We start from the raw sequence: 71,923 nt of genomic DNA on the forward strand, positions 1-71,923 counted from the left end.
CCGCTGATAAGGGCCGCACTCGGGCGATCGCGGCGAAGATAAGGGCCGCACTCGGGGGCTGAAGGGAGACGGCGTCGGGGGACGGGTGAAGACCGCCAAGCGCGGGAAAACCGCCATTTTGTGGGCGGAGGACGACGGCAAGAGCGGGAAGCCGCCATCTTGGATAGCAGTAAAAAAAAAAAAAATCTGAGAAATTGCAAATCTGATAAAGTACTACAATGCCTAAACACGGGAATATTAGCAACTTTGATAGTGACATCGAAGATTGGGCCATATATGTTGAACGAGTTAAAAATTATTGTAAGGCCAATAAAATTCATGAGGCTGATAAAGCACTAACATTATTAAATTTAATGGCTGCGAAGACATACGGGCAATTGAAACACCTGTTATCACCAGATGAACCGGCGGATAAGACGTTCGATGAGATTGTTACTGTCCTGAAAGATCATCTAAACCCCACGCCGCTGATGCTAGCGGAACAATTTAAATTTTACAACAGAAGGCAGCTACAGCATGAAAGCAATGCTGAATATTTGCTGGAATTGCATAAATTAGCGAAATATTGTCAGTTTGGAACGGGACTGACAGATGCACTACGAGACAAATTTGTGTGTGGTTTATTTAAACAAGATACACAAAAGTGACTGCTCGAGGAGAATGAGCTGACGCTTGAGAAGGCGGTCACTATGGCAGCAGCACACAAAGCCGCAGCGAGAGGCACGGCAGTAATGCAGCTACGGTCACCGGAGCTCAGTGCACACAAATTGGGTGTGAGTTCTGGCAAATGTTATCGTTGTGGAAAGACAACGCATGATCAGAACCAGTGTTGGTTTAAAAACCAAGAATGTAGAACTTGTGGTAGGCTTGGACATATAGCTAGAGTATGCAGGTCAGCGAAGAAGACCAGCAACAAGAAGTCACCGCAAGGGAAATACGCAAAGGTACACAAGGTGGCCGAACAGGAGTCCGATTCAGATGCAAGCAGTATTGAACTGGCTAGCTTAAGGGTACTCAACGTTGGTAAGGGTGCAGACCTCCAGACAATTTGGGTTACTCTTCAGATAGAAGGAGTCCAAGTAAAAATGGAATTGGACACTGGATCGGCATTGTCGGTCATGAATAAGAAAGATTACAGAAGGTTATTCCAACATATTCCCCTACAGGATACGGAGATTATATTGACAACCTACACGGGGCAGAGAGTGTACCCCATCGGGACAATAAAGGTTGCAGTGGCCAACAAGGGCGAAGGAAGTCAAATAATGGACTTATATGTGCTACCGGAGGGAGGTCCACCACTACTAGGCCGGGAGTGGTTTAGAAACATAAATATGGACTGGCATTCGCTAAAAGCCATAAAGAGTGAGAACTCGGTGCAGATAATCAGCCCAGACTCTAGAACTGATGATGGTAAGACCAACCCATGTGCAAAAGACAACGTTTCAGCAAAGAATTCCACTGAGCAACAACAACATAGTTTAACAGAGAATTCTGAGTCTGTCAAGTCTACTGATATGCACATTTTTGAGGGACACTGGGCTCGAACTCAACTCCATTTCAAACTACAACAGCAATTAGAACAAATGATTCGCCGTTTTGAGCAAGAGATGAATGAAATAAAAAAGTTCTTTGTTACAGAGTGGGAGAATCTGGAAAGTCAACAGAAGCAACTGATGGAGAAAATGGAGCAGGAGCACACCAACCATCTGCGCGAGGAGGCCGAACGAATCAAAGCTGATTCAGGTTCTGAAGGTGCGTGCCATAATCTGGTGTCAGAAGAGTTAACGGTCAGCCAACTCCTTCATATGCTGAGGGACAAGACTCTGAAATGGGAAAAACTTGAACACGAGCTGCGATCTTCAAAGGAAAAGGGTTCGGAGCTCTCAAAAGTCATTGAGATGGCTGATGTGACGACACAGACTGAAACGACTGCAACAGAGCAGCCATTGGATGCCAAAAGTACGCTGACTCACGTCAATGTAGAACAACAGACCGCTGAAACAGATGCTCCGGTAGAGGGATTGCATAGTCCGATCAATCAATCTCCAAAGGAAGTTGAAGTATTAAAATCACAAATGAGGTCAATAGTAAACGACTTGCTGAAAGCCCAGAAAAAGCTGGATGCAGAGGTACACATGAAGAAGTCTCTTCAGGAAAGATGTCTGGATTTGGAACAAGAGCTGGCTAACGTCCAGCTGGGTATGGAGGAAATAGACGACCCTCTCGCTGACCTGTCGGACGACTCCGAATATTACTATGTCCTGTCCTGCCCAACTTGTAACTTCGACTCCCACCATACAGAAATCATGGAGGAGCACCGAAAGTCTACGGAACATCGGGAGAAGGTGGCTCTACTACGAAAAAAGGAGGAAGAGAAGGAGGAACTGCGCATGCAGCTGGCAGCTGTGGCAGCTGACAATGGAGCCCAGAGAGTCTCCAAGAAGCAGAAAAGGAAAAGTAAAAACAGAAGATGACCCATCTGAACCATTATCACCTCTACCAGATCACACACGTGGTCATTCCGAACGGAGCCAAATCAGTTCTGAAGTTCAAGCTGTTAAATCCATGAAAGGACTATTGAATGAGTAACGTGAACCGACTACACCACAGAGATTGAATCTGTGAACTGTTTTCCGCAGAGACTGAATCTGTGATATGTTACGTTAAACATGAAGTTATATATGTATATATGTTATGATGTTATGTTAAATGGGGGGGTGACTATAAAGCTAAGAAGGGAGGAGTGTTGTGTATGTAACCTGTTCCACCTTAAGAGAGCTTAAGCCTGTTCCACCTTAAGAGATGTACTACTTTCTCAGGCTGCTGTAGACGTAATACCGGGGGTGAACACACCGGTATATAAGCACTGTGCAGTAATCTTGTATTCAGTATAGTCCCTACCTCCAACCAGTAAAGACCTGTTTTATTGTTACTGATTAAGTCTGAGTATTAATTACTTGAACAACTCACAGATTTAACACCCACCAGTACTGTAGATGCCTCACCATGTCGCCTCTCTGTTCTACCCCGAAACAGCGAACATGCAGCTGCGTCTGGTGAACGGCACCAACCCGTGCGCCGGCCGGGTGGAGATCTCCTTCGGGGACAGCTGGGGCACTGTCTGCGACGACCAGTGGGGGCTGCCGGATGCCAAGGTCATTTGCGGCGCCTTGGGCTGCGGGAGCGCCCTCTCCGCACCGACGCACGCCAACTTCGGGAGGGGCACGGGCCCCATCTGGCTGGACGACGTGGCCTGCCGCGGCGATGAGGCGCTGCTGTGGCACTGCTCGTCCCGGTTCTGGGGCCAGCACAACTGCCACCACGGCGAGGACGCCAGCGTCATCTGTTCCGGTAAGGGGTACGCAATTCCCAAATGTTGCCTTCATAATGGACAGTTTTGCCACATAGGGCCTCAGCTACAGAGCGACCTGGGCATTCACAGACACACATCTCTAAAGGGGGAGGTGAAACAAATTGATGAGGCTGTTAGAAGGTTGCAGGATGTCTGGTTTGATAAATTCAGACCGAGACCACAAGGGGGCAGCAAACTGATGCTCAAATTTGCTGCATCACATTCTGGAGATTGACCAGAATGCTACCAGGGATGAGGGACTTCAGTGATGTGGAGAGACTGGAGAAGCTGGGATTGTTCTCCTTAGAGCAGAGAAGGTTAAGGGGAGATTGACCAGAATGGGACCAGGGATGAGGGACTTCAGTGTTGTGGAGAGACTGGAGAAGCTGGGGTTGTTCTCCTTAGAGCAGCGATGGTTAAGGGGGAGATTGACCAGAATGGTCCCATGGATGAGGGACTTCAGTGATGTGGAGAGATTGGAGAAGCTGGGATTGTTCTCCTTAGAGCAGAGAAGGTTAAGGGGAGATTGACCAGAATGGTACCAGGGATGAGGGACTTCAGTGCTGTGGAGAGTGTGGAGTTGCTGGGATTGTTCTTCTTAGATCAGAGAAGGTTAAGCGGGAGATTGACCAGAATGGGACCAGGGATGAGGGACTTCAGTGATGTGGAGAGACTGGAGAAGCTGGGGTTGTTCTCCTTAGAGCAGAGATGGTTAAGGGGGAGATTGACCAGAATGGTACCACGGATGAGGGACTTCAGTGATGTGGAGAGATTGGAGAAGCTGGGATTGTTCTCCTTAGAGCAGAGAAGGTTAAGGGGAGATTGACCAGAATGGTACCAGGGATGAGGGACTTCAGTGCTTTGGAGAGAGTGGAGTTGCTGGGATTGTTATCCTTAGATCAGAGAAGGTTAAGGGGAGATTGACCAGAATGGGACCAGGGATGAGGGACTTCAGTGATGTGGAGAGACTGGAGAAGCTGTGGTTTTTCTCCTTAGAGCAGAGAGGGTTAAGGGGAGATTGACCAGAATGTTACCAGGGATGAGAGACTTCAGTGATGTGGAGAGACTGGAGAAGCTGGCGTTCTTCTCCTTCGAGCAGAGAAGGTTAAGGGGAGATTGACCAAAATGGGACCCGGGATGAGGGACTTCAGTGATGTGGAGAGACTGGAGAAGCTGGAATTGTTCTCCTTGTAGCAGAGAAGGTTAAGGGGGAGATTGACCAGAATGGTACCAGGGATGCGGGACTTCAGAGATGTGGAGAGACTGGAGAAGCTGGGATTGTTCTCCTTAGAGCAGAGAAGGTTAAGGGGAGATTGACCAGAATGGTACCAAGGAGGAGGGACTTCTGTTCTGTGTAGAGACTGGAGAAGCTGGGGTTGTTCTCCTTAGAGCAGAGAAGTTTAAGGGGGAGATTGACCGGAATGGTTTCAGGAATGAGGGACTTCAGAGATGTGGAGAGACTGGAGAAGCTGGGATTGTTCTCCTTAGAGCAGAGAAGGTTAAGGGGAGATTGACCAGAATAGTACCAGGGATGAGGGACTTCAGTGATGTGGAGAGACTGGGGAAGCTGGGATTCTTCTCCTTGGAGCAGAGAGTGTTAAGATGAGATTGACCAGAAGGGTACCAGGGATGAGGGACTTCAGTGATGTGGAGAGACTGGAGAAGCTGTGGTTGGTCTCCTTAGATCAGAGAACGTTAAGGGGAGATTGACCAGAATGTGACCAGGGATGAGGGACTTCAGTGATGTGGAGAGACTGGAGAAGCTGGGATTGTTCTCCTTAGAGCAGAGAAGGTTAAGGGGGAGCTTGACCAGAATGGTACCAGGGATGAGGGACAACAGAGATGTGGAGAGACTGGAGAAGCTGGGATTGTTCTCCTTAGAGCAGAGAAGGTTAAGGGGAGATTGACCAGAATGGTACCAAGGAGGAGGGACTTCAGTTCTGTGTAGAGACTGGAGAAGCTGGGGTTGTTCTCCTTAGAGCAGAGAAGGTTAAGGGGGAGATTGACCAGAATGGTATCAGGAATGAGGGACTTCAGAGATGTGGAGAGACTGGAGAAGCTGAGTTTGTTCTCCTTAGAGCAGAGAAAGTTAAGGGGAGATTGACCAGAATGGTACCAGGGATGAGGGACTTCAGAGATGTGGAGAGACTGGAGAAGCTGGGATTGTTCTCCTTAGAGCAGAGAAAGTTAAGGGGAGATTGACCAGAATGGTACCAGGGATGAGGGACTTCAGAGATGTGGAGAGACTGGAGAAGCTGGGGTTTTTCTCCTTGGAGCAGAGACGGTTAAGCGGAGATTGACCGGAATGGGACCAGGGATGAGGGACTTCAGTGATGTGGAGAGACTGGGGAAGCTGGGATTGTTCTCCTTGGAGCAGAGAGTGTTAAGGTGAGATTGACCAGAAGGGTACCAGGGATGAGGGACTTCAGTGATGTGGAGCGACTGGAGAAGCTGGGATTGGTCTCCTTAGAGCAGAGAAGGTTAAGGTGAGATTGACCAGAAGGGTACCATGGATGAGGGACTTCAGTGATGTGGAGCGACTGGAGAAGCTGGGATTGGTCTCCTTGGAGCAGAGAAAGTTAAAGGAGATTTTATAGAGGTGTTCAAAATTATAAAGGATAGAATAAATAAGGAGAAAGTGTTTCCAGGGGCAGTTTGGTTACTAACTAGAGGGCATGGAACCAGAGAGGATAGACTAAGAAAGACTTGCATTTATATAGCGCCTTTCATGTCCACAAGATGTCCCAAAGCTCTTTACAGCCAATGATGTACTTTTTGAAGTGTAGTCACTGTTGTAATGTTGGAAAGACGGCAGCCAATTTGCGCACAGCAGGCTCCCAGTAAGAGCAATGTGATAATGACCAGATCATCTGTTTTTTAGTTATGTTGATAGAGGGATAAACACTGGGAGAACTCCCCCCCCCCCGCTGTTCTTTGAAGTACTGCCGCGGGATCTTTTACATCCACCCAAGAGAGCAGACGGGATCTCGGCTTAAAGTCTTACCAGAAAGACGTCACCTCCAACAGTGTGGCGCTCCCTCAGTGCTGCACTGGGAGTTTCAGCCAAGATTTTTGTGCCCTGGAGTGGAACTTGAACCCACAACCATTCTGACTCAGAGATGAGCGTGCTACTACATGTTGGCCTTTGTAGCGAGAGGGTTCGAGTACAGGAACAAGGATGTCTTGCTGCAGTTGTACAGGGCCTTGGTGAGACCACACCTTGAGTATTGTGTACAGTTTTGGTCGCCTTATCTGAGGAAGGATGTTCTTGCCATGGAGGGAGTGCAGCGAAGATTCACCAGACTGATACCTGGGATGGCGGGAATGACGTATAAGGAGAGATTGGGTCGATTGGGCTTATACTGTAGGGGGGCATCTTTTACCTGGTTTACGGTAATTTACCTTCCTTTACCTGGTTTACGGTAATTTACCTGGTCAAGCAGCTTTTTTTCCCACTGCACTGTGACCAATATCAAACAGCAGTTTCGAATCCCCAAACCCACCCTTCCAGTTCTGACTGGAGGAACTTATAATTAATGATATATTAAAACGGACAAAATGGTCTGGATGTGAGAAAATCGAACTTTATTAACTAAATAAACTACACCACACGATCAAAGCAATAAAGAAACTACACCACACGATCAATGTAAAATTGCTTAACAGGGGAAGGCAGACGGCAAAAATGAGGGATAAATGGCTACAATGTAAGTCTTACAATCTTAGCAATTTCCCTTAAATTACCACCCCTCTAACTCCTTACTAAATTGCCTTGATGAGGAGTCAGAAACCTGCTCACCTGTGGTCCAAAGAGAGAGAAGAGCTCACCTGCAGTCCAAGGAAATAAGAGAGAGAGCTTCTGAGAAGCTATCTTTATATCCTGTGAGCTCCCGCTGTTTTGGCACTGAAAGGGTCTGTGTGCAAATTCGCGCCGAAAAGTTCGAATACACAAGAGAAAGGCCATGATTGGCTGATTCAAACGGACTGTTTCCCAGTGGCCAAACTGCTCCCATTGTCTGGAATGGGTTTCGAATAAAGCTTGGAGTGGTTTGAATGTGTCTACATTCTGGGGCCGAAATGTTCCCTCCCAAATCCAAGTTCATCTGGGCTAAAACAAAAGGATCCAACTGCCCTATTGTCTGGGTGATTCAAACCCATTAAGTTTAAACTGTTCCCTTCCTCAGTTTGAGCTGAGCCTTCGAACCATCTTCATTCACCCTGATGGGTTTTGAATGGGGTTGGATTACTATGTAAACAGAAACCCCTTTGTCCTGCGGTCACTGAAACTGCAGTTTCAAGTGGTTTAATCTCTAATGTCAACATCCTGCAGCAGTTTCTGTAAACAAACATTGCCTCTGTCGGGAAGGGAAACTCCCTTTTTTTTGATTGACAGAATCTGACTGCCACTGCTTGATCCTCCCAGTTTTCACAGACCAACACGAGTTGTTTTCCAAGCCCCTTTGTCCTTGGCCATACTTTTCTGATGGTCATTTTTGTCCCTTTGCAATTTACACAGTTCAAAACTCAAGAGTACATTTTTAAAAATAAAATGTGCTGTCTTAAAGTGTGCAAATTTTTCCACGAAGTTCCTCGATTCTGGTGTTGTCCACGTGCTGCCCAACTCAACGCAGCCCCCCTGCGATTCTGGGTATGTTTAAAACATTGTCCAACCCAGAGGCAATTTCCACGATGTAGATTAATATCTCCAGTATCTTCGGGGCTGAGAGATTTTGCGAACCCCTACAATACTCGCTGGAGTTTAGAAGAATGAGAGGGGATCTCATTGAAACTTATAACATTCTAACAGGACTAGACAGACTAGATGCAGGAAGGATGTTCCCCATGGTGGGGGAGTCCAGAACCAGGGGTCACAGTCTAAGGATAAGGGGTAACATAGAAACATAGAAGATAGGAGCAGGAGTAGGCCATTCGGCCCCTCGAGCCTGCTCCGCCATTCAATGTGTTCATGGCTGATCATCCAAATTCAGTACCCTGTCCCTGCTTTCTCCCCATACCCTTTGATCCCTTTAGCCTTAAGAAATATATCCAACTCCTTCTTGAATATATTTAATGAATTGGCCTCTACTGCCTTCTGTGGTAGAGAATTCCACAGGTTCACCACTCTCTGGGTGAAGAAATTCCTCCTCATCTCTGTCCTAAATGGCTTACCACTTATCCTTCGACTGTGACCCCTGGTTCTGGACTCCCCGACCATTGGGAACATCCTTCCTGCATTTAGGACAGAGATGAGGAGGAATTTCTTCACCCAGAGAGTGGTGAACCTGTGGAATTCTCTACCACAGAAGGCAGTGGAGGCCAATTCATTAAATATATTCAAGAAGGAGTTAGATATATTTCTTAAGGTGAAAGGGATCAAGGGATATGGGGAGAAAGCAGGGACAGGGTACTGAGTTTGGATGATCAGCCATGATCTCATTGAATGGCGGAGCAGGCTTGAGGGGCCGAATGGCCTACTCCTGTTACTATCTTCTATGATTCTGTGTTTCTATGAATCGCGGAGCAGGCTCGAGGGGCTGAATGGCCTACTCCTGCCCCTATCTTCTATGTTTCTGTTACATGAGCCACTGGCTGACACACAAAAAGAAGAACTAAGGGTCCTTTTTGCAACCAGGACGTCCTAAAGCACTCCAGTTAGTTTTGAAGTGTAGTCACTGTTGCAAAGTAAGAAACGCAACAACCAGTTTCCTGAGTACACTGATGGTTGAGGCTTACAGCATTGGCCAGGCCACTGGTGATAACTCCCTCGCTCTTCTTTGAGTGGTGCCATGGAATTGTTTGACGACCGTATTAGAGGGGCTCGGTTCAGCATCTCACCCGAAAAATGCCCCCTTCCCTCAGTACTGTACCGAGGCGCTAGCCTAGATGGTGCGTTGAAGTCACTGAGGTGGGACTTGAACCTGGAATAGTCGGGCGCAGAGGCGAGAATGCTATCCCTGCGCCTAGCTTGATACCTCAGCGTATAGTCATAGAGTTATACCGCACAGAAAGAGGCCCTTCGGTCCATCGTGTCCGCACCGGCCATCAAGCCCTGTCTATTCTAATCCCATTTTCCAGCACTTGGTCCCTAGAAACATAGAAACATAGAAGATAGGAGCAGGAGCCGGCCATTCGGCCCCTCGAGCCTGCTCCGCCATTCAATGCGATCATGGCTGATCATCCAAATTCAGTACCCTGTCCCTGCTTTCTCCCCATACCCCTTGATCCCTTTAGCCTTAAGAAATATATTCAACTCCTTCTTGAATATATTTAATTTATTTGCCTCTAGTGCCTTCTGTGGTAGAGAATTCCACAGGTTCGCCACTGTCTGGGTGAAGAAATTCCTCCTCCTTTCTGTCCTAAATGGCCTACCCCTTATCCTTAGACTGTGACCCCTGGTTCTGGACTCCCCGACCATCGGGAACATCCTTCCTGCATCAAGTCTGTCCAGTCCTGTCAGAATTTTATAAGTTTCAATGAGATCCCCTCTCATTCTTCTAAACTCCAGTGAGTACAAGGCCAATCATCCCAATCTCTCCTCATACGTCATTCCTGCCATCCCAGGTATCAGCCTGGTGAATCTTCGCTGAACTCCTTCCATGGCAAGGACATCCTTCCTCAGATAAGGCGACCAAAACTGCACACAATACTCAAGATGTGGTCTCACCAAGGCCCTGTACAACTGCAGCAAGACATCCTTGTTCCTGTACTCAAACCCTCTCGCTGCGAAGGCCAACATACCATTTGCCTTCTTAACCGCCTGCTGCAGCTGCATGCTTACCTTCAGCGACTGGTGCACAAGGACACCCAGGTCTCGTTGCACTTCCCCTTCTCCCAATCTATTGCCATTCAGATAATAATCTGCCTTCCTGTTTTTGCCACCAAAGTGGATAACCTCACATTTATCCACGTTATATTGCATCTGCCATGCTTTTGCCCAATCACGCAACCTGTCCAAATCGTACTGGAGTTTCTCGGCATCCTCCCCACAGCACACACGCCCACCCAGCTTTGTGTCATCTGAAAACTTGGAAATATTACATCTAGCCCGTAGCCTTGTATGGTATGGCGTTTCAAGTGCTCATATAAATGCTTCTTGAATCACAGAATCACAGAAACCTCACAGTGCAGATAGAGGCCAATTCGGCCCATCGAGCCTGCACCGACACATATCCCACATGGAATGTTGTAAGGGTTCCTGCCTCTACCACCCTTTTAGGCAGTGAGTTCCACATTCCAACCACCCTCTGGGTGAAAAAGTTTTTCCTCAAATCCCCTCTATACCTCCTGCCCCTTACCTTGAAACTATGCCCCCTGGTTATTTGTAATGATCAGTAACATATCATTCTAGAATGGTACACTAGGTGGAGCTGTATGTATATAAGAGTGGGGCTACCCATGATGCACTAGGCTACCCACAAGGCAGTAGTCAAGATGGATGACTGCACACTAGTCCACATGGCTGAATAAAGTGACTAGCTCAAGCTAGCTGTTCATAATGAAAACGTTTATTTATTTATGAACATAATAACAGTTATTGACCCCTCTACTAAGGGGAAAAGTTCCTTTCTATCTACGCTATCTATGCCCCTCATAATTTTGTACACCTCCATCAGGTCTCCCCATCAGCCTTCGCTGCTCCAAGGAAAACAACCCCAGCCTGTCCAGTCTCTCTTCATAGCTGAAGCGCTCCAGCCCAGGTAACATCCTGGTGAATCTCCTCTGCACCCTCTCGCTCCATCATAACCTCCCCACTCTTATAGACTATGCCTCGGCTAATGAAGGCAGGCGTCCCATATGCCTTTTTAACCACCTTATCTACCAGTCCTGCTGCCTTCAGGGATCCGAGTATTGAGTAGTACTGAGCGATGGAGAGGGGAAGTGGAGTAAGGATAATCTTGGTTTTTTTCCTGTAATTTATTCTTTCGATAATGTTTTTTTCTCTCAGGGATCAAACCAACAATACTCTTGGATCCAAATTACAGTGTATTTGTGAAAGGGGAATCTGTCAATGTTAACTGTACCATCGGAGACCGGAATTCAAGCAGTGGGATTGACTTTTACAAGAATGAAACTTATCTCACCCATCGAGACCTTCAGCAAGGAGTTACTTCTGCCGTCTTTCAAATGGCCAATTTGACTGCAAAGGACGCCGGGACTTACAGCTGCCAGTTCAGACACCAGGTTTCTGGGAGATATGTAAATTCTTCCCTCAGTTCCCCGGTGTACATCGGTGTAACAGGTGAGCAGTCCATTTATTTTCAAGCTGAACAAAGCACCAATTGCATAGGTGCCAATATGAAATAGTCCAGGAGGAAAAACGGGACGAAAGAAAGAATTATGGCAAGAAAGACTGAAAGAAAGGCAGAAAGAATGAAAGGAATATAGGAACTTAGGAACAGGAGGAGGCCCATTCAGCCCCCTCGAGTCTGTTACACAGGAACAGGAGGAGGCCCATTCAGCCCCCTCGAGCCTGTTACACAGGAACAGGAGGAGGCCCATTCAGCCCCCTCGAGTCTGTTACACAGGAACAGGAGGAGGCCCATTCAGTCCCCTCGAGCCTGTTACACAGGAACAGGAGGAGGCCCATTCAGCCCCCTCGAGCCTGTTACACAGGAACAGGAGGAGGCCCATTCAGCCCCTCGAGACTGTTACACAGGAACAGGAGGAGGCCCATTCAGCCCCACGAGCATGTTACCCAGGAACAGGAGGAGGCCCATTCAGCCCCTCGAGACTGTTACACAGGAACAGGAGGAGGCCCATTCAGCCCCTCGAGCCTGTTACACAGGAACAGGAGGAGGCCCATTCAGCCTCGCGAGCCTGTTACACAGGAACAGGAGGAGGCCCATTCAGCCCCCTCGAGCCTGTTACACAGGAACAGGAGGAGGCCCATTCAGCCCCTCGAGACTGTTACACAGGAACAGGAGGAGGCCCATTCAGCCCCACGAGCATGTTACCCAGGAACAGGAGGAGGCCCATTCAGCCCCTCGAGACTGTTACACAGGAACAAGAGGAAGCCCGTTCAACCCCCTCGAGCCTGTTACACAGGAACAGGAGGAGGCCCATTCAGCCCCCTCGAGCCTGTTACACAGGAACAGGAGGAGGCCCATTCAGCCCCTCGAGCCTGTTACACAGGAACAGGAGGAGGCCCATGCAGCCCCCTCGAGCCTGTTACACAGGAACAGGAGGAGGCCCATTCAGCCCCCTCGAGCCTGTTACACAGGAACAGGAGGAGGCCCATTCAGCCCCTCGAGCCTGTTACACAGGAACAAGAGGAAGCCCGTTCAACCCCCTCGAGCCTGTTACACAGGAACAGGAGGAGGCCCATTCAGCCCCCTCGAGCCTGTTACACAGGAACAGGAGGAGGCCCATTCAGCCCCTCGAGCCTGTTACACAGGAACAGGAGGAGGCCCATTCAGCCCCTCGAGCCCGTTACACAGGAACAGGAGGAGGCCCATTCAGCTCCTCGAGCCTGTTACACAGGAACAGGAGGAGGCCCATTCAGCCCCTCGAGCCTGTTACACAGGAACAGGAGGAGGCCCATTCAGCCCCCTCGAGTCTGTTACACAGGAACAGGAGGAGGCCCATTCAGTCCCCTCGAGCCTGTTACACAGGAACAGCAGGAGGCCCATTCAGCCCCTCGAGCCTGTTACACAGGAACAGGAGGAGGCCCATTCAGCCCCCTCGAGCCTGTTACACAGGAACAGGAGGAGGCCCATTCAGCCCTTGAGTCTGTTCCGCCATTCAATGAGATCATGGCTGATCTGCGACCTAACTCCAGCTACCCGCCTTTGACCCATATCCCTTAATACCTTTGGTTGATAGAAATCTACCAACCTCAGATTTAAAATTAACAATTGATCTAGCGTCGATTGCCGTTTGCGGAGGAGAGTTCCAAACTTCTACCACCCTTTGTGTGTAGAAGTGTTTCCTAATTTCACTCCTGAAAGGTCTGGCTCTAATTTTTAGACTATGCCCCCTCGTCCTAGAATCCCCAACCAGCGGAAATAGTTTCTCTCTCTCTCTACCCTATCAGTTCCCCCTTAATATCTTGAAAACTTCGATCAGCTCACCCCTTAACCTTCTAAATTCCAGGGAATACGACCCTAGTTCGTGTAATCTCTCCTCATAACTTAACACTTGAAATCCGTGTATCATTCTGGTAAACCTACGATGCACTCTCTCCAAGGCCAATAGATCCTTCCTAAGGTGTGGTGCTCAGAACTGTGCATAGTGCGCCAAGTGTGGTCTAACCAAGGTATATGGAGACCAGAACTGTGCACAGTGCTCCAAGTGTGGTCTAACCAAGGTATATGGAGACCAGAACTGTGCACAGTGCTCCAAGTGTGGTCTAACCAGGGTATATGGAGACCAGGACTGTGCACAGTGCTCCAAGTGTGGTCTAACCAGGGTATATGGAGACCAGAACTGTGCACAGTGCTCCAGGTGTGGTCTAACCAAGGTATATGGAGACCAGAACTGTGCACAGTGCTCCAGGTGTGGTCTAACCAAGGTATATGGAGACCAAAACTGTGCACAGTGCTCCACGTGTGGTCTAACCAAGGCATATGGAGACCAGAACTGTGCACAGTGCTCCAGGTGTGGTCTAACCAAGGTATATGGAGACCAGGACTGTGCACAGTGCTCCAAGTGTGGTCTAACCAAGCTTTATTGAGACCAGAACTGTGCACAGTGCTCCAAGTGTGGTCTAACCAAGGTATATGGAGACCAGGACTGTGCACAGTGCTCCAAGTGTGGTCTAACCAATGTTTATGGAGACCAGAACTGTGCACAGTGCTCCAAGTGTGGTCTAACCAAGGTATATGGAGACCAGAACTGTGCACAGTGCTCCAGGTGTGGTCTAACCAATGTATATGGAGACCAGGACTGTGCACAGTGCTCCAAGTGTGGTCTAACCAAGGTATATGGAGACCAGGACTGTGCACAGTGCTCCAGGTGTGGTCTAACCAAGGTATATGGAGACCAGGACTGTGCACAGTGCTCCAGGTGTGGTCTAACCAAGGTATATGGAGACAAAGACTGTGCACAGTGCTCCAAGTGTGGTCTAACCAAGGTATATGGAGACCAGGACTGTCCACAGTGCTCCAGGTGTGGTCTAACCAAGGTATATGGAGACCAGGACTGTGCACAGTGCTATAGGTGTGGTCTAACTAAGGTATATGGAGACAAAGACTGTGCACAGTGCTCCAAGTGTGGTCTAACCAAGGTATATGGAGACCAGAACTGTGCACAGTGCTCCAAGTGTGGTCTAACCAAGGTATATGGAGACCAGGACTGTGCACAGTGCTCCAGGTGTGGTCTAACCAATGTTTATGGAGACCAGGACTGTTCACAGTGCTCCAGGTGTGGTCTAACCAAGGTATATGGAGACCAGGACTGTGCACAGTGCTCCCGGTGTGGTCTATCCAAGGTATATGGTGACCAGGACTGTGCACAGTGCTCCAAGTGTGGTCTAACCAAGGTATATGGAGACCAGAACTGTGTACAGTGCTCCAAGTGTGGTCTGACCAAGGTATATGGAGACCAGAACTGTGCACAGTGCCCCATGTGTGGCCTAACCAGGGTTTTGTAAAGCTCTAGCAAAACATCTACCCCTTTGTACTTTAGCCCTCTAGATATAAAAGCCAGCATCCCATTTTTGATTATTTTCTGTACCTGTTCATGACATGTACATAAGAACATAAGAAATAGGAGCAGGAGTAGGCCATTCGGCTGCTCGAGCCTGCTCCGCCATTCAATGAGATCATGGCTGATCTTCTACCTCATCGCCACTTTCCTGCACTATCCCCATATCCCTTGATTCCCTTTGTGTGTAGAAGTGTTTCCTAATTTCACTCCTGAAAGGTCTAGCTTTTAAACTATGCCCCCTAGTCCTAGAATCCCCAACCAGCGGAAATAGTTTCTCTCTCTCCCAACGGAAAAAATTAATGAAAGAAAGAAATAAATAACTGCCATTTATATAATGCATCGCTCACATCCCCAGGACGTCCCAACTCATTGTCCCAGCCCATTATGTAACTTTTAAATTCAGCCACTTTTGCAACTTTTGGTCGCTCATCTGCGCACAGCAAGACCCCACGAAGGATAACGGGCCAGATATTCGGGTCCCCGCGGGTGAGTACGCGCGGGTTACTCACGCATAGGGCCCAACGACAGTGCCAGTTTCGTGCACGCACTACGCAGGCGCGGGAAACCGGAACTTCCGTTCCCTTAAAGGAAGGGGTTCACAGGTCGAACGCATGCGCCGGAGAGGCAGCACGTACGCCTGGAACTTCCGTTTTTTTGCAGCTTTCTCTGGGAGGGTAAGTCTCCAGGAGCTACGCTTATAACAAGCAGTCGCAAGGCCTGCTTTTAACAAGGTAAGTGGTGAATTAAGTAAAACTAAAACATTTTTTCCACAGGTTTATTATTTTTAAATACATTAAAGAAAGGTAAGTTTATTTTTAGCCCCCTTAAAAACTGTATTTAACTTTTTCAAAAATTTAAATTATTGTTTAAAATAGTTATTTTATGTAATTTATAGTTATTTTTAAAATGTGTTTTTTAAAAATTTATTTGAAGATTTAGTGATGTTTTGGGGTTTATAGTATTTAGAGGTTTGACAGCTCTTCCTGTCAAACTTATGAATGAAGCATTCCCTGCTACCATTGGCTCTCCATGGCCCACGTGATCCCAGGGGACGCTTCGAACTAACTGCGCCCCTGGGATACGCAAGCACTGCGCGCCGGCAGTTGGAGGAGGCCCAGGATCAGAATCCCACGCGGGCCCCACAGCTCAATGGCCGGCGCGCTAGGTAAGTGCAGGTCGGGGGCTTGCACCCACGGGAAGCCCCCGACCCGAATTTCTGGCCCAACGTGATAAGCGAACCCGATCATCTGCTTCGCGGGTGTTGGCTAAAGGATGAATGTTGGTCACAGGGCCAGCGGGGTAAATCCCCTGCATTTCTTCCAATGGTGCCATGGAATTTTTTGACGAGCATATTGGAGGGCCTCGGTTAGGCATCTCACCCGAAAGGCGGACCTCCCTCAGGGCTGCACCGAGGTGCCAGCCTAGATGGTGCGTTGAAGTCACTGAGGGGAGACCTGAACCTAGAATAGACAGACGCAGGGGTAAGAATGCTATCCCTGAGACAAGGTTTACACCTCAGTGTATAGTCATAGGACAGGATTTTCATTGGGCCGTGGAGGCGGGATTGGAGGCATGCGGGGGGGTTAAAATCCCGAAATCGGGGGGCACGAACCCAACCCGCCTCCATGCCAGTTTCAAAGGAGGCGGGTACCCGACCCGCGCTGGGACCCGCCTCCCCGAGGCGGGGAGGGGATTAGTGCCAATTAACTGCCTGTTAACAGGTAGTTAACAGGCAGTTTTTAGCCTAATCCCTAATTTTATTGGTGAAGTGTGGGATTCCCGATGGCTCCAAACCACGCCAAGTTAGTGAAGCGGGCCGTCGGGGTGAAGGGCTTGGAGGGTTCGAGATGTCTGGTGTTCAGGTGAGCGATGGGTGCATGAGTGCAGAGGTAAGTGTGTTTGGTCTGTGTAAAGTGTTTAAAGAAGTTTTACTTACCTTTACTTACGTTTACAGCCTTCCTTCCTTCAGGTCTCGGGAGTCCCTCATCTCACCGGCACAGAAAGCAGAATGGCTGCGAGCTGTCAAAATCTGCAGCATTCAGCTTTCTGTTTTGGAGAGATCTCTGAATCATCCTGAGAGGAAGGAATTAATTTAGAATACAGATTGTCAATGTTTGACAGCTCCAAACAGCTGTGAAACACTGATATTTCATCTGTCAAAAGCTCTTGACAGATGAAATATCAATCTGTGTTGTCACCTGTTGCCGGGTGGCCCTTAATTACATAGAAACATAGAAGATAGGAGTAGGAGTAGGCCATTCGAGCCTGCTCCGCCATTCAACGAGATCATGGCTGATCATCCAAACCCTAGCACCCGGTCCCTATACCGACAGCCATCCCACCCAAGCCCTATCCCCGTAACCCCGTAACCCCACGTATTTAATCCCCCTAACACTAAGGGCCAATTTTTATCATGGCCAATCAACCTAACCCGCACATCTTTGGACTGTGGGAGGAAACCGGAGCACCCGGAGGAAACCCACACAAACACGGGGAGAATGTGCAAACTCCACACAGACAGTCACCCGAGGCCGGATTTGAACCCGGGTCCCTGGCGCTGTGAGGCAACAGTGCTAACCATTATGCCACCGTGCTGCCCTTAATTGGCCTGCTGAACCCGCTGGGCGGGCTCAACGAGGTCAATCAAGGGAAAATCGCGTGGGTTGGCCACAACTCGATGGAGGCGGGACTACAACCGCGAAAACATAGAAACATAGAAGATAGAAGCAGGAGTAGGCCATTCGGCCCCTCGAGCCTGCTCTGCCATTCAATGAGATCATGGCTGATCATCCAAATTCAGTACCCGGTCCCTGTTTTCTCCCCATACCCCTTGATCCCTTTAGCCTTAAGAAATATATCTAACTCCTTCTTGAATATATTTAATGACTTGGACTCTACTGCCTTCTGTGGTAGAGAATTCCACAGGTTCACCACTCTCTGGGTGAAGAAATTCCTCCGCATTTCTGTCCTAATTGGCCTACCCCTTATCCTTAGACTGTGACCCCTGGTTCTGGACTCCCCGACCATCGGGAACATCCCTCCAGCATCTAGCCTGTCCAGTCCTGTCAGAATTTTATAAGTTTCAATGAGATCCCCTCTCATTCTTCTAAACTCAAGCGAGTACCAGCCCAATCAACCCAATCCCTCCTCATACATCATTCCTGCCATCCCAGGTATCAGCCTGGTAAATCTTCGCTGAACTCCTTCCATGGCAAGAACATCCTTCCTCAGATAAGGCGACCAAAACTGCACACAATACTCAAGATGTGGTCTCACCAAGGCCCTGTATAACTGCAGCAAGACATCCTTGTTCCTGTACTCAAACCCTCTCGCTATGAAGGCCAACATGCCATTTGCCTTCTTAACCGCCTGCTGCACCTGCATGCTTACCTTCAGCGACTGGTGTACAAGGACACCCAGGTCTCGTTGCACTTCCCCTTCTCCCAATCTATTGCCATTCAGATAATAATCTGCCTTCCTGTTTTTGCCACCAAAAGTGGATAACCTCGCATTTATCCACGTTATATTGCATCTGCCCAATCACCCAACCTGTCCAAATCATACTGGAGTTTCTCAGCATCCTCCTCACAGCACACACGCCCACCTGGCTTTGTGTCGTCTGCAAATTTGGAGATATTACATCTAGTTCCCTTGTCTAGATCATCTAGAAAAGTTGTAGTCCCGTCTCCTACCCGCCTCCTCAATGAAAATCCAGCCCATAGAGTCATAGAGTTATACAGCACAGAAAGAGGCCCTTCGGCCCATCGTGTCCACGCCGGCCATCAAGCCCTGTCGATTCTAGTACCATTTTCCAGCACTTGGTCCGTAGCCTTGTATGCTATGGCATTTCAAGTGCTCATCTAAATGCTTCTTGAATGTTGTGAGAGTTCCTGCCTCTACCACCCTTTCAGGCAGTGAGTTCCAGATTCCAGCTACCCTCTGGGTGAAAAAGTTTGTCCTCAAATCCCCTCTAAACCTCCTGCCCCTCACCTTGAAACTATGCCCCCTGGTTATTGACCCCTCTACTAAGGGGAAAAGTTCCTTTCTATCTACCCTATCTATGCCCCTCATAATTTTGTACACCTCAATCAGGTTCCCCCCTCAGCCTTCTCTGCTTGAAGGAAAACAACCCCAGCCTGTCCAGTCTCTCTTCATAGCTGAAGCGCTCCAGCCCAGGTAACATCCTGGTGAATCTCCTCTGCACCCTCTCCAATGCAATCACATCCTTCCTGTAGTGTGGCGACCAGAACTGCACACAGTATTCCAGCTGTGGCCTAACTAGCGTTTTGTACAGCTCCATCATAACCTCCCTGCTCTTATATTCTATGCCTCGGCTAATGAAGGCAAGTATCTCATATGCCTTCTCAACCTCCTTATCTACCTGTCCTGCTGCCTTCAGGGATCTGAGTATTGAGTAGTGCTGAGCTAAGGAGAGGGGAAGTGAATTTTTTCACGTTCTTCTAAGCTGTGTTTCACGATTGTGGAGGTTATTTGAGCTACTGAATGGGCCCGTTGGCTGTGCATTCTTCTTTCAAACACTCCTTGCGAAGTGTGGGTCTGGCGAATGGTGTTCGCAATCTTAGTGTCATATTTGACCCTGAAATGAGCTTCCGACCACATATCCGCAGCATAACAAAGACCGCCTATTTCCACCTCCATAACCTCGTCCGTCTCCGCCCCGCCTCAGCTCATCCGCTACTGAAACCCTCTTCGGTGCTTTTCTTACCGCGAGACTTGACTATTCCAACGCACTCCTGGCTGGCCTCCCACATTCCACCCAACGTAAACTTGAGGACATCCAAAACTCGGCTGCCCATGTCCTAACTCGCACTGAGTCCCGGTCACACATCACCCCCTGTGCTCGCTGACCTACACTGGCTCCCTGGTCCGGCAACACCTCGATTTAAAAATTCTCATCCTCCTGTTCAAATCCCTCCATGGCCCCTCGCCCCCTCCCTATCTCTGTAACCTCCTCCAGCCACTACAATTCTCATCCTCCTGTTCAAATCCCTCCATGGCCCCTCGCCCCCTCCCTATCTCTGTAACCTCCTCCAGCCCTACAATTCTCATCCTCCTGTTCAAATCCCTCCATGGCCCCTCGCCCCCTCCCTATCTCTGTAACCTCCTCCAGCCCTACAATTCTCATCCTCCTGTTCAAATCCCTCCATGGCCCCTCGCCCCCTCCCTATCTCTATAACCTCCTCCAGCCCCTACAATTCTCATCCTCCTGTTCAAATCCCTCCATGGCCCTCGCCCCCTCCCTATCTCTGTGACCTCCTCCAGCCCTACAATTCTCATTCTCCTGTTCAAATCCCTCCATGGCCCTCGCCCCCTCCCTATCTCTGTAACCTCCTCCAGCCCTACAATTCTCATCCTCCTGTTCAAATCCCTCCACGGCCCCTCGCCCCCTCCCTATCTCTGTAACCTCCTCCAGCCCTACAATTCTCATCCTCTTGTTCAAATCCCTCCACGGCCCCTCGCCCTCTCCCTATCTCTGTAACATCCTCCAGCCCCTACAATTCTCATCCTCCTGTTCAAATCCCCCCATGGCCCTCGCCCCCTCCCTATCTCTGTAACCTCCTCCAACCCCTACAATTCTCATCCTTCTGTTCAAATCCCTCCATGGCCCCTCGCCCCCTCCCTATCTCTGTAACCTCCTCCAGCCCTACAATTCTCATCCTCCTGTTCAAATCCCTCCATGGTCCCTCGCACCCTCCCTATCTCTGTAACCTCCTCCAGCCCTACAATTCTCATCCTCTTGTTCAAATCCCTCCACGGCCCCTCGCCCTCTCCCTATCTCTGTAACCTCCTCCAGCCCTACAATTCTCATCCTCCTGTTCAAATCCCTCCATGGTCCCTCGCCCCCTCCCTATCTCTGTAGCCTCCTCCAGCCCCTACAATTCTCATCCTCCTGTTCAAATCCCTCCATGGTCCCTCGCCCCCTCCCTATCTCTGTAGCCTCCTCCAGCCCCTACAATTCTCATCCTCCTGTTCAAATCCCTCCATGGTCCCTCGCCCCCTCCCTATCTCTGTAACCTCCTCCAGCCCCTACAATTCTCATCATCCTGTTTAAATCCCTCCATGGTCCCTCGCCCCCCTCCCTATCTCTGTAACCTCCTCCAGCCCTACAATTCTCATCCTCCTGTTCAAATCTCTCCATGGCCCTCACCCCCTCCCTATCTCTGTAACCTCCTCCAGCCCCTACAATTCTCATCCTCCTGTTCAAATCCATCCACGGCCCCTCGCCCCCTCCTTATCCCTGTAACCTCCTCCAGCCCTACAATTCTCATCCTCCTGTTCAAATCCCTCCATGGCCCCTCGCCCCCTCCCTATCCCTGTAACCTCCTCCAGCCCTACAATTCTCATTCTCCTGTTCAAATCCCTCCATGGCCCTCGCCCCCTCCCTATCTCTGTAACCTCCTCCAGACCTACAATTCTCATCCTCTTGTTCAAATCCCTCCACGGCCCCTCGCCCTCTCCCTATCTCTGTAACCTCCTCCAGGCCCTACAATTCTCATCCTCCTGTTCAAATCCCTCCATGGCCCTCGCCCCCTCCCTATCTCTGCAATCTCCTCCAGCCCTACAATTCTCATCCTCCTGTTCAAATCCCTCCATGGCCCCTCGTCCCCTCCCTATCTGTGTAACCTCCTCCAGCCCTACAATTCTCATCCTCCTGTTCAAATCCCTCCATGGCCCTCGCCCCCTCCCTATCTCTGTAACCTCCTGCAGCCCCTACAATTCTCATCCTCCTGTTCAAATCCCTCCATGGCCCCTCGCCCCCTCCCTATCCATGTAACCTCCTCCAGCCCTACAATTCTCATCCTCCTGTTCAAATCCCTCCATGGCCCTCGCCCCCTCCATATCTCTGTAACCTCCTCCAGCCCTACAATTCTCATCCTCCTGTTCAAATCCCTCCACGGCCCCTCGCCCCCATCCTATCTCTGTAACCTCCTCCAGCCCCTACAATTCTCATCCTCCTGTTCAAATCCCTACACGGTCCCTCGCCTCCTCCCTATCTCTGTAACCTCCTCCAGCCCTACAATTCTCATCCTCCTGTTCAAATCCCTCCATGGCCCCTCGCCCCCGCCCTATTTCTGTAACCTCCTCCAGCCCCTACAATTCTCATCCTCCTGTTCAAATCCCTCCATGGCCCTCGCCCCCTCCCTATCTCTGTAACCTCCTGCAGCCCCTACAATTCTCATCCTCCTGTTCAAATCCCTCCACGGCCCCTCGCCCCCTCCCTATCCCTGTAACCTCCTCCAGCCCTACAATTCTCATTCTCCTGTTCAAATCTCTCCATGGCCCTCGCCCCCTCCCTATCTCTGTAACCTCCTCCAGCCCCTACAATTCTCATCCTCCTGTTCAAATCCCTCCATGGTCCCTCGCCCCCTCCCTATCTCTGTAACCTCCTCCAGCCCCTACAATTCTCATCCTCCTGTTCAAATCCCTCCATGGCCCTCGCCCCCTCCCTATCTCTGTAACGTCCTCCAACCCCTACAATTCTCATCCTTCTGTTCAAATCCCTGCATGGCCCCTCGCCCCCTCCCTATCTCTGTAACCTCCTCCAGCCCTACAATTCTCATCCTCCTGTTCAAACCCTTCCATGGCCCCTCGCCCCCTCCCTATCTCTGTAACCTCCTCCAGCCCCTACAATTCTCATCCTCCTGTTCAAATCCCTCCATGGTCCCTCGCCCCCTCCCTATCTCTGTAGCCTCCTCCAGCCCCTACAATTCTCATCCTCCTGTTCAAATCCCTCCATGGTCCCTCGCCCCCTCCCTATCTCTGTAACCTCCTCCAGCCCCTACAATTCTCATCCTCCTGTTTAAATCCCTCCATGGTCCCTCGCCCCCCTCCCTATCTCTGTAACCTCCTCCAGCCCTACAATTCTCATCCTCCTGTTCAACTCTCTCCATGGCCCTCACCCCCTCCCTATCTCTGTAACCTCCTCCAGCCCCTACAATTCTCATCCTCCTGTTCAAATCCATCCACGGCCCCTCGCCCCCTCCCTATCCCTGTAACCTCCTCCAGCCCTACAATTCTCATCCTCCTGTTCAAATCCCTCCACGGCCCCTCGCCCCCTCCCTATCCCTGTAACCTCCTCCAGCCCTACAATTCTCATTCTCCTGTTCAAATCCCTCCATGGCCCTCGCCCCCTCCCTATCTCTGTAACCTCCTCCAGCCCTACGATTCTCATCCTCTTGTTCAAATCCCTCCACGGCCCCTCGCCCCCTCCCTATCTCTGTAGCCTCCTCCAGCCCCTACAATTCTCATCCTCCTGTTCAAATCCCTCCATGGTCCCTCGCCCCCTCCCTATCTCTGTAACCTCCTCCAGCCCCTACAATTCTCATCCTCCTGTTTAAATCCCTCCATGGTCCCTCGCCCCCCTCCCTATCTCTGTAACCTCCTCCAGCCCTACAATTCTCATCCTCCTGTTCAACTCTCTCCATGGCCCTCACCCCCTCCCTATCTCTGTAACCTCCTCCAGCCCCTACAATTCTCATCCTCCTGTTCAAATCCATCCACGGCCCCTCGCCCCCTCCCTATCCCTGTAACCTCCTCCAGCCCTACAATTCTCATCCTCCTGTTCAAATCCCTCCACGGCCCCTGGCCCCCTCCCTATCCCTGTAACCTCCTCCAGCCCTACAATTCTCGTTCTCCTGTTCAAATCCCTCCATGGCCCTCGCCCCCTCCCTATCTCTGTAACCTCCTCCAGCCCTACAATTCTCATCCTCTTGTTCAAATCCCTCCACGGCCCCTCGCCCTCTCCCTATCTCTGTAACCTCCTCCAGGCCCTACAATTCTCATCCTCCTGTTCAAATCCCTCCATGGCCCTCGCCCCCTCCCTATCTCTGCAATCTCCTCCAGCCCTACAATTCTCATCCTCCTGTTCAAATCCCTCCACGGCCCCTCGCCCCCATCCTATCTCTGTAACCTCCTCCAGCCCCTACAATTCTCATCCTCCTGTTCAAATCCCTACACGGTCCCTCGCCTCCTCCCTATCTCTGTAACCTCCTCCAGCCCTACAATTCTCATCCTCCTGTTCAAATCCCTCCATGGCCCCTCGCCCCCGCCCTAGCTCTGTAACCTCCTCCAGCCCCTACAATTCTCATCCTCCTGTTCAAATCCCTCCATGGCCCTCGCCCCCTCCCTATCTCTGTAACCTCCTGCAGCCCCTACAGTTCTCATCCTCCTGTTCAAATCCCTCCACGGCCCCTCGCCCCCTCCCTATCCCTGTAACCTCCTCCAGCCCTACAATTCTCATTCTCCTGTTCAAATCTCTCCATGGCCCTCGCCCCCTCCCTATCTCTGTAACCTCCTCCAGCCCCTACAATTCTCATCCTCCTGTTCAAATCCCTCCATGGTCCCTCGCCCCCTCCCTATCTCTGTAACCTCCTCCAGCCCCTACAATTCTCATCCTCCTGTTCAAATCCCTCCATGGCCCTCGCCCCCTCCCTATCTCTGTAACGTCCTCCAACCCCTACAATTCTCATCCTTCTGTTCAAATCCCTGCATGGCCCCTCGCCCCCTCCCTATCTCTGTAACCTCCTCCAGCCCTACAATTCTCATCCTCCTGTTCAAACCCCTCCATGGCCCCTCGCCCCCTCCCTATCTCTGTAACCTCCTCCAGCCCTACAAGTCTCATCCTCCTGTTCAAATCCCTCCATGGTCCCTCGCCCCCTCCCTATCTCTGTAACCTCCTCCAGCCATACAATTCTCATCCTCTTGTTCAAATCCCTCCACGGCCCCTCGCCCTCTCCCTATCTCTGTAACCTCCTCCAGCCCTACAATTCTCATCCTCCTGTTCAAATCCCTCCATGGTCCCTCGCCCCCTCCCTATCTCTGTAACCTCCTCCAGCCCCTACAATTCTCATCCTCCTGTTCAAATCCCTCCATGATCCCTCGCCCCCTCCCTATCTCTGTAACCTCCTACAGCCCCTACAATTCTCATCCTCCTGTTCAAATCCCTCCACGGCCCCTCGCAACCTCCCTATCTCTGTAACCTTCTCCAGCCCCTACAATTCTCATCCTCCTGTTCAAATCCCTCCACGGCCCCTCGCCCCCTCCCTATCTCTGTAACCTCCTACAGCCCCTACAATTCTCATCCTCCTGTTCAAATCCCTCCACGGCCCCTCGCAACCTCCCTATCTCTGTAACCTTCTCCAGCCCCTACAATTCTCATCCTCCTGTTCAAATCCCTCCACGGCCCCTCGTCCCTCCCTATCTCTGCAATCTCCTCCAGCCCCACAGCCCCCCCGAGATATCTGCGCTCCTCTAATTCTGCCCTCTTGAGCATCCCTGATTATAATCGCTCCACCATTGGCGGCCGTGCCTTCTGTTGCCTCGGCCCTAAGCTCTGGAATTCCCTGCCTAAACCTCTCCGCCTCGCTACCTCTCTTTCCTCCTTTAAGACGATCCTTAAAACCTACCTCTTTGACCAAGCTTTTGGTCACCTGCCCTAATTTCATATGGGGCTCGCTGACAATTTTTTTGCCATTGAACACTCCTGTGAAGCGCCTTGGAACGTTTTACTACATTGAAGGCGCTATATAAATACAAGTTGCTATCGTCTGTGTCCTCCTAAAGTCTGTTACATTCCTCCTCACTGTTTACTGCATTTCCGAGTTTTGTATCATCTGCAAAATTAGGCCCTGGTCAGTGATATATATCAATAAGAGGGGTGGTCCGAAGACTGACCCCTGGGGGCATCACCGCATACCTTCCCTCCCCAGCCTGATAACAACCGTTCACCACTACACTCTGCTTCCTGCCCCTTAACTAATTACATATCCACTCAGCAACTGCCCTGTTAATCCCACGGGCTTCAATTTTGCGAACAAGCCTATTGTGTGGCACTTTATCAAATGCCTTTTGGAAGACCGTATACATGACATCTACCACACTGCCCTCATCACCCCTCTCTTTTACTTTGTCAAACAACTCAATCAAGTTCGCCAAACACGATTGGCCATTAACAAATCCGTGCTGACTTTCAATTATTAGCCCATGTCTTGCCAAATGCAATTAGTGTTGTCCCTGATTGTAGTCTCCAGATGATTGCCCACCACCTACTTTAGGCTGACTGGCCTGTAGTTGCCGGGTTGGTCTCCCCTCGCCTTTTTAAAGAAGGGTGTAACATTTGCAATCCTCCAGTCCACTGGCATTATCCCTTGGACTGATAAGTGGCAGAAACAGAAACACAGAAGATCGGAGCAGGAGTAGGCCATTCAGCCCCTCGAGCCTGCTCCGCCATTCAATGCGATCATGGCTGATCATCCAAATTCAGTACCCTGTCCCTGCCTTCTCCCCATATCCCTTGATCCCTTTAGCCTTAAGAAATATATCTAACTCCTTCTTGAATATATTTAATGAATTGGCCTCAGCTGCCCTATGTGGTAGAGAATTCCACAGGTTCACCACTCTCTGGGTGAAGAAATTCCTCCTCATCTCAGTCCTAAATGGATTACCCCTTATCCTTAGACTGTGACCCCTGGTTCTGAACTCCCCCGCCATCGGGAACATCCTTCCAGCATCTAGTCTGTCTAGTCCTGTTAGAATTTTATAAGCTTCAATGAGATCCCCTCTCATTCTTCTAAACTCGAGCGAATATAAGCCTAATCGACCCAATCTCTCTTCATACGTCATTCCTGCCATCCCAGGTATCAGTCTGGTGAATCTTCGCTGCACTCCCTCCATGGCAAGAACATCCTTCCTCAGATAAGGCAACCAAAACTGCACACAATACTCAAGGTATGGTCTCACCAAGGCCCTGTACAACTCCAGCAAAACATCTTTGTCCCTGTACTCGAATCCTCTCGCTATGAAGGCCAACATACCATTTGCCTTCTTAACCGCCTGCTGCACCTGCATGCTTACCTTCAGCGACTGGTGCACAAGGACACCCAGGTCTCGTTGCACTTCCCCTTTTCCCAATTTATTGCCGTTCAGATAATAATCTGCCTTCCAGTTTTTGCCACCAATGTGGATAACCTCGCATTTATCCACATTATACTGCATCTGCCATGCTTCTGCCCAATCACCCAACCTGTCCAAAGCATCCACGCAATTTAGGCTAATTCCTGGTGATTCATATCCCAAAACAACCGTGCATAAAAGTACTCTCTATCAATACCTAAGCTCTTTGTCCGACTTTCATACATACACTTATCCCTGGGTGATCAGCCCAGAAAAGTAGTAGGTTGCACACACAGACTGGCCAGCTTTCTCTGTACCTCTCTTCTACTTCCGCTTCCTTCTGAATTTCCCACCTCCGGGTCATTGCTTTACAGGGCCGTTCTGCCGGCCTCCTTCCTATATCTCCATCTGCCCTCCTCTGATAGGTCAGTTTCACTCCAAACCTTCCCTGATTGGAGTCCCTTCTGCATGACGCGTTCATGTTCCTGTAGTGGGGGCGGGACTTCCTCTTCTACCGGTGTTTCTCCTTCCTGTCCGTCTGGTCGCACAAACAAAGGACCATAGGCTGAGCCCTTACAGGCCAACGATGCCCTGCTGACTTTCCATTTTGTGTCTTTGCAAACATAGCGGGTGATTTTGCCAGCCCTGGGGGAGGCGGGACTGCCAGGAAAATGGCAGAATTTGGGGGCGGGTGCCCAGCCCTCCCCCAACCCTTCTCCATGCCATTCTGCCAGGAGGCGGGTAGCCGTCCCGCGCCGGGTCCCGTCTCCTTGGAGGCGGGAAGGGATTACATCCACTAAACTGATGACAGAAAATAGGATTATCCCCATTTTTGCCCACACAAGTGCAGGCTTCCCGGAGGCTCTGAAAGCCGCCAAGGGTCACCGAGGCGAGTAGTGGGTCTGTGGGGTCCAAAAGTGCGCTGTGGAGCTGAGTGATGGGTGCAAGTGTGGAGAGGTGAGTATGTGAGGTAAGTGGAAAGTGTTCGAAAAAGTTTACTTACCATTGTTTCTTCCTGCAGGCTTCAGTCGGTGAGGATGCGGAGAGTCTCGCACCTCCGCGGCAGAGATGACAGACGGCCGCTGCATTATCCAATGCAGCAACCATCTAATTTCTACAAAAGAAAGAGTTTTGATGAGGTCTTGAATTCAGGAACTCATCCAACTACAGAGAATGTGAGTGTTTGACAGCTTCACAGAGCTGTCAAACGATGACAATTCATCTGTCAAAAATTTTTGACAGATGAAATGTCATATGCTGACGTGCTCTGTAACCAGCTTCCCCTTAATTGGCCTGCTAAGCCCGTTGGGCGGGCTTAACAAGGTCAATCAAGGGAAAATAGCGCGGGTTGGCCAGAAGTCGATGGAGGCGGGACTGAGACCCGACAAGTGGGAGCCCCGCCTCCAAAAGCTCCCCATTGATAAAACCCAGTCCAAAGGAACTCACGCTGACTTCCTACAATTTGAATCCATGCATAAGAACATAAGAAATAGGAGCAGGAGTCGGCCATTCGGCCCTTCGAGCCTGCTCCGCCATTCGATGAGATCATGGCTGATCTTCTGCCTCAACTCCACTCACCGGCCCAATCGCCATATCCCTTGATGCCTTTACTAGTCAGAAATCTATCGACTTCTGTTTTTGAATATACCCAATGACTGAGCCTCCACAGCCCTCTGGGGTAGAGAATTCCAAAGATTCACCACCCTCTGTGTGGAGAAATTTACATAAGAACATAAGAAGTAGGAGCAGGAGTAGGCCATACAGCCCCTCGGGCCTGCTCCGCCATTCAATAGGATCATGGCTGATCCGAATCTAGACTCACGTCCACTTCCCTGCCCTCTCCCCGTAACCCCTTATTCGCTTATCAGCTGGGAAACTGTCTATCTCCGTTTTAAATTTATTTAATGTTGCAGCTTCCACAGCTCTCTGGGGTAGTAAATTCCATAGATTTACTACCCTCTGAGTGAAGAAGTTTCTCCTCATCTCAGTTTTGAAAGAGCAGCCCCTTATTCTAAGATTATGCCCCCTAGCTCTAGTCTCACCCATCAGTGGAAACATCCTCCCCGCATCCACCCGATCAAGCCCCCTCACAATCTTATATGTTTCGATAAGATCGCCTCTCATTCTTCTGAACTCCAATGAGTAGAGTCCCAAACTACTCAACCTTTCCTCATACGTCAACCCCCTCATCTCCGGAATCAACCGAGTGAACCTTCTCTGAACCGCCTCGAGAGCAAGTATATCTTTTCTTAAATATGGAAACCAAAACTGCACGCAGTATTCCAGGTGTGGCCTCACCAATACCCTATATAACTGCAGCAAGACTTCCCTGTTTTTATACTCCATCCCCCTTGCAATAAAAGCCAAGATTCCATTGGCCTTCCTGATCACCTGCTGCACCTGCATACTAACTTTTTGTGTTTCATGCACCAGGACCCCCAGATCCCTTTGTACTGTAGCACTTTGCAGTTTCTCTCCATTTAGATAATAATTTGCTCTTTGATTTTTTCTGCCAAAGTGCATAACCTCAAACTTTCCAACATTATATTGCATCTGCCAAATCTCTGCCCACTCACTTAGCCTGTCTATGTCCTTTTGCAGGTTTTTTATGTCCTCCTCACTCACTGCTTTCCCTCCCATCTTTGTATCGTCGGCAAACTTGGATATGTTGCACTCGGTCCCTTCCTCCAAATCGTTAATATAGATTGTAAAGAGTTGGGGTCCCAGCACTGACCCCTGCGGAACACCACTAGTTACTAGATTCTCATCTCAGTCCTGAATGGCCGACCCTTTATCCTGAGGCTGTGGCCCCTGGTTCTAGACTCCCCAGCCAAGGGAAACATTCTCCCAGCATCCACCCTATCAAGCCCTGTAATAATTTTGCATGCTTCAATGAGATCCCCTCTCATTCTTCTGAATTCAAGAGAATACAGGCCTAGCTCACGACACAAAGCTGGGTGGGCGTGTGTGCTGTGAGAAGGATGCTGAGAAACTCCAGTATGATTTGGACAGGTTGGGAGATTGGGCAAATGCATGGCAGATGCAATATAATGTGGATAAATATGAGGTTATCCACTTTGGTGGCAAAAACAGGAAGGCAGATTATTATCTGAACGGCAATAGATTGGGAGAAGGGGAAGTGCAACGAGACCTGGCTGTCCTTGTGCACCAGTCGCTGAAGGTAAGCATGCAGGTGCAGCAGGCGGTTAAGAAGGCAAATGGTATGTTGGCCTTCGTAGCGAGAGGATTTGAGTACAGGAACAAGGATGTCTTGCTGCAGTTGTACAGGGCCTTGGTGAGACCACACCGTGAGTATTGTGTGCAGTTTTGATCGCCTTATCTGAGGAAAGATGTTCTTGCCATGGAGGGAGTGCAGCGAAGATTCACCAGACTGATACCTGGGATGGCAGGAATGACGTATGAAGAGAGATTGGGTCAATTGGGCTTATACTCGCTGGAGTTTAGAAGAATAGAAACATAGAGATAGGAACATGAGTAGGCCATTCGGCCCTTCGAGCCTGCTCCGCCATTCAATGAGATCATGGCTGATCTTCGTCTGAGATCTTAGCTGATCTTACCAGTTCAGTACCCCGTCCCCGCCTTTTCTCCGTAACCCTTAATCCCCTTAGCCTTCAGAAATATATCCAATTCTCTCTTGAAAATATTTATTGAATTAGCCTTCACAGCCCTCTGTGGCAGGGAATTCCACAGGCTCACCACTCTTTGAGTGAAGAAATTCTTCCTCATCTCTGTTTTAAATGATTTGCCCGCTATTTTTAGACTGTGGCCCCTGGTTCTGTGCTCCCCTGCCATTGGAAACATTCTCTCTGAATTCAGCCTGTCCAGGCCTGCCATAATTTTATATGTTTCGATGAGATCCCCTCTCAATCTTCTAAACTCCAGTGAGTACAAGCCCAAACTATTCAATCTCTCCTCGTAGGTCATTCCCGCCATTCCAGGTATCAGCCTGGTGAATCGCCGCTGCACTCTTTCCATGGCAAGAACATCCTTCCGCAGATGGGGCGACCAAAACTGTACACAATACTCCAGATGCGGTCTCACCAGCACCTTGTACAGCTGTAGTAAGGTATCCCTATTCCTATACTCGAACCCCCTTGATATGAAGGCCAACATACCATTTGCCTTCTTAATCGCCTGTTGCACCTGCATGCTCTCCTTCAGTGACTGGTGCACAAGAACACCCAGGTCCCTCTGCACTTCCCCATCTCCCAATCTATTGCCATTTAGATAATAATCTACCCTCCTGTTTTTACCCCCAAAGTGGATAACCTCGCATTTATCCACATTATAGTGCATCTGCCACGTATCCGCCCATTCCCCCAACCTGTCCAAATCGCACTGTAGCCTCCTGACATCCTCATCAGAGCCCACCCCTCCTCCTAGTTTAGTGTCGTCAGCGAATTTGGAAATATTGCATCCAATTCCCTGATCCAGATCATTTATATATATTGTGAACAGCTGGGGTCCCAGGACAGATCCTTGCGGCACCCCGCTGGTCACTGCCTGCCACTCCGAAAACGAGCCGTTTATTCCAACTCTCTGTTTTCTATCCGCCAGCCAGTTCTCTATCCACGTTAATACTTTGCCCCCAATCCCATGAGCCTTAATTTTGCATGATAATCTTTTGTGTGGAACCTTATCGAAGGCTTTCTGGAAGTCAAGGTACACCACATCCACTGGCTCTCCCCCATCTATTTTACCAGTTACTTCCTCAAAAAATTCCAGCAGATTAGTCAAACACGATTTACCCTTTGTAAATCCATGTTGACTCTGTCCGATCCTTTCCCCATTTGTCAAGTGCTCCACTATTTTATCCTTAATAATGGACTCTAGCATTCTGCCCACAACCGATGTAAGGCTTACTGGTCTATAATTCCCTGCTTTCTCTCTACCCCCCTTTTTAAATATTGGGGTAACATTAGCTACCCTCCAATCCACGGGTACTGTTCCCGAGTCAATGGAGTTCCGGAAGATGATCCTTAGAGCATCTGCTATCTCCAGGGCCACCTCCTTAAGTACCCTAGGATGTAGTTTATCAGGCCCCGGGGATTTGTCGGCCTTCAGTCCCCTCAACTTACCCAACACCATATCCCTAGAGATACTAATTTCTGTCAGCTCCTCCCTCTCATTAGTCCCTATGTTTGCCGATATTCCTGGGAGGTTATTTGTGTCCTCCTTTGTGAATACAGAACCAAAGTATGAGTTTAATTGGTCTGCCATTTCCTTATTCTCCATTATATATTCTCCCGAATCGGACTGCAAGGGACCGACTTGGGATTTTACCAGTCTTTTCCTCCTGATATACCGATAAAAGCTTTTGCAGTCTGTCTTTATGTTTGCTGCAAGTTTACTTTCGTATTCTATTTTCCCCTTCCTGATTAATCCCTTTGTCCTCTTTTGCTGTATCCTGTACTGCCCCCAATCTTCCGGTCTGGTGCTTTTTTTTGCCAGTTGATATGCCCTTTTTTTTGATTTTATGCTGTCCCTAATTTCCCTCGTTATCCACGGTTGAGCCACCTTTTTAGGTTTATTTTTATGCCAAACCGGTATAAACATGTTCTGGAATTCTTCCATTCTATCTTTGAATGCTTGCCATTGTCTATCCACTGTCAATCCCCCCAGAAACACCACCCAATCAATCTTACCCAATTCCCGTCTCATACCCTCGTAATTCCCTTTATTTAAGTTCTGGACCTTAGTCTCTGATTCAATTCCCTCACTCTCCATCTCGACTGAGAGCTCGATCATATTATGATCGCTCTGACCCAAGGGGCCTCGTACAAGAAGATTGTTGATAAGTCCCTTCTCATTGCACAATACCCAGTCTAAAATGGCCTGATCTCGAGTCGGCTCCTCGACATATTGGTCCAGATAACCGTCCCGAAAACATTCCAGGAATTCCTCCTCCTCAGAATTTTTACTAATTTGGGTAGTCCAATCAATATGTAAATTAAAGTCACCCATGATGACAGCTGTGCTCTTATCGCACGCTTCTCTAATTTCCCTTTTTATGCCTTCCCTCACCTCCATATTACTATTTGGAGGCCTATATATCACACCCACTAACGTTTTCCTCCCCTTGCTATTTCTCATTTCTACCCATACAGATTCCGTTTCATCCGAGTTAATATCCTTCCTTTCCATTGCATTAATCCCCTCCTTTACCAGCAATGCTACCCCACCTCCCCTACCTTTTTGCCGATCCTTCCTAAATATTGTATATCCCTGGATGTTAAGTTCCCAGCCTTGCCCACCCTGCAGCCACGTTTCTGTAATCCCAATCAAATCATACTTGTTTACCTCTATTTCCACAACTAATTCATCCACCTTGTTCCTAATGCTTCTAGCATTAAGATACAAAGCCTTCAGGCTTGCTTTTTTCACACTCTCATTATGAATTAGTTTGGCCCTTTGTGTTTCTCTCCTTTGCTTATTGCTTCTCACCTTTCTACCATCTATTTCTGACTTCATATGACTTCCCTCTTTTCCACTACCTAGGTTCCCATCCCCCTGCCAAATTAGTTTAAATCCTCCCGAACCGCCCTAGAAAATATTACCCCGAGGACATCGGCTCCCTCACAGTTCAGGTGTAGACCGTCCCCTTGGTACAGGTCACTCCTCCCCAAGAACTGGTTCCAATGCCTCAAGAATTTAAATCCCTCTCCCTTGCACCACTGCTCAAGCCACGTATTTAGCTTATCTATCTTACTCTCTCTAAACTTATTAGCTCGTGGCACTGGTAGCAATCCAGAGATTACTACCTTTGAGGTCCTACTTTTCAATTTAGCTCCTAACTCCCTAAATTCAGCTTGTAGGACCTCCTCCCTCTTTTTACCTACATCGTTGGTACCTACATGTACCACGACAACTGGCTGATCCCCCTCCCCCTTCAGAATGCTCTGCACCCGCTCCGAGACATCCTTGACCCTTGCACCAGGGAGGCAACATACCATCTTGGAGTCTCGGTCTCGGCCACAGAAACTCCTATCTATCCCCCTTACAATTGAATCCCCTATCACTATAGCCCTATCCCTCTTTTTCCCGCCCTTCTGTGCAGCAGAGCCAGTCATGGTGCCCTGAACCTGGCTGCTGGTGCCTTCCCCTGATAAGTCATCTCCCCCAACAGTACCCAAAACGGTAAACCTGTTTTGGAGGGAGATGACCGCAGGTGACTCCTGCACTACCTTCCTGCCTTTACCCTGCCTTTTGGTCACCCATTTACTGTCTGAGCTAGCCTTTACCTGCGGTGTGACCAACTCACTGAATGTGCTATCCACAACATCCTCAGCATCGCGTATGCTCCAGAGTGAGTCCATTCGCAGCTCCAGCGCCGCCATGCGGTCTGCTAGGAGCTGCAGCTGGACACACTTCCTGCACACATAGTTGTCAGGGACAGTGTCCCTGATTTCCCACATGGCACAGGAGAAGCATGACACGGGTCCGAGCTGCCCTTCCATGACTTAACCCTTACAATACCCTTTTATTTACTACGATTTAGCTTAATTATTGAATTCTACTTAGAATAAGTTTGTGAAAGTACTCACCAACCAGTCACCTGAGGGGATCTCATTGAAACTTATAAAATTCTAACAGGACTAGACAGACTAGATGCAGGAAGGATGTTCCCGATGGCGGGGGAGTCCAGAACCAGGGGTCACAGTCTAAGGATAAGGGGTACGCCATTTAGGACAGAGATGAGGAGGAATTCCTTCACCCAGAGAGTGGTGAACCTGTGGAATTCTCTACCACAGAAGGCCGTTGAGGCCAATTCATTAATTATATTCAAGAATGAGTTAGATATATTTCTTAAGGATAAAGGGATCAAGGGATATTGGGAGAAGGCAGGGACAGGGTACTGAATTTGGATGATCAGCCATGATCTCATTGAATGGCGGAGCAGGCTCGAGGGGCCGAATGGCCTACTCCTGCTCCTATCTTCTATGTTTCTGTGTTTCTAGTTTACTCGATCTCTTGTCATACGACAATCCCGCCATCCCAGGGATCAATCTCGCGAACCATTACCATTTCACATTCGGTTCGCAGTTTCAATCTCTACATGGTAGCAGCGGTTTTATGGCGGTTTTCAGAATCTTACACTGCTTGTCTGTGCCTTATGTCGGTGCAACTTTGACTCATATGCATGTCCTTCGACACAGGTCCTCTGCAAAATCCGAAAATAGAATTATTCACAGTCGGAGGGAAGAAGGTCATCAACTGCATGGTCGAAAACAGCACAGCAGACGGCACGATGTATTTATTAGCATTAGGGGCCAGCGGGTCCAGGCAAGTGCAAAGTGTGGCAATGTCAAATTCCACCACAACGTTTCCCTTGAATGACAGCGATAAGGCCATGGAAGGTCGCTACGTTTGCTTATACCAAGTGCAAATAAATGGGAGACGCCTCAACTCTACTTATACCGAGTCTGTCCTAGTCGTTGCTTCAGGTGAGTGCCATTTGCAATAAATGCTTTCAGAATCGCTGTGATTGAACAGGCGAGGAGGTCCTCTATATAAAGTGACGTAAAATAACGACTAGGCCTTTGGTCAGAGTATTAAACAAGGCTTTAATCGACTGTTTCACAACACGGAAGTCTAGTTGCGCTTCACTAGTTCCTGTTTACAAAATGTCCCTGAGCAAGCTGGGCCCACTCCCGAGTATTTATACTCTCCCTGGACAGCGCCACCAGCAGGCCGCCCAGTATATTTCGTAAAAACAACAGAAACTGCTGGAAAAACTCAGCAGGCCAGGCAACATCCGTGGAGAGAAAATAAGAGTCGACGTTTCGGGTCTAACCCCTTTTTCAAAACTGGAAAGGAAATAAAATAGATCGAAGGCAGGGCTGCAATAGAACAAAAGAGAAGTGAAGAGGCCTTAAGAGGTATTCAAAACCAGACCGTTTTGCGGAACACCGCCGTTCAGTCCGTAAGGGTGACCCCGAGCTTCCGGTCGCCTGTCATTTTAATTCACCGCCCCATTCCCACTCGGACCTCACCGTCCTTGGCCTCTTGCATTGTTCCACGGAAGCTCAGCGTAAACTCGAGGAACAGCACCTCATCTTCCGATTAGGCACTTTACAGCATTCAGGACTCCATATCGAGTTCAACAATTTCAGATCATAACCTCGGCCCCTATTACATTTTTACTTATATATTTTTTTCCCACCCCTTTGTTTTGGTTCTTCCCCCCCCCCCACTATAGGAAGGATGTGATTGCTTTGGAGAGGGTGCAGAGAAGATTCACCAGGATGTTACCTGGGCTGAGCGCCTCAGCTATGAAGAAAGACTAAACAGGCTGGGGTTGTTTTCCTTGGAGCAAAGAAGGCTGAGGGGGGACCTGATTGAGGTGTACAAAATGATGAGGGGCATAGATAGGGTAGACAAAGAGGAACTTTTCCCCTTAGTAGGGGGGTCAGTAACAAGGGGGCATAGATTCAGGGTAAGGGGCAGGAGATTTAGAGGGGATTTGAGCAGGAACTTTTTCACCCAGAGGGTGGTTGGAATATGGAACTCAATGCCTAAAAGGGTGGTAGAGGCAGGAACCCTCACAACATTCAAGAAGCATGTGGATGAGCACTTGAAATGCCATTGCATACAAGGCTATGGACCAAATGCTGGAAAATGGGATTAGACTGGACAGGGATGGATGGGCGGCGCAGACACGATGGGCCGAAGGGCCTCTTTCTGTGCTGTAAAACTCTATGACTCTATGACTTTCCTTTTTTTTCCTCTCTCCCACATGGCAACTATCTCTCATCCTGCCAGTACACTTCACACCTAATCTGAGCTGTCTTTTGTCTCCACTGTCCTATTACCATCTCGTCTGGTTTTGAATACCTCTTAAGGCCTCTTCCCTTCTCTTTTGTTCTATCGCAGCCCTGCCTTCGATCTATTTTATTTCCTTTCCAGTTTTGAAAAAAGGGTTTCGACCCGAAACGTCGACTCTTAATTTCTCTCCACGGATGTTGCCTGGCCTGCTGAGTTTTTCCGGCATTCTCTGTTGTTATTTCGGATTTCCAGCGTCCGCAGTATTTTGCTATCGTACCAGTATATTTTGTAAGTCATAAGACATCCATAAGAACATAAGAAATAGGAGCAGGAGCAGGCCAATTGGCCCCTCGAGCCTGCTCCGCCATTCAATAAGATCATGGCTGATCTGATCCTAACCGCCAATCCACTATGACAGGACTATCTCCTGAATCTAACAGAATTAGACACATGAAAAAGGAGCAGGATCAGGCTACACGGCCCCTGGGCCCGCTCTGCTACCCACAGGGCCATGACCGATCCGAACCTAGACTCATGTCCAAATTCCTGCCCGCTCCCCGTAACCCTTAATTCCCTTTTCTTCTCGGAAACTGTCTATTTCTGTTTTAAATTTATGTAATGATGTAGCTTTGACAGCTTTTGGGGGCAGCATATTCCATGGACCTACCACCCTCTGAATGAAGTAGTTCCTCCTCATCTCAGTTTTGAAAGAGCAGCCCCTTATTCTAAGACTATGCCCCCTAGTTCTAGTTTCACCCATCATCTGGAACATCCTCCCTGCATCCACCCGATCCAACCCCTTCACAATCTTATATGTTTCAATAAGATCGCCTCTCATTCTTCTGAACTCCAATGAGTAGAGTCCCAATCTACTCAACCTCTCCTCATATGTCCATCCCCTCATCCCCGGGATTAACCGAGTGAACCTTCTTTGTACTGACTCGAGAGCAAGTATGTCTTTTCTTAAGTATGGACACCAAAACTGTATGCAGTATTCCAGGTGTGGTCTCACCAATATCTTGTACAACTGAAGCAATACCTCCTTATTTTTATATTCTATCCCCCTAGCAATGAAAGCCAACATTCCATTGGCCTTCTTAATCACTTGCTGCACCTGCATACGAACCTTTTGAGTTTCGTGCACCAGGACCCCCAGATCCCTTTGTACTTCAGTACTTTCAGTTTCTTGCCATTAAGATAATAACTAGCTCTACGATTTTTCCTGCCAAAGTGTATAACCTCACACTTTCCAGTATTGTATTCCATCTGCCAAATCTCTGCCCACTTACTTAGCCTGTCTATGTCATAGAAACATAGAAACATAGAAACATAGAAGATAGGAGCAGGAGTAGGCCATTCGGCCCCTCGAGCCTGCTCCGCCATTCAATGCGATCATGGCTGATCAACCAAATTCAGTACCCTGTCCCTGCTTTCTCCCCATATCCCCCCGATCCCTTTAGCCTTAAGAAATATATCCAACTCCTTCTTGAATATATTTAATGAATTGGCCTCTACTGCCTTCTGTGGTAGAGAATTCCACAAGTTCACCACTCTCTGGGTGAAGAAATTCCCCCTCATCTCTGTCCTAAATGGCTTACCCCTTATCCTTAGACTGTGACCCCTGGTTCTGGACTCCCCGACCATCGGGAACATCCTTCCTGCATCTAGTCTGTCCAGTCCTGTCAGAATTTTATAAGTTTCTATAAGATCCCCTCTCACTCTTCTAAACTCCAGTGAGTACAAGCCCAATCGTCCCAATCTCTCCTCATACGTCATTCCTGCCATCCCAGGTATCAGCCTGGTGAATCTTCGCTGAACTCCCTCCATGGCAAGAACATCCTTCCTCAGATAAGGTGACCAAAACTGCACACAATACTCAAGATGCGGTCTCACCAAGGCCCTGTACAACTGCAGCAAGACATCACTGTTTCTGTACTCAAACCCTCTCGCTACGAAGGCCAACATACCATTTGCCTTCTTAACCGCCTGCTGCACCTGCATGCTTACCTTCAGCGACTGGTGCACAAGGACACCCAGGTCTCGTTGCACTTCCCCTTCTCCCAATCTATTTCCATTCATAAAGCTCATAGAGTCATAGGGCGAAAAATTCAGTTGGTTGCGCCTCCTGTTCGCGCCTTAAGAGGGCGCCAATTGGGGCGCAAAGTGACAAGCGCCCGGGCGCGGCGGTGTTTGCGCCGCTCGTGAAATTCACTCGACATTTTGCGGCGGCGCTAAACACTACTACCACGATCTCCTGCGCTCACAGATCGTGACGTCAGTCGAGTGCGCAACGCCCTGTTAGCGCCCCGGACCGAATATTGAGTGGCGCCCCCTGCCTTACCGCCTGCCACTAGCAACGACAGGTTGAGGGGAGCGTTATGCATTCGGGAAGGGACTGGGGGAGCGCTATTTAAAGGCGGCTGCTTCCTGCCTTTTTTTGTCAGTGACATTTTTGCACCACGCATTCTGAGAGAGAGATAGAGAGAGACTTCTGGAGAGATTCAACGCTGTGTGAAGGAGTTTTGAGTACTGAGCAGCACTTTGCAGGTTTGTTTTGATTTGCCCTTCCTTGCTTCGGCAGCGCTCTGTGGTAGCGTCTCGCTCCTTGGCCTTTGCGCCTTAAGACAGGTGTGAAGCGCCTGATTTAGCGCTCCAATCACCTCCAGGGGCGATGGAAGCCAAGTTTGCCATCAGAGGTGATAATTAGCGCCAGGCGCTAAACTTTGCGCACGGCCGATAATGGCGCCACAAAAGGGGCAATACAGAATTTTTCCCTCATAGAATCACAGAAGATGGGAGCAGGAGTAGGCCATTCGGCCCCACGAGCCTGTTCCGCCATTTAATGAGATCATGGCTGATCATCCAAATTCAGTACCCTGTCCCTGCTTTCTCCCCATAATCCTTGATCCCTTTAGCCTGAAGAAATATATCTGACTCCTTCTTGAATATATTTAATGAATTGGCCTCAACTGCCTTCTGTGGTAGAGAATTCCACAGGTTCACCACTCTCTGGGTGAAGAAATTCCTCCTCATCTCTGTCCTAAATGGCTTACCCCTTATCCTTAGACTGTGACCCCTGGTTCTGGACTCCCCCGCCATCGGGAACATCCTTCCTGCATCTAGTCTGTCTAGTCCTGTTAGAATTTTATAAGTTTCAATGAGATCCCCTCTCATTCTTCAAAACTCTCGCGGATACAAGCCCAATCGACCCAATCTCTCTTCATACGTCATTCCTGCCATCCCAGGTATCAGTCTGGTGAATCTTCGCTGAACTCCTTCCATGGCAAGAACATCGTTCCTCAGATAAGGTGACCAAAACTGCACACAATACTCAAGCAGTGAGAGGTCAATACTAATGGAATGCTGGCCTTCATATCTAGAGGTCTAGAATACAAGGGGGTAGAAGTTTTGCTGCAGCTGTACAGAGCCCTGGTTAGACCACACCTGGAGTACTGTGAGCAGTTCTGGTCTCCATATACCTTGGTTAAACCACACTTGGAGCACTGTGCACAGTCCCAGTCTCCATATACCTTGGTTAGACCACACTTGGAGCACTGTGCACAGTTCTGGTCTCCATATACCTTGGTTAGACCACACTTGGAGCACTGTGCACAGTTCTGGTCTCCATATACCTTGGTTAGACCACACTTGGAGCACTGTGCACGGTTCCGGTCTCCATATACCCTGGTTAGACCACACCTGGAGTACTGTGAGCAGTTCTGGTCTCCATATACCTTGGTTAGACCACACTTGGAGCACTGTGCACAGTTCTGGTCTCCGTATACCTTGGCTAGACCACACTTGGAGCAATGTGCACAATTCTGGTCACCATATATCTTGGTTAGACCACACTTGGAGCACTGTGCACAGTTCTGGTCTCCATATACCTTGGTTAGACCACACTTGGAGCACTGTGCACGGTTCCGGTCTCCATATACCCTGGTTAGACCACACCTGGAGTACTGTGAGCAGTTCTGGTCTCCATATACCTTGGTTAGACCACACTTGGAGCACTGTGCACAGTTCTGGTCTCCGTATACCTTGGCTAGACCACACTTGGAGCAATGTGCACAATTCTGGTCACCATATATCTTGGTTAGACCACACTTGGAGCAATGTGCACAGTTCTGGTCACCATATATCTTGGTTAAACCACACTTGGAGCACTGTGAGCAGTTCTGGGCACCACACCTTAGGAAGGATATATTGGCCTTGGAGGGAGTGCAGCGTATGTTTACCAGAATGATACCTGGACTTCAAGGGTTAAGTTATGAGGAGAGATTACACAAACTAGGGTTGTGTTCCCTGGAATTTAGAAGGTTAAGGGGCAACCTGATCGAAGTTCTCAAGATATTAAGGGGAACAGATAGGGTACAGAGAGAGAGAAGCTATTTCCGCTGGTTGGGGATTCTAGGACTAGGGGGCATAGTCTAAAAATTAGAGCCAGACCTTTCAGGAGTGAAATTAGGAAACACTTCGACACACAAAGGGTGGTAGAAGTTTGGAACTCTCTTCCGCAAATGGCAATTGATGCTAGATCAATTAATTTTAAATCTGAGATTGATAGATTTCTGTTAACCAAAGTTATTAAGGGATATGGGGCTAAAGGCGGGTAGATGGAGTTAGGTCACAGATCAGCCAGGATCTCATTGAATGGCGGAACAGGCTCGAGGGGCTGAATGGCTTCCTCCTGTTCCCTGTGTTCCTAAAAGTGGAAATGTTTTTGCCAGATCTACCCTATCAAACTCCTTCATAGTTTTAAAGACATCTGTCAGGTCACCCCCTCATTCTTCTGTTTTTTTCACTGAAAAAGGGACCCAGCCTAGTCAGTTTTTCCCAATAGTTATAATCTCTCAGTTCCAGTATCATCTTTGTAAATCTTTCTTGCACCTTATCTGAGGAAGAATGTTCTTGCTGCAGTTGTACAGGGCCTTGGTGAGACCACCCCTTGAGTATTGTGTGCAGTTTTGGTCGCCTTATCTGAGGAAGGACGTTCTAGCCATGGAGGGAGTGCAGCGAAGGATCACCAGACTGATACCTGGGATGGCAGGAATGACGTATGAGGAGAGATTGGGTCGATTGGGCTTGTACTCGCTGGAGTTTAGAAGAATGAGAGGGGATCTCATTGAAACTTATAAAATTCTAACAGGACTGGACAGACTAGATGCATGAAGGATGTTCCCGATGGTCGGGGAGTCCAGAACCAGGGGTCACAGTCTAAGGATAAGGGGTAAGCCATTTAGGACAGAGATGAGGAGGAATTTCTTCACCCAGAGAGTGGGGAACCTGTGGAATTCTCTACCACGCAGGGTAGTTGAAGCCAATTCATTAAATATATTCAAGTATGAGTTAGATATATTTCTTAAGGTTAAAGGGATCAAGGGATATGGGGAGAAAGCAGGGACCGGGTACTGAATTTGGATAACAACAGAAAATGCTGGAAAAACTCAGCAGGCCAGGCAACATCCATGGAGAGAAATTACAGTCGACGTTTTGGGTCAAAACCCTTTTTCAAAACTGGAAAGGAAATGAAATAGATCGAAATGCAGGGCTGCGATAGAACAAAAGAAGTGAAGAGACATTAAGAGGTATTCAAAACCAGACGAGATGGTAATAGGACAGTGGAGACAAAAGACAGCTCAGATTAGGTGTGAAATGCGCTGGCAGAATAGGAGACAGCTGCCATGTGGGAGAGAGAAAAAGAAGGAAAGTCGGGGGGGGGGGGGGAGGGAAAAGCCAAAAGGGGTGGATAAAAAATATAAGTAAAAATGTAATAGGGGCCGAGGTTATGATCTGAAATAGTTGAACTCGACATTGAGTCCGGAAAGCTGTAAAGTGCCTAATTGGAAGATGAGGTGCTGTTCCTCGAGTTTACGTTGAGCTTCCGTGGAACAATGCAAGAGGCCAAGGACGGTGAGGTCTGAGTTGGAATGGGGTGGTGAATTAAAATGACAGGCGACCGGAAGCTCGGGGTCACCCTTACGGACTGAACGGAGACGTTCCGCAAAGCGGTCACCCAATCTGCGTTTGGATCTCCCCAATGTAGAGGAGACCGCATCGTGAGCAGCGAATACAGTATACTAGATTGCAAGAAGTACAAGTAAATCGCTGTTTCACCTGGAAGGGGTGTTTGGGGCCCTGGACAGTGGGAAGGGGGGAGGTATAGGGGCAGGTGTTACATCTCCTGCGCTTGCACGGGAAGGTGCCAGGTGAAGGGGAAGGGGTGCTGGGGGTGATAAGGGAGTGGACTAGGGTGTCTCGGAGGGAGCAGTCCCTATGGAATGCTGAAAGGGGAGGGGAGGGGAAGATGCATTTGGTGGTGGGATCACTTTGGAGGTGGCGGAAATGGCGGAGGATGATCCATTGAATGTGGAGGCTGGTGGGGTGAAAGGTGAGGACAAGGGGAACCCTATCGTGGTTCCGGGAGGGAGGGGCAGGGGTGAGGGCAGAAGTGCGGGAGATAGAACGGACACGGTCGAGGGCCGTGTCAGCCACAGTAGAGGGGAATCCTCGGTTGAGGAAAAAGGAAGACATGTCGGAAGCACTGGTGTGGAAGGTGGCATCGTCGGAGCAGATGCGGCGGAGACGGAGAAACTGGGAGAATGGAATAGAGTCCTTCCAGGAGGCGGGGTGGGAGGAAGTGTAGTCCAGGTAGCTGTGGGAGTCAGTGGGCTTGTAGTGAATATTCGTCAATAACCTATCCCCAGAGATGGAGACGGAGAAGTCGAGGAAGGGAAGGGAAGAGTCAGAGATGGACCATGTGAAGGTGAGGGAAGGGTGGAAATTGGAGGCAAAGTGAATGAAATTGTCTAGTTCAGGGCGAGAGCAGGAAACGGCACCGATACAGTCATCAATGTATCGGAAAAAAAAGTGAGGGAGGGGGCCCGAGTAGGACTGGAACAAAGAGTGTTCCACATATCCCATGAAAAGGCAGGCATAGCTAGGACCCATGTGGGTACCCATAGCAACACCTTTGATTTGGAGGAAATGAGCAGAGTTAAAGGAGAAGTTGTTCAATGTGAGAACAAGTTCAGCCAGGCGGAGGAGGGTGGTGGTGGATGTGGACTGGTCGGGCCTCTGTTCAAGGAAGAAGCGGAGCGCCCTCAGGCCATCCTGGTGGGGGATGGAAGTGTAGAGGAATTGTACGTCCATGGTGAAAAGGAGGCAGTTGAGGCCAGGAAACTGGAAACTGTAAAGTGGCGGAGGGCGTCCGAAGAGTCGCAGATGTAGGTGGGAAGAGACTGGACAAGCGGAGAAAAGAGAGTCGAGATAGGAAGAGATAAGTTCCGTGGGGCAAGAACAGGTTGAAATGATGGGTCTACCAGGGCAGTCCTGTTTGTGGATCTTGGGAAGGAGGTAGAAGCGGGCTGTGCGGGATTGGGGAACTATGAGGTTGGTGGCCGCGGGGGGAAGAACTCCAGATAGATGAGGTCAGTGACAGTCTTGGAAACGGTGGTTTGATGATCGGTAGTGGGGCCGTGGTCCAGGTGGAGGTAGGAGGAGGTGTCGGAGAGTTGGCGTTCAGCTTCCGCTAGGTAGAGGTCAGTTCGCCAAACAACAACAGCACCACCCTTGTCAGCAGGTTTAATGACAATGTCAGGGTTGGATCTAAGAGAATGGAGTGCTGCACGTTCAGAGAGAGGAAGGTTGGAGTGATTGAGGGGAGCAGAGAAATGGAGACGGCCGATGTCACGGTGGCAGTTAGCGATGAAAAGATCTAGAGAGGATAAGAAGCCAGAGGGAGGGGCAGAATGGGAATTCTGAAAGTGGGAAAAAGGGTAAGTCGTGCGTGGGGAAGATTCCTGGCCAGAGAAGTGGGCACAGAAACGACCACCAACCTCATAGTTCCCCAACCCCGCACAGCCCGTTGTACCTCCTTCCAAAGATCCACAAACAGGACTGCACTGGTAGGCCCATCGTTTCAGCCTGTTCTTGTCCCACAGAACTTATCTCTTCCTATCTCGACTCTATCTTTTCTCCCCTTCTCCAGTCTCTTCCCAACTACATCCACGACTCTTCGGACGCCCTCCACCACTTGATATTCAAGTAGTTATCCAGTTCTCATTTGAACGCCACGATTGAGTCTGCCTCCACCACCCTTTTAGGCAGAGACTTGCACATCCTAACCACTCGCTGTGTAAAAAAGTTATTCCTCATGTCGCCTTTGGTTCTTCTGCCAATCCCCTTAAAACTGTGTCCTCTGGTTCACAACCCTTCTGCCAATGGGAACTGTTTATCGCTATCTACTCTGTCTAGACCTCTCATGATTTTAAACACCTCCATCAAATCTCCTCTCCACCTTCTCTGCTCCAAGAAGAACAGCCCCAGCTTCTCCAGTCTCTCCACATCACTGAAGTCCCTCATCCCTGGTACCATTCGGGTCAATCTCCCCTTAACCTTCTCTGCTCTAAGGAGAACAACCCCAGCTTCTCCAGTCTCTCCACATCACTGAAGTCCCTCATCCCTGGTACCATTCTGGTCAATCTCCCCTTAACCTCCTTTGCTCTAAGGAGAACAACCCCAGCTTCTACAGTCTCTCCACATCACTGAAGTCCCTCATCCCTGGTACCATTCCGGTCAATCTCCTCTTAACCTTCTCTGCTCCAAGGAGAACAACCCCAGCTTCTCCAGTCTCTCCACATCACTGAAGTCCCTCATCCCCGGTACCATTGTGGTCAATCTCCCCCTTAAACTTCTCTGCTCCAAGGAGAACAATCCCAGCTTCTCCAGTCTCTCCACATCACTGAAGTTCCTCAACCCCAATACCATTCTGGTCAATCTCCCCTTAACCTTCCCTGCTCCAAGGAGAACAATCCCAGCTTCTCCAGCCTCTCCACATCACTGAAGTTCCTCATCCCTGGTCCCATTCTGGTCAATCTCCCCACAACCTTCTCTGCTCTAAGGAGAACAACCCCAGCTTCTCCAGTCTCTCCACATCACTGAAGTCCCTCATCCCTGGTCCCATTCTGGTCAATCTCCACTTAACCTTCTCTGCTCTAAGGAGAACATCCCCAGCATCTCCAGTCTCTCCACATCACTGAAGTCCCTCATCCCTGGTACCATTCTGGTCAATCTCCCCTTAACGTTCTCTGCTCTAAGGAGAACAATCCCAGCTTCTCCACATCACTGAAGTCCCTCATCCCTGGTACCATTCTGGTCAACCTCCACTTAACCTTCTCTGCTCCAAGGAGAACAATCCCAGCTTCTCCAGTCTCTCCACATCACTGAAGTCCCTCATCCCTGGTCCCATTCTGGTCAATCTCCTCTTAACCTTCTCTGCTCTAAGGAGAACAATCCCAGCTTCTCCAGTCTCTCCACATCACTGAAGTCCCTCATCCCAGGTACCATTCTGGTCAATCTCCCCCATAACTTTCTCTGCTCTAAGGAGAACAATCCCAGCTTCTCCAGTCTCTCCACATCACTGAAGTCCCTCATCCCTGGTACCATTCAGGTCAATCTCCCCTTAACCTTCTCTGCTCTAAGGAGAACAATCCCAGCTTCTCCAGTCTCTCCACATCACTGAAGTCCCTCATCCCTGGTACCATTCTTGTCAATCTCCCCTTAACCTTCTCTGCTCTAAGGAGAACAATCCCAGCTTCTCCAGTCTCTCCACATCACTGAAGTCCCTCATCCCCAGTACCATTCTGGTCAATCTCCCCTTTAAACTTCTCTGCTCTAAGGAGAACAACCCCAGCTTCTCCAGTCTCTCCAAATCACTGAAGTCACTCATCCCTGGTCCCAATCTGGTCAATCTCCTCTTAACCTTCTCTGTTCTAAGGAGAACAATCCCAGCTTCTCCAGTCTCTCCACATCATTGAAGTCCCACATCCCTGGTACCATTCTGGTCAATCTCCCCTTAACCTTCTCTGCTCTAAGGAGAACAATCCCAGCTTCCCCAGTATCTCCACTTCACTGAAGTCCCTCATCCCTGGTCCCATTCTGGTCAATCTCCTCTTAACCTTCTCTGCTCCAAGGAGAACCATCCCAGCTTCTCCAGTCTCTCCACATCACTGAAGTCCCTCATCCCTGGTCCCATTCAGGTCAATCTCCCCTTAACCTTCACTGCTCTAAGGAGAACAACCCCAGCTTCTCCAGTCTCTCCACATCACTGAAGTCCCTCATCCCTGGTACCATGCTGGTTAATCTCCGCTTAACCTTCTCTGCTCTAAGGAGAACAATCCCAGCTTCTCCAGTCTCTCCACATCATTGAAGTCCCACATCCCTGGTACCATTCTGGTCAATCTCCCCTTAACCTTCTCTGCTCTAAGGAGAACAACCCCAGCTTCTCCAGTCTCTCCACATCACTGAAGTCCCTCATCCCTGGTACCATTCTTGTCAATCTCCCCTTAACCTTCTCTGCTCTAAGGAGAACAATCCCAGCTTCTCCAGTCTGTCCACATCACTGAAGTCCCTCATCCCCAGTACCATTCTGGTCAATCTCCCCTTTAAACTTCTCTGCTCTAAGGAGAACAATCCCAGCTTCTCCAGTCTCTCCACATCACTGAAGTCCCTCATCCCTGGTCCCATTCTGGTCAATCTCCTCTTAACCTTCTCTGTTCTAAGGAGAACAACCCCAGCTTCTCCAGTCTCTCCACATCACTGAGGTCCCTCATCACTGGTACCATTCTGGTCAATCTCCCCTTAACCTTCTCTGCTCTAAGGAGAACAACCCCAGCTTCTCCAGTCTCTCCACATCACTGAAGTCCCTCATCCCTGGTCCCATTCTGGTCAATCTCCTCTTAACCTTCTCTGCTCTAAGGAGAACAACCCCAGCTTCTCCAGTCTCTCCACATCACTGAAGTCCCTCATCCCTGGTACCATTCTGGTCAATCTCCTCTTTACCTTCTCTGCTCTAAGGAGAACAAGCCCAGCTTCTCTAGTCTCTCCACATCACTGAAGTCCCTCATCCCTGGTACCATTCTGGTCAATCTCCCCTTAACCTTCTCTGCTCTAAGGAGAACAATCCCAGCTTCCCCAGTATCTCCACATCACTGAAGTCCCTCATCCCTGGTACCATTCTGGTCAATCTCCCCTTAACCTTCTCTGCTCTAAGGAGAACAATCCCAGCTTCTCCAGTCTCTCCACATCACTGAAGTCCCTCATCCCTGGTACCATTCTTGTCAATCTCCCCTTAACCTTCTCTGCTCTAAGGAGAACAATCCCAGCTTCTCCAGTCTCTCCACATCACTGAAGTCCCTCATCCCCAGTACCATTCTGGTCAATCACCCCTTTAAACTTCTCTGCTCTAAGGAGAACAACCCCAGCTTCTCCAGTCTCTCCACATCACTGAAGTCACTCATCCCTGGTCCCAATCTGGTCAATCTCCTCTTAACCTTCTCTGTTCTAAGGAGAACAATCCCAGCTTCTCCAGTCTCTCCACATCACTGAAGTCCCTCATCACTGGTACGTTTCTGGTCAATCTCCCCTTAACCTTCTCTGCTCTAAGGAGAACAATCCCAGCTTTCCCAGTATCTCAACATCACTGAAGTCCCTCATCCCTGGTCCCATTCTGGTCCATCTCCTCTTAACCTTCTCTGCTCCAAGGAGAACCATCCCAGCTTCTCCAGTCTCTCCACATCACTGAAGTCCCTCATCCCTGGTCCCATTCAGTTCAATCTCCCCTTAACCTTCTCTGCTCTAAGGAGAACAACCCCAGCTTCTCCAGTCTCTCCACATCACTGAAGTCCCTCATCCCTGGTACCACGCTGGTCAATCTCCCCTTAACCTTCTCTGCTCTAAGGAGAACAATCCCAGCTTCTCCAGTCTCTCCACATCATTGAGGTCCCACATCCCTGGTACCATTCTGGTCAATCTCCCCTTAACCTTCTCTGCTCTAAGGAGAACAACCCCAGCTTCTCCAGTCTCTCCACATCACTGAAGTCCCTCATCCCTGGTACCATTCTTGTCAATCTCCCCTTAACCTTCTCTGCTCTAAGGAGAACAATCCCAGCTTCTCCAGTCTCTCCACATCACTGAAGTCCCTCATCCCCAGTACCATTCTGGTCAATCTCCCCTTTAAACTTGTCTGCTCTAAGGAGAACAACCCCAGCTTGTCCAGTCTCTCCACATCACTGAAGTCCCTCATCCCTGGTCCCATTCTGGTCAATCACCTCTTAACCTTCTCTGTTCTAAGGAGAACAATCCCAGCTTCTCCAGTCTCTCCACATCACTGAGGTCCCTCATCACTGGTACCATTCTGGTCAATTTCCCCTTTACCTTCTCTGCTCTAAGGAGAACAACCCCAGCTTCTCCAGTCTCTCCACATCACTGAAGTCCCTCATCCCTGGTCCCATTCTGGTCAATCACCTCTTAACCTTCTCTGTTCTGAGGAGAACATTCCCAGCTTCCCCAGTATCTCCACATCACTGAAGTTCCTCATCCCTGGTCCCATTCTGGTCAATCTCCTCTTAACATTCTCGGCTCCAAGGAGAACAATCCCAGCTTCTCCAGTCTCTCCACATCACTGAAGTCCCTCATCCCTGGTCCCATTCTGTTCAATCTCCTCTTAACCTTCTCTGCTCTAAGGAGAACAATCCCAGCTTCTCCAGTCCCTCCACATCACTGAAGTCCCTCATCCCTGGTACCATTCTGGTCAATCTCCCCTTAACCTTCTCTGCTCTAAGGAGAACAACCCCAGCTTCTCCAGTCTCTCCACATCACTGAAGTCCCTCATCCCTGGTACCATTCTGGTCAATCTCCTCTTTACCTTCTCTGCTCTAAGGAGAACAAGCCCAGCTTCCCCAGTATCTCCACATCACTGAAGTCCCTCATCCCTGGTACCATTCTGGTCAATCTCCCCTTAACCTTCTCTGCTCTAAGGAGAACAATCCCAGCTTTTCCAGTCTCTCCACTTCACTGAGGTCCCTCATCCCTGGTACCATTCTGGTCAATCTCCCCTTAACCTTCTCTGCTCTAAGGAGAACAATCCCAGCTGCTCCAGTCTCTCCACATCACTGAAGTCCCTCATCCCTGGTCCCATTCTGGTCAATCTCCCCTTAACCTTCTCTGCTCTATGGAGAACAACCCCAGCTTCTCCAGTCTCTCCACATCAATGAAGTCCCTCATCCCTGGTAGCATTCTGGTCAATCTCCCCTTAACCTTCTCTGCTCCATGGAGAACAATCCCAGCTTCTCCAGTCTCTCCACATCACTGAAGCCCCTCATCTCCAGTAACATTCTGGTCAATCTCCCCTTTAAACCTCTCTGCTCTAAGGAGAACAACCCCAGCTTCTCCAGTCTCTCCACATCACTGAAGTCACTCATCCCTGGTCACAATCTGGTCAATCTCCTCTTAACCTTGTCTGTTCTAAGGAGAACAATCATAGCTTCTCCAGTCTCTCCACATCACTGAGGTCCCTCATCACTGGTACGTTTCTGGTCAATCTCCCCTTAACCTTCTCTGCTCTAAGGAGAACAATCCCAGCTTTCCCAGTATCTCCACATCACTGAAGTCCCTCATCCCTGGTCCCATTCTGGTCAATCTCCTCTTAACCTTCTCTGCTCCAAGGAGAACCATCCCAGCTTCTCCAGTCTCTCCACATCACTGAAGTCCCTCATCCCTGGTCCCATTCAGTTCAATCTCCCCTTAACCTTCTCTGCTCTAAGGAGAACAACCCCAGCTTCTCCAGTCTCTCCACATCACTGAAGTCCCTCATCCCTGGTACCACGCTGGTCAATCTCCCCTTAACCTTCTCTGCTCTAAGGAGAACAATCCCAGCTTCTCCAGTCTCTCCACATCATTGAAGTCCCACATCCCTGGTACCATTCTGGTCAATCTCCCCTTAACCTTCTCTGCTCTAAGGAGAACAACCCCAGCTTCTCCAGTCTCTCCACATCACTGAAGTCCCTCATCCCTGGTACCATTCTTGTCAATCTCCCCTTAACCTTCTCTGCTCTAAGGAGAACAATCCCAGCTTCTCCAGTCTCTCCACATCACTGAAGTCCCTCATCCCCAGTACCATTCTGGTCAATCTCCCCTTTAAACTTGTCTGCTCTAAGGAGAACAACCCCAGCTTGTCCAGTCTCTCCACATCACTGAAGTCCCTCATCCCTGGTCCCATTCTGGTCAATCACCTCTTAACCTTCTCTGTTCTAAGGAGAACAATCCCAGCTTCTCCAGTCTCTCCACATCACTGAGGTCCCTCATCACTGGTACCATTCTGGCCAATCTCCCCTTAACCTTCTCTGCTCTAAGGAGAACAACTCCAGCTTCTCCAGTCTCTCCACATCACTGAAGTCCCTCATCCCTGGTCCCATTCTGGTCAATCACCTCTTAACCTTCTCTGTTCTAAGGAGCACATTCCCAGCTTCCCCAGTATCTCCACATCACTGAAGCCCCTCATCCCTGGTCCCATTCTGGTCAATCTCCTCTTAACATTCTCGGCTCCAAGGAGAACAATCCCAGCTTCTCCAGTCTCTCCACATCACTGAAGTCCCTCATCCCTGGTCCCATTCTGTTCAATCTCCTCTTAACCTTCTCTGCTCTAAGGAGAACAATCCCAGCTTCTCCAGTCTCTCCACATCACTGAAGTCCCTCATCCCTGGTACCATTCTGGTCAATCTCCCCTTAACCTTCTCTGCTCTAAGGAGAACAACCCCAGCTTCTCCAGTCTCTCCACATCACTGAAGTCCCTCATCCCTGGTACCATTCTGGTCAATCTCCTCTTTACCTTCTCTGCTCTAAGGAGAAAAAGCCCAGCTTCCCCAGTATCTCCACATCACTGACGTCCCTCATCCCTGGTACCATTCTGGTCAATCTCCCCTTAACCTTCTCTGCTCTAAGGAGAACATTCCCAGCTTTTCCAGTCTCTCCACTTCACTGAGGTCCCTCATCCCTGGTACCATTCTGGTCAATCTCCCCTTAACCTTCTCTGCTCTAAGGAGAACAATCCCAGCTGCTCCAGTCTCTCCACATCACTGAAGTCCCTCATCCCTGGTCCCATTCTGGTCAATCTCCCCTTAACCTTCTCTGCCCTAAGGAGAACAACCCCAGCTTCTCCAGTCTCTCCACATCAATGAAGTCCCTCATCCCTGGTAGCATTCTGGTCAATCTCCCCTTAACCTTCTCTGCTCCATGGAGAACAATCCCAGCTTCTCCAGTCTCTCCTCATCACTGAAGTCCCTCATCTCCAGTACCATTCTGGTCAATCTCCCCTTTAAACTTCTCTGCTCTAAGGAGAACAACCCCAGCTTCTCCAGTCTCTCCACATCACTGAAGTCACTCATCCCTGGTCCCAATCTGGTCAATCTCCTCTTAACCTTGTCTGTTCTAAGGAGAACAATCACAGCTTCTCCAGTCTCTCCACATCACTGAGGTCCCTCATCACTGGTACCATTCTGGTCAATCTCCCCTTAACCTTCTCTGTTCTAAGGAGAACATTCCCAGCTTCCCCAGTATCTCCACATCACTGAAGCCCCTCATCCCTGGTCCCATTCTGGTCAATCTCCTCTTAACATTCTCGGCTCCAAGGAGAACAATCCCAGCTTCTCCAGTCTCTCCACATCACTGAAGTCCCTCATCCCTGGTCCCATTCTGTTCAATCTCCTCTTAACCTTCTCTGCTCTAAGGAGAACAATCCCAGCTTCTCCAGTCTCTCCACATCACTGAAGTCCCTCATCCCTGGTCCCATTCTGGTCAATCTCCCCTTAACCTTCTCTGCTCTAAGGAGAACAATCCCAGCTTCTCCAGTCTCTCCACATCACTGAAGTCCCTCATCCCTGGTACCACGCTGGTCAATCTCCCCTTAACCTTCTCTGCTCTAAGGAGAACAATCCCAGCTTCTCCAGTCTCTCCACATCATTGAAGTCCCACATCCCTGGGACCATTCTGGTCAATCTCCCCTTAACCTTCTCTGCTCTAAGGAGAACAACCGCAGCTTCTCCAGTCTCTCCACATCACTGAAGTCCCTCATCCCTGGTACCATTCTTGTCAATCTCCCCTTAACCTTCTCTGCTCTAAGGAGAACAATCCCAGCTTCTCCAGTCTCTCCACATCACTGAAGTCCCTCATCCCCAGTACCATTCTGGTCAATCTCCCCTTTAAACTTGTCTGCTCTAAGGAGAACAACCCCAGCTTGTCCAGTCTCTCCACATCACTGAAGTCCCTCATCCCTGGTCCCATTCTGGTCAATCACCTCTTAACCTTCTCTGTTCTAAGGAGAACAATCCCAGCTTCTCCAGTCTCTCCACATCACTGAGGTCCCTCATCACTGGTACCATTCTGGTCAATCTCCCCTTAACCTTCTCTGCTCTAAGGAGAACAGCCCCAGCTTCTCCAGTCTCTCCACATCACTGAAGTCCCTCATCCCTGGTCTCTTTCTGGACAATCACCTCTTAACCTTCTCTGTTCTAAGGAGAACATTCCCAGCTTCCCCAGTATCTCCACATCACTGAAGCCCCTCATCCCTGGTCCCATTCTGGTCAATCTCCTCTTAACATTCTCGGCTCCAAGGAGAACAATCCCAGCTTCTCCAGTCTCTCCACATCACTGAAGTCCCTCATCCCTGGTCCCATTCTGTTCAATCTCCTCTTAACCTTCTCTGCTCTAAGGAGAACAATCCCAGCTTCTCCAGTCTCTCCACATCACTGAAGTACCTCATCCCTGGTACCATTCTGGTCAATCTCCCCTTAACCTTCTCTGCTCTAAGGAGAACAATCCCAGCTTTTCCAGTCTCTCCACTTCACTGAGGTCCCTCATCCCTGGTACCATTCTGGTCAATCTCCCCTTAACCTTCTCTGCTCTAAGGAGAACAATCAAAGCTGCTCCAGTCTCTCCACATCACTGAAGTCCCTCATCCCTGGTCCCATTCTGGTCAATCTCCCCTTAACCTTCTCTGCCCTAAGGAGAACAATCCCAGCTTCTCCAGTCTCTCCACATCAATGAAGTCCCTCATCCCTGGTAGCATTCTGGTCAATCTCCCCTTAACCTTCTCTGCTCCATGGAGAACAATCCCAGCTTCTCCAGTCTCTCCTCATCACTGAAGTCCCTCATCTGCAGTACCATTCTGGTCAATCTCCCCTTTAAACTTCTCTGCTCTAAGGAGAACAACCCCAGCTTCTCCAGTCTCTCCACATCACTGAAGTCACTCATCCCTGGTCCCAATCTGGTCAATCTCCTCTTAACCTTGTCTGTTCTAAGGAGAACAATCACAGCTTCTCCAGTCTCTCCACATCACTGAGGTCCCTCATCACTGGTACCATTCTGGTCAATCTCCCCTTAACCTTCTCTGCTCTAAGGAGAACAACCCCAGCTTCTCCAGTATCTCCACATCACTGAAGTCCCTCATCCCTGGTCCCATTCTGGTCAATCTCCTCTTAACATTCTCTGCTCCAAGGAGAACAATCCCAGCTTCTCCAGTCTCTCCACATCACTGAAGTCCCTCATCCCTGGTCCCATTCTGTTCAATCTCCTCTTAACCTTCTCTGCTCTAAGGAGAACAATCCCAGCTTCTCCAGTCTCTCCACATCACTGAAGTCCCTCATCCGCGGTACCATTCTGGTCAATCTCCCCTTAACCTTCTCTGCTCTAAGGAGAACAATCCCAGCTTCTCCAGTCTCTCCACATCACTGAAGTCCCTCATCCCTGGTACCATTCTGGTCAATCTCCCCTTAACCTTCTCTGCTCTAAGGAGAACAACCCCAGCTTCTCCAGTCTCTCCACATCACTGAAGTCCCTCATCCCTGGTCCCATTCTGGTCAATCTCCTCTTTACCTTCTCTGCTCTAAGGAGAACAAGCCCAGCTTCTCTAGTCTCTCCACAACACTGAAGTCCCTCATCCCTGGTACCATTCTGGTCAATCTCCCCTTAACCTTCTCTGCTCTAAGGAGAACAATCCCAGCTTCTCCAGTCTCTCCACATCACCGAAATCCCTCATCCCTGGTACCATTCTGGTCAATCTCCTCTTAACCTTCTCTGCTCCAAGGAGAACAATCCCACCTTCTCCAGTCTCTCCACATCACTGAAGTCCCTCATCCCTGGTCCCATTCTGGTCAATCTCCTCTTAACCTTCTCTGCTATAAGGAGAACAATCCCAGTTTCTCCCGTCTCTCCACATCACTGAAGTCCCTCATCCCCGGTACCATTCTGGTCAATCTCCCCCATAACTTTCTCTGCTCTAAGGAGAACAATCCCAGCTTCTCCAGTCTCTCCACATCACTGAAGTCCCTCATCCCTGGTACCATTCTGGTCAATCTCCCCTTAACCTTCTCTGCTCTAAGGAGAACAATCCCATCTTCCCCAGTATCTCCACATCACTGAAGTGCCTCATCCCTGGTACCATTCTGGTCAATCTCCCCTTAACCTTCTCTGCTCTAAGGAGAACAACCCCAGCTTCTCCAGTCTCTCCACATCACTGAAGTCCCTCATCCCTGGTACCATTCTGGTCAATCTCCTCTTAACCTTCTCTGCTCTGAGGAGAACAACCCCAGCTTCTCTAGTCGCTCCACATCACTGAAGTCCCTCATCCCTGGTACCATTCTGTTCAATCTCCCCTTAACCTTCTCTGCTCTAAGGAGAACAATCCCAGCTTCTCCAGTCTCTCCACATCACTGAAGTCCCTCATCCCTGGTACCATTCTGGTCAATCTCCTCTTAAACTTCTCTGCTCCAAGGCGAACCATCCCAGCTACTCCAGTCTCTCCACATCACTGAAGTCCCTCATCCCTGGTCCCATTCTGGTCAATCTCCTCTTAACCTTCTCTGCTCTAAGGAGAACAATCCCAGCTTCTCCAGTCTCTCCTCATCACTGAAGTCCCTCATCCCCGGTACCATTCTGGTCAATCTCCCCCATAACTTTCTCTGCTCTAAGGAGAACAATCCCAGCTTCTCCAGTCTCTCCACATCACTGAAGTCCCTCATCCCTGGTACCATTCTGGTCAATCTCCCCTTAACCTTCTCTGCTCTGAGGAGAACAATCCCAGCTTCTCCAGTCTCTCCACATCACTGAAGTCCTTCATCCCTGGAACTGTTCTAGTAAATCTCTAAGGCCTTCACATTCTTCCTAAAGTGCGGTGACCAGAATTGGACACAATACTCCAGTTCAGGTCGGACCAGTGTTTTATACAGGTTCATCATAACTTCCTTGCTCTTGTACTCTATGCCTCTATTCATGAAGCCCAGGATCCCGTATGCTTTTTTAACCGCTTTCTCAACCTGCCATGCCACCGTCAACGATTTGTGCACATATACCCCCAGGTCTCTCTGTTCATGCAACCCCTTGTCAATTCCTTGAGTCATCTTATAAACCTAAATTAAATCATCCCTGACATGAATCAGTCATTCATGAAAGAAAATCTTATGAAATAATACTGAGCGGCCTGCGGGTGGCGCTGTCCAGGGAGATTATAAATACTCAGGCAGGGGCCCAGCTTGCTCAGGACATTCTTTAACAGGAACTAGTGAAGGACACAACTAGACCTCCATGTTGTAAAACAGTTGATTAAAGCTTTGTTTAACGCTGAGACCACGGGCCTAGTAGTTTTCTGACGTCAGTGACTGTTGCACCTCTTGATTGCTGATTACAGTCGCCCTTATCCGTTCCCAGCCTCTACACCCAATTGGTCGCTGAACAATAGCAGGGGTTCGGCCTGAAGTGGTCTATTCGGGAGACGAAGGCTTTGACGTCAATGACATTTCAAATAGGGCGGGGGGTGCTTAAAATCTGCCGCCGTCCGTTCTGACGCCCGTTCGAATTTCACCAATTGCATGTTCAATTGATTGGTGTGGAAATAAACTTTGGAAACCTAACCGGTAAACTGACTTATTTTCGTGTTTTAAAAAAAAAATTAAATCGTGTTTCCATTCCAGGGACCTCCCACGTTAAGGCGATCATTGGTTGGATCCTGGCCACGCTGATCTTTCTCCTGATTCTGGCCATTTCCGTCTATTACTTCAAGAAACCGCGGCTGTGCAAGAGCAAACGTGGTAAGGAGCGCACTTTACGCAGATGCCTTTTGGCGTTCCCGCCTTTGCTTTGTGAGCGTTTGCGATCGGGAGACAAAACGCACTCTGTGTGGGTCTTTGCAGCGCATCCCATCCCGCGGAGATGTGAGGAGGATGCAGAGAAACACCAGTGCGATTTGGACAGGTTGGGCAATTGGGCAGATGCATGGCAGATGCAGTATAATGTGGATAAATGCGAGGTTATCCACTTTGGTGGCAAAAACAGGAAGGCAGATTATTATCTGAACGGCAATCGATTGGGAAAAGGGGAAGTGCAACAAGACCTGGGTGTCCTTTTGCACCAGTCGCTGAAGGTAAGCATGCAGGTGCAGCAGGCGGTTAAGAAGGCAAATGGTATGTTGGCCTTCGTAGCGAGAGGATTCAAGTACAGGAACAAGGATGTCTTGCTGCCGTTATACAGCACACCTTGAGTATTGTGTGCAGTTTTGGTCGCCTTATCTGAGGAAGGATGTTCTTGCCATGGAGGGAGTGCAGCGAAGATTCACCAGACTGATACCTGGGATGGCAGGAATGACGTATGAGGAGAGATTGGGTCGATTGGGCTTATATTCGCTATAGTTTAGAAGAATGAGAGGGGATCTCATTGAAACTTATAAAATTCTAACAGGACTAGACAAACTAGATGCAGGAAGGATGTTCCCGATGGCGGGGGAGTCCAGAACCAGAGGTCACAGACTAAGGATAAGGGTTAAGCCATTGAGGACAGAGATGAGGAGGAATTTCTTCACCCAGAGAGTGGTGAACCTGTGGAATTCTCTACCACACAAGGCAGTGGAGGCCAATTAATTAAATATATTCAAGAAGGAGTTAGATATATTTCTTAAGGTTAAAGGGATCAAGGGGTATGGGGAGAACGCAGGGACAGGGTACTGAATTTGGATGATCAGCCATGATCGCATTGAATGGCGGAACGGGCTCAAGGGTCTGAATGGCCTACTCCTGCTCCTATCTTCTATGTTTCTAACCTGACGGCAATATTTATGATTTATGCACTGTTTTTGCTGTGCTTTCGAAGTGCTACACTGATGCGATTTACAGAAGAATGCCCCATTAATCTGATATACTTCTGATCCACAGAATACAGGATTTACGTTCGAGAACGATTGCTGGATGACGTGACTCATATAGAAGCCATAGACGACGATGCTCCTTTTTAACCGGATAATATTTTGCGTACTGTTTTATGAAGAAAATTCGGCGTGATGATTTGGGAGGGTGGGTGGGCGGGCGGGGTGGGGGGTGGTTTAGCAATTTATTTTGGCCGATAGCGTGTGTCGAGTTGTGGTGCTCCGGCTGCCCATTGCGCGCCCGCCCGTCATTCAGACTGAGTGAGCGGAATATCGGCGGTTGGGGGGGGGTGGGGGCGTGCCGCGGCTGGCCGCTGTGATGCCACCCCTTTTGGCGCGAGCAGGCGAGGGCAGTTCCTGCCCCCACTTTGAGCATTTTGCCGATGGCCGTGAAAAATCCACGACCAGCTTTGTGGACAAGAGACAGCCTTTCGCGAAAAGCGAGCCTTGTGCAACGACAACCGCGACAACTTGTATTGATATAGCACCTGTAAGGCAGTAAGACTTCCCCAAGGCGCTGCACAGGAGTATTTGAAGAGAAGAGATTTGACACCGAGCCACATGAGGAGAAATTAGGGCAGGTGACCAGAAGCTGGGTCAAAGAGGGAGGTTTTAAGGAGCGTCTTAAAGGAGGAAAGAGAGGAGGAGAGGTTTAGGGAGGGAATTCCAGAGCTTAGGGCCCAGGCAACAGAAGGCACGGCCACCAATTGTTGAGCGATTATAATCAGGGATGCTCAAGAGGGCAGAATTAGAGGAGCGCAGATATCTCGGGGGGGGGGGGGCTGTGGGGCTGAAGGAGATTAGAAAGAAAAACTTGCATTTCGATAGCGCCTTTCATGACCACCGGACTTCCCAAAGTGCTTTGCAGCCAATGAAGTACTTTTTGGAGTGCAGTCACTGTTGTAATGTGGGAAACGCGGCAGCCAATTTGCGCACAGCAAGCTCCCACTAAACAGCAATGTGATAATAATCAGATAATCTGTTTTTGTTATATTGGCCCCAGGACACCGGGGACAACTCACCCCCTGCTCTTCTTTGAAATAGTGGCCATGGGATCATTTACCTGAGAGAGCAGACGGGGCCTCGGTTTAACGTCTCATCCAAAAGACGGCACCTCCGACAGTGCAGCGCTCCCTCAGCACTGCACTCGGAGTGTCAGCCTAGCTTTATGTGCTCGAGTCCCTGGAGTGGGACTTGAACCCACAACCCTTCTGACACAGAGGCGTGTGTACTACCAACTGAGACACAGCTGACATTACAGAGCTAGTGAGGGGGTGAGGGCCATGGAGGGATTTGAACAGGAGGATGAGAATTGTAGGGCTGGAGGAGGTTACAGAGATAGGGAGGGGGCGAGGGCCATGGAGGGATTTGAAAACAATGATGAGAATTTTGAAATCGAGGCGCTGCCGGGAGCCAAAGTAGGTCAGCGAGCACAGGGGGAGATGGACGAACGGGACTTGATGTGAGTTAGGACACGGGCAGCCGAGTTTTGGATGACCTCAAGTTTACGTAGGGTGGAATGTGGGAGGCCAGCCTGGAGTGCGTTGGAATTCCTTCTCCTTAGGCAGTCCCTCAGAACCGAGGATGACTTGCTTCCACATTAACAATGAGTTCTCAGGTGACTGATGAGTCCAATGCGGGACCTACAGTCTCTGTCACAGGTGGGGCAGACGGTGGTTGAAGGGGGCGGGTGGGTTGGGGTGCTTGGGTTGACGTGCGCTCCTTCCGCTGCCTGCACTTGCTCCCGCTTGCTCCCGGCGAAGAGACTCGAGGTGTTCGGCACCTTCCCGGATGCTTCTCCTCCACTTTGTGCTCTGGTCTTGGGCCAGGGAGTCCCAGGTGTCGGTGGGGATGTTGCACTTTTTTCAAGGAGGCTTTGAGGGTGTCCTTGGAGCATTTCCTCTGCCCACCTGGGGCTCTCTTGCTGTGCCGGAGCTCCGAGTAGAGCGCCTGTTTTGGGAGTCTCGTATCGGGCATGCGGACAATGTGACCCGTCCATCGGAGCTGATGAAACATGCATTGGAATAGTCAAGTCTAGAGGTAAGAAAGAAGTAATAATGGCCCAGAAATTCGGGTCGTGGGCTTCCCGTGGGTGCAAGCCCCCGACCTGCACTTACCTAGCGCGCTGGCCATTGAGCTGCGGGCCCCCGTGGGATTCCGATCCTGGGCCTCCTCCAACTGCCGGCGTGCAGTGCTTGCGTATCCCAGGGACACAGTTAGATCGATGCGTCCCCTGGGATCAAGTGGGCCATGGAGAGCCAATGGTAGCAGGGAATGCTTCGTTCATTAGTTTGACATAAAGGGCTGTCAAAACCATAAATATTTTAAGCCCCAAAACATCACTAAACCCTCAAATAAATTTTTAAAAAATCACATTTTTAAAATAAACTATAAATTACATGAAATAACTATTTTAAACAATAATTTAAATTTTTGAAAAAGTTCATTGCATTTTATAACGGGGTTAAAAACAAACTTACCTTTCTTTAAAGTATTTAAAAATAATAAACCTGTGGAAAAAATGTTTTAATTTTAATTAATTCACCACTTACCTTGTTACAAGCAGGCCCTGCGCCTGCTTTTTACATGTCTAACTTCTGGAGACTTACCCTCCCGGAGAAACCTGCAAAAATACCGTAAGTTCGATGCGCACGCGCTGCCTCTCCGGCGCACGCGTTCGACTTCTCAACCCCTTCTTTCAGGGGAACGGAAGTGCCGGTTTCCCGCGCATGCGCAGTGCATGCAGGAAACCGGCACTTCCGTTGGGCTTACGGGTGAGTACCCCGTGCGTACTCACCCGTGGAGACCCGAATTTCTGGGCCAATGTAGTATAACGAATTCATATCGAATTACCGATTGCAGTTAGGAATAGGACGGGAGCCGCTTAGAAACATATGGCAGTGACATCTTCATTTGGCCGGCCATGCTATATGAGCGCTATCGCTCCTGCCGCCTGCTGCATGCCCGGTCGAAGTTCAGTTCCATTGAGTGCCGAAGCGATTCTGCCCGTTTTGTGTTTCTGCCCATGTCTGCCACGTGGGACAAGTATCAATTGAACACAGATTGGCGTTGTACGTTTAGAGCGATATAATTTTCACCTAATGAATGTGGCACCACCTATTTGAACAATTGCACTGTCGTCCGACAAACATCCGGTGGACTCTGCCCTCTCAAATTGACGTAAATGATACCATGACACGAGAACATAACATAAGGAATAGGAGCAGGAGTAGGCCACTTGGCCCATCGAGCCTGCTCCCCCATTCAATAAGATCGTGGCTGATCTTGGGCTCAAAGCCACTTCCCCGCCCGCTCCCCATAACCCTTCACTCCCTTATCTTGCAAAAATCTGTCTATCTCCACTTTAAATGTATTTAATGACCCAGCCTCCACGGCTCTCTGGGGCAGAGAATTCCACAGATTTACGACCCTCTGAGAGAAGAAATTCCTCCTCATCTCAGTTCTAAAAGGGCGACCCTTTATTCTGAAACTGTGCCCCCGAGTTCTAGATTTCCCCACGAGGGGAAACATCCTCTCAGCATCTACCCTGTCGAGACCCCTCAGTAAAATATGTTGCAATAAGATCACCTCTCATTCTTCTAAATTCCAATGAGTATAGGCCCAACCTGCTCAACCTTTCCTCATAAGTCAACCTCCTCATCTCAGGAATCAACCTAGTGAATCGTCTCTGAACTGCCTCCAATGCAAGTATATCCTTCCTTAAATAAGGAGACCAAAACTGTACGCAGTACTCCAGGTGTGGTCTCACCAATACCCTGTACAGTTGTAGCAGGACTTCCCTGCTTTTATACTCCAACCCCCTTGCAATAAAGGCCAACAATCCATGTGCCTTTTTGATTACTTGCTGTACCTGCATGCTAACTTTTTGTGTTTCATGCACAAGGATCCCCAGGTCCCTCTGAACTGTAGCATTTTGTAATCTCTCTCCCATTTAAATAATACAGGTAGACTGTCCTTTATCCGAAAACCTTGGGACCAGCCGTGTTTCGGTTTTCGGAAAATTTCGGATTTCAGAAGGTATTACGGGGCAGCACCCCGTAAGCCACCACTTTCGGTTTTCAGAGGTTTTCTGTTTTCGGAAGTGCGGATAAAGGCTGGTACACTATCCCTTATCCGAAAGGGTGGGGGTCGGCGGGGGGTCGGGGGTCGGGGAGAAAAGAATATCGGACAGGCCGCTGCAGCTATCGGACGGGCCGCTGTATTGTTGGGTTCACTCTCCCGGTAGACCTCCTTCACACTGCCTGGCTCGGCCTGCAATCTCCAACCCAGGAGGGAACTCGGTGACCCTCTGCCCTGCTCAGCGTAAGTCGTGCGCCACTCTGGTTGTGTCGTGCGCACGACTTACGCTGAACGAAAAAACTTTCGGTTTTTAGAGGGTTTCGGTTTTCGGAAGTTCAGATAAAGGATAGTCTACCTGTAATTTGCTTTTTTATTTTTCCTGCCAAAGTGGATAACCTCGCACTTTCCTACATTATACTCCATATTTGCATTTATATCTTCATATCTTAGGTGTATTTACCCCACAACAAATATCGCTGAATCAGATCATCCAGTCGCTGTGGGATCTTGCAGTGCGCAAAATTGGCCGCCGCGTTTCCTACATTACAACAGTGATTTCACTTACAAACATACGAACTAGGAGCAGGAGTAGGTCACTCGGCCCCTCGAGCCTGCTCCGCCATTCAATAAGATCGTGGCTGATCCGATCACTCCACATTCCCGCCTACCCCCAATAACCTTTCACCCCCCCTTGCTTATCAAGAATCTCTCTACCTCTGCCTTAAAAATATTCAAAGACTCTGCTTCCACCGCCTACTGAGGAAGAGGGTCCCAAAGACTCACGACCTTCTGTGAGAAAAAATCTCTCCTCATCTCTGTCTTAACTGGGCGACCGCTTATTTTTAAAGAGTGACCCCCTAGTTCTAGATTCCCCCACAAGAGGAAACATCCTCTCTACATCCACCCTGTCCAAACCCCTCAGGATCTTATATGGTTCAATCAGGTCACCTCTTACTCTTTCAAACTCCAGCGGACACAAGCCTAGCCTGTCCAACCTTTCCTCATAAGACAGCCCGCCCGCTCCAGGTATTAGTCGAGTAAACCTTCTCTGAACTGCTTCCAACGCATTTACATCCTTCCTTAAATAAGGAGACCAATACTGTACACAGTACTCCAGATGTGGTCTCACCAATGCCCCGTATAACTGAAGCATAACCTCCCAACTTCATTGGCTGCAAAGCGCTTCGGGATGTCCGGTGGTTGTGAAAGGCGCTATATAAATGCCGGTCTCTTCGATTCGAAGAATGAAAGCTCTCGATTTTAACCCGACAATTGTCTTCGCTGATGTCTTGGAGACGGTTCCAGATTTTTTTGGTTTTTCCAAAGAGTTCTACTTCTTAAAAAACTTTTAAATTACAGTTAGGTTTCACTCGCGTTGAAGCAGCCTTGAGTATGGGAGATAGGGGGGTGACCTGATGTTCGAAGGATCGGTACTGAGAGACTCTTTCCTCTGACGAGAGATCATGAACGAGGCGACACAATATTAAAATTAGAGTTAGCCCACGCTGGTGCCGAATCAGGAAGAGCATTTTCAGACACAGTGGGCTGGATTTTCATTGAGGAGGCGGGTAGGAGGCGGGACTACAACTTTTGGGGTTGTAGTCCCACCTCCATCGAGAGTTGTGGCCAACCCACGCGATTCTAACTTGATTGACCTTGTTGAGCCTGCCCAGTGGGCTCAGCAGGCCAATTAAGGGCCACCCGGCAACAGGTGACGTCACAGATTGACATTTCATCTGTCAAGACCTTTTGACAGATGAAATATCAGTGTTTTACAGCTGTTTGAAGCTGTCAACCTCTGACAATCTGTACACTAAGTTAATTCCTTCCTCTCAGGATGATTTGGAGATCTCTCCAGAACAGAAAGCTGAATGCTGCAACTTTTGACAGCTGGCGGCCATTCTGCTTTCTGTGCCGGTGAGATGAGGGACTCCCGAGACCTGAAGGAAGGAAGCCTGCATTAGTAAGTAAAGGTTAGTAGAACTTCTTTAAACACTTTACACAGACCAAACACACTTACCTCTGCACTCATGCACCCATCACTCACCTGAACACCGGACATCTCGAACCCTCCAAGCCCTTCATCCTGACAGCCCGCCTCCTCTAACTTGGTGTGGTTTGGAGCCATCGGTAATCCCACATTTCAACAATGAAAATAGGGATTAGGCTAAAAACTGCCTGTTAAATACCTGTTAACAGACAGTTAATTGGCTCTAATCCCCTTCCCGCCTTGGGGAGGCGGGTCCCAGTGCGGGGCGGGTACCCGCCTCCTTTGAAACTGGCATGGAGGCGGGTTGGGGGCAAGATGGTTTCGTGGCCCCCCCGATTTCGGGATTTTAAACCCCCCACATGCCTCCAATCCCGCCTCCGTGGCCCAATGAAGATCCTGCCCTGTGTGTTAGAAATTTGGAACGCTCTCCCTCCTGGTTGATGCTGTGGGTCGATTGAAGCGTTCAAGATTGAGATTGATAGATACTTTTTGTTTATTAGGCAAGCGAGATGGCTGTAAGGTGGGAAAATAGAGTTGAGGTACAGATCAACCATGATCTCATTGAAAGGGGGAACATGCTCGAGGGGCTGAATGGTCTACTCGTGTTCTTATATGCCTACCTAGTCGAAGGTTGAACAAACTGTAAATTAAGCACGCGCTCTCATTCTGCCTCAGAACATCTTGCAGTGATTCACGAAGGTTGGGTCTGAGGGATGCAAACGATTAAAATGTTATTTCGTCCTAGCGTGCCTTTGTTAGTCTGAGGTGATACCTTTGAAGGCCAAAGCGATTGCATTGCTTGTCTTAATCTACTTATACCTGGGCCGTTGTCACCTGTGCGATCGCGACCACGCACCCGAGCCCAGAATTGCCCGCATTCTGTGCAGATGCGCCAGATGTGATTGGAGTGTTATCTGTGTGTGTACACGTGGGTTTGTGGGCATGTTATTCTGCCTATGTGTGAGTGTTTGTATATTTGCGAGCGTGTTTGATTCTATGGGGTAGATTTTCCCGAACCTGTCGGGAAAGAAGGCTGGACTTCCCCTTTTGGGTTTTAGTCCCGCCTCCATGGGGATGCGGCCAATCCGCGCGATTTTCCCTTGATTGACCTTGTTGAGCCCGCCCAGCGGGCTCAGCAGGCCAATTAAGGGCCACCCGGCAACAGGTGACATCACAGACTGCAATTTCATCTGTTTGAAGCTGTCAAACGCTGACAGTCTGAGTTCGAACACGAGTCCTTCTGCACAGACTCAGTTAGAACTCTTACCGGCACTCAAAGCTGAAGGCTGTCACTTTTCGCAGATCGCAGCCGTTCAGCTTTAAGTGCTGGCTGAGTGATGGGCTCCTGACGGCTACAGGAAGAAAGGCTGTTAAGGTAAGTACAGGTAAGTAAAAGTTCTTTACACACTTGAGACACACCAAACACACTTACCTTTACACTCATGCACCCATCACTCACCTGAGCACCGACATCGCGGCCCCTTCAACCCGACGGCCCGCCTGCTCTAACCTGGCGTGGTTTGGAGCCATCGGGAAACCCACACGAAACCCCTCAAAATAAGGATTAGGCTAAAAACTGCGTGTTAACAGGCAGTTAATTGGCACGAATCCCTTCCCGCTTGGTTTCGGCGGGTCCCAGTGCGGGGCGGGTACCCGCCACCCCTGAAACTTACGTGGGGCGGGGTTTTGGGTGGGATGGTGTCGGGACCCCCAAATTCAGGCTTTCCCCCTCCCCCCATGCCTGAAACCCCGCCTGATGGCTCCACGAAAATCTAGCCCCATGGGTTTGTATTCGTGTTTGCATAGAGGCATGGTAGTATAGTCATTAGGTTGCTGGACAAGTAATCCAGAGGCCTGGAGATGTTCATCTGGAGACGTGGGTTCAATTTACCATCGCCAAATCCCCCACCATCAACATCCTGGGGGTCACCATTGACCAGATGCTTAATTGGACCAGCCACATAAATGCTGTGGCAACAAGAGCAGGTCAGAGGCTGGGTATTCTGCGGCGAGTGTCTCACCTCCTGACTCCCCAAAGCCTTTCCACCATCTACAAGGCACAAGTCAGGAGTGTGATGGAATACTCTCCACTTGCCTGGATGAGTGCAGCTCCAACAACACTCAAGAAGCTTGACACCATCCAGGACAAAGCAGCCCGCTTGATTGGCACCCCATCCACCACCTTAAACATTCACTCCTTCCACCACCAGCGCACCGTGGCAGCAGTGTGTACCATCTACAAGATGCACTGCAGCAACTCGCCAAGGCTTCTTCGGAAGCACCTCCCAAACCCGCGACCTCTTCCACCTAGAAGGACAAGGGCAGCAGGCGCATGGGAACACCACCACCTCCAAGTTCCCCTCCAGGTCACACACCATCCTGACATAGAATTATATCGGCTGATCCTTCATCGTCGCTGGGTCCAAATCCTGGAACTCCCTCCCTAATAGCACCTTCACCACACGGACTGCAGTGGTTCAAGAAGGCGGCTCACCACTCGCATCTCAAGGGCAATTAGGGATGTGCAATAAATGCTTTTTTTCCCAGCGACACCCACATCCCATGAACAAATTAAAATAAAAGTCCCCATCAGGGCAGTTGGGTGAATTTAAATTCAATTAATTAAATAAATGATACCTGGGATGGCAGGAATGACGTATGAAGAGAGATTGGGTCGATTAGGCTTATATTCGCTAGAGTTTAGAAGAATGAGAGGGGATCTCATTGAAACTTATAAAATTCTAACAGGACTAGACAGACTAGATGCAGGAAGGATGTTCCTGCTGGCGGAGGAGTCCAGAACCAGGGGTCACAGTCTAAGGATAAAGGGTAAGCCATTTCGGACTGAGATGAGGGGGAATTTCTTCACCCAGAGAGTGGTGAACCTGTGGAATTCTCTACCACAGAAGGCAGTGGAGGCCAATTCATTAAATATATTCAAGAAGGAGTTAGATATATTTCTTAAGGCTAAAGGGATCAAGGGATATGGGGACAAAGCAGGGACAAGGTACTGAATTTGGATGATCAGCCATGATCTCATTAAATGGCAGAACAGGCTCGAGGGGTCGAATGGCCGACTCCTGCTCCTATCTTCTATATTTCTAAATAAATCTGGAATTAACAAGCTTGTATCAGTAATGGTGACCATGAAACTAATGGATTGTCGTTAAAAACCCATCCGCTTCACTAATGTCCTTTAGGGCAGGAAATCTGTCGCCCTTACCCGGTCTGGCCGTTATGTGACCCCAGACCCACAGCAATGTGGTTGACTCTGAAATGCCAGCTCAGCACCACCTTCTCAAGGGGCAATTAGGGATGGGCAATAAATGCTGGCCTTGCCAGCGACGCCCACATCCCGTGAATGAATAAATAACAAAGTGTGTGACTATGAGCGTGTGTATTTTTGGGTGTCTTTGTGTGAGTGTGGTCGCAAATCGCATCTTGCGCCTTTTCGCTGGTTTGGCACCTTTCCGCATCCTAAATCGAGGGAAGTTCCTGCAAAGCAGAGGTCGAAAGCAGGGTCCGGCTATCATTAGCACACATAACAGTTTCAATTTGTGCTATGTATTCACCACGGTTGAAAAAAATACACGCACGGTACAAAACAATTCCATGTATGTTAAAATCCCGTCGCTTCTCCGGAGCAGGTGTGCACTCGCTCAGTTTCAATGCCGGGAAATGTAAAAAATGCAGAGAGCAAATCACAATTGTTTAAATATATGCTTTGATTAAAAAACATTCTTGTTCATTTTTCTGTTTCTGTCTCCTTCCCGTGATAAAAAGCTTGAGAAAGATAACTGAAAGTGTATGGATCTGGATAATGTCGCTGTTGTTAGGGTTGTATTCCTTAGAATTTAGAAGGTTCAGGGGTGAAGTGATCAAAGTTTTCAAGATATTAAGGGGAACTGATAAGGTAGAGAGAGAGAGAAACTATTTCCGCTGGTTGGGGATTCTAGGACGAGGGGGCATCGTCTAAAAATTAGAGCCAGACCTTTCAGGAGTGAAATTTTGAAAGACTTCTACACACAAAGGGTGGTAGAATTTTGGAACTCTCAATAGGGCTTATAGGGCTGAAGGAGCTTGCAAAGGTAAGGTAGAGTTGAGCCCTGGGAAAAAATAAGGCTTCATCGACACTTTCAGGCACATGGAGTCGATCACGGACAACTCTGATTGATAGAGCGAAGCTATTTCCGCTGGTTGGGGATTCTAGGACTAGGGGGCAGAGTCTAAAAATGAGAGCCAGGTCTTTCAGGAGTGAAATTAGGAAACATTTCTACACACAAAGGGTGGTAGAAGTTTGGAACTCTCTCCCGTCAACGGCAATTAATGCTCAATTGTTGATTTTAAATCTGAGATTTATCCCAAACTAAGGGATAAGGGGCAAAGGCGGGTCTATGGAGTTAGGTTGCAGATCAGCCATGATCTCATTGAATGGCGGAGCAGGCTCAAGGGGCTGAATGGCCGCCTCCTGTCCCTATGTTCCTGTTCTTCTTCTTAGGCAGTCCCTCGGGAACCGACGATGACTTGCTTCCACATTAAAAATGTGTTCTCAGGTGACTGATGAGTCCAATGCGGGACCGACAGCCTCTGTCACAGGTGGGGCAGACGGTGGTTGAAGGGGCGGGTGGGCGGGGTGCTTGGGTTGACGTGCGCTCCTTGCGCTGCCTGCGCTTGGCTTCCGCTTGCTCCTGGCGAAGAGACTCGAGGTGTTCGGCGCCTTCCTGGATGCTTCTCCTCCACTTTATGATCTGGTCTTGGGCCAGGGATTCCCAGGTGTCGGTGGGGATGTTGCACTTTTTCAAGGAGGCTTTGAGGGTGTCCTTGAAGTGTTTCCTCTGCCTACCTGCGGCTCTTTTGCTGTGTCGGAGCCCCAAGTAGAGAGTTTGTTTTGGGAGTTTCACACAGGGAATGCTAATGATGTGACCCGTCAATCGGAGCTGATCGAGTGTGGTCAAAGCTTCGATGCTGGGGATGTTGGCCTGAGCGAGAACACTGACGTTGGTGCGCCTATCCTGCCAATGGATTTGCAGGATCTTGCGAAGGCAGCGTTGGTGGTACCTCTCCAGTGCTTTGAGGTGCCTGCTGTACATGGTCCATGTCTCTGAGGCATACAGCAGGGCGGGTATCACTGCTGCTCTGTAGACCATGAGCTTAGTGCCGGGTTTGAGGTCCTGGTCTTCAAACACTCTCTTCCTCAGGTGACCGAAGGCTGCACTGGCACACTGAAGGTGGTGTTGGACTTTGTCGTCGACGTCTGCCCTTGTTGACAGTAGGCTCCCGAGGTATGGAAAGTGGTCCACGTTGTTCAAGGCCTTGAGGGCCGGAAAGACCAGTAGATCGATCAAGCCCACCCCATGCTCATGATTGCTGGAGAAGCAGGACTGGTACCGTCCCCATCCACTGCAGGCATGGCATCACCTGAGAGAGCCCAAACAAACCGATGTAGTATAGGGTGCATTTGTATGATTTAGTAAAACATTTTTGCATAACTATAATAAGTGAAATTGTACGTTAAAAGCCTAGAAGCCTGTATAGAAACATAGAAACATAGAAGCATAGAAGATAGGAGCAGGAGTAGGCCATTCCGCCCCTCGAGCCTGCTCCGCCATTCAATGAGATCATGGCTGATCATCTAAATTCAGTACCCGGTCCCTGCCTTCTCCCCATATCCCTTGATCCCTTTAGCCTTAAGAAATATATCTAACTCCTTCTTGAATATATTTAATGAACTGGCCTCCACCGCCTTCTGTGGTAGAGAATTCCACAGGTTCACCACTCTCTGGGTGAAGAAATTCCTCCTCATTTCTGTCCTAAATGGCTTACCCTTTATCCTTAGACTGTGTCCCCTGGTTCTGGATTCCCCGACCATCGGGAACATCCTTCCTGCATCCAGTCTGTCCAGTCCTGTCAGAATTTTATAAGTTTCAATGAGATCACCTCTCATTCTTCTAAACTCCAGCGAGTACAAGCCCAATCGACCCAATCTCTCCTCATACGTCATTCCTGCCATCCCAGGTATCAGCCTGGCGAATCTTCGCTGAACTCCTTCCATGGCAAGAACATCCTTCCTCAGATAAGACGACCAAAACTGCACACAATACTCAAGGTGTGGTCTCACCAAGGCCCTGTACAACTGCAGCAAGACATCCTTGTTCCTATACTCAAACCCTCTTGCTACGAAGGCCAACATACCATTTGCCTTCTTAACTGCCTGCTGCACCTGCATGCTTACCTTCAGCGACTGGTGCACAAGGACACCCAGGTCTCGTTGCACTTCCCCTTCTCCCAACCTATTGCCATTTAGATAATAATCTGCCTTCCTGTATTTGCCACCAAAGTGGATAACCTCACATTTATCCACGTTACATTGCATCTGCCATGTTTCTGCCCAATCACCCAACATGTCCAAATCATCCTGGAGTTGCTCGACATCCTCCTCACAGCACACACGCCCACCCAGCTTTGTGTCGTCTGCAAATTTGGAGATATTACATCTAGTTCCCTCGTCTAGATCATTTATATATATTGTGAATAGCTGGGATCCAAGGATCGATCCCTGCGGTAGCCCACTAGTCACTGCCTGCCACTCGGAAAAAGAGCCGTTTATTCCAACTCTTTGCTTTCTGTCTGCCAACCAGTTCTCTATCCAAGTCAATACCTTGCCCCCAATCCCATGTGCCTTTACTTTACACGCTAAACTCTTATGCAGGACCTTATCGAAGGCCTTCTGAAAGTCCAAATACACCACATCCACTGGTTCTCCCTTATCTATTTTACCAGTTACATCCTCAAAAAATTCCAGTAGATTAGTCAAGCACGATTTACCTTTTGTGAATCCATGTTGACTTTGTCCGATCCTGTCACTGTTTTCCAAGTGCTCTGCTATTACATCTTTTATAATGGACTCTAGCATTTTCCCCACCACCGATGTCAGGCTTACCAGTCTGTAATTCCCCATTTTCTCTCTACCACCTTTTTTGAATAGTGGGGTAACATTAGCTATCCTCCAACCCATGGGTACTGTTCCAGATTCCATCGAATGTTGGAAGATGACCAGCAATGCATCTACTATTTCTAGGGCCACTTCCTTAAGTACCCTAGGATGTAGATTATCAGGCCCTGGGGATTTATCGGTCTTCAATCCCATCAATTTCCCTAACACCATTTCCCTACAAATACTGATTTCTTTCAGTTCCTCCCTTTCATCAGACCCTTTGTTCCTCGGCATCTCTGGGAGGTTACTTGTGTGCTCCTTTGTGAAGACAGAACCAAAATATGTATTTAGTTGGTATAAAATGGCAATTGGCTGAGAGCAAAGCAGGATGGGAAAATATGCCAACCTGACTGAAACTTGCTCTGTTTTCAATTACTGAAGGAATGTAATGTAATCCTAAGTTTATGGAGACTATCAGGAACGTGGTATTCAGTAATGTGATGGAAAAGAGATAAGAGAAGCAGCTCTCGGTGATAACACTATAAAATGGACAGACTGTTTAGACAACATCTTGGGAAATGGTCTTTGGAAAGTGTTGAATCCGTGTGTTAATGGAGACATGGAATGCAGGAGTTGATTTAACAAGTGTTTACTGAACAAAGTCTGGAGGTGAACTAACTATACAAGACGCTATACAGGCTTATATACCCGAGTGGTCACTACAGGTACTGCAGTACACAGGGGCCTCAAAAAAACATAGTTCCTCTTAAAGGTACATACACTACAATTCCTCCCCTTTTAGATAAATAGTACATAACATTTTAAGTAATCATTAAATAACATTTTTACAAGAACAGTAATCTACACATTTGCTGAAGTTAATCAATTACAAATTCAGTCTCTCTGGAGGCTTCCTACTCGGTCCGGATAATGCCTCGGTGGTGTAGTAGGTTTCGGTGGTGTAGTAGGTTCTTTTGGCAAGGTCGATTTGGCTTGAATGCCAGTGTCGGGTTCATCTGGTTCCAGTATCACCGGATTGGAGGTAGATACTATGGGTATCTCTGCTTCATCATTAGGCGTATAGAGTTGTGGTGTAGGTTGTCCCTTTTCGGATGACTCTATGATCTGGTCAGCATGGCGCCTTATTATGCTTTCTCCAATGTCCACGGTATACATCAGCGGTCCTAGTCGTGT

General features: G+C 49.1%; 1 protein-coding gene across 1 annotated transcript; it reads left to right on the top strand.

Annotated features, from left to right (window-relative positions):
• Positions 1-2,965: 2,965 nt before the first annotated feature.
• LOC147084913 (uncharacterized) lies at positions 2,966-57,865 on the top strand. The gene is made up of 5 exons (XM_085979628.1): positions 2,966-3,354; positions 11,301-11,594; positions 35,092-35,379; positions 56,503-56,619; positions 57,736-57,865. The coding sequence occupies exons 1-5, from the start codon at positions 3,000-3,002 to the stop codon at positions 57,813-57,815; spliced, it is 1,134 nt and encodes a 377-aa protein (XP_085835754.1). The 5' UTR covers positions 2,966-2,999; the 3' UTR covers positions 57,816-57,865.
• The last annotated feature ends 14,058 nt before the right edge of the window (positions 57,866-71,923 follow it).

This window comes from Somniosus microcephalus, unplaced genomic scaffold (assembly GCF_052327205.1).
Source record: "Somniosus microcephalus isolate GS21.2 unplaced genomic scaffold, FLI_Smic_1.0 unresolved_chr9, whole genome shotgun sequence".
In the NCBI taxonomy this organism is placed as follows: domain Eukaryota; kingdom Metazoa; phylum Chordata; class Chondrichthyes; order Squaliformes; family Somniosidae; genus Somniosus; species Somniosus microcephalus.

Coding starts and splice junctions, on each gene's coding strand:
- LOC147084913 (XM_085979628.1), top strand. CDS start 3,000: ATGCCTCACCATGTCGCCTCTCTGTTCTACCCCGAAACAGCGAACATG. Junction 3,355..11,300: donor CGCCAGCGTCATCTGTTCCG/GTAAGGGGTACG, acceptor TTTTTCTCTCAG/GGATCAAACCAACAATACTC. Junction 35,380..56,502: donor TGTCCTAGTCGTTGCTTCAG/GTGAGTGCCATT, acceptor TTTCCATTCCAG/GGACCTCCCACGTTAAGGCG.